Raw genomic sequence first — 72,089 nt, 5'->3', positions numbered from 1 at the left:
CTCAGCCGTTCCTTGTCACTCCGTGACGTAAATGGCATATTGGCAAGTTTACGCTTCTCCTCAGACGCTTTTAATTTTGATTTTTGGGTCATTTTACTGAACTTTTGTGTTTTGGATTTTACATGCTCTCTACTATGACATTGGGCATCGGCCTTGGCAGACGACGTTGATGGCATTTCATCATCTCGGCCATGACTAGTGGCAGCAGCTTCCGCACGAGGTGGAAGTGGATCTTGATCTTTCCCTATTTTACCCTCCACATTTTTGTTCTCCATTTTTTAATGTGTGGAATTATATGCCAGTATCAATAGCAATGGCCTACTACTATATATACTGCGCACAACTTAAATGGACCACAGGTATGGATGGATAGTATACTTGACGACACAGAGGTAGGTAGAGCAGTGGCCTACTGTACCGTACTGCTATATATTATATACTGGTGGTCAGCAAACTGTGCAAAACTGAAATGCACCACAGGTATGGATGGATAGTATACTTGATGACACAGAGGTAGGTAGAGCAGTGGCCTTCTGTACCGTACTCCTATATATTATATACTGGTGGTCAGCAAAATTATGCACTGTACTCCTACTATATACTACAATGCAGCACATATATGGAGCGTTTTTCAGGCGGAGAACGTATAATACTGGTGGTCACTGGTCAGCAAAACTCTGCACTGTACTCCTCCTATATAATACTGCTGGCCCCCAGTCCCCACAATGGGTGGTCTTCAGTATGCCGGCTCTTGGGATCCCGGCGCACAGTATACCGGCGCCGGATCCAGACAGCCGGCATACCGACACTTATTCTCCCTCGTGGGGGTCCACGACCCCCCTGGAGGGAAAATAAAATACCGTGCCCGTAGCGTGGCGAGCGCAGCGAGCCCGCAAGGGGCTCATTTGCGCTCGCCACACTGTCGGTAAGCCGGCGGTCGGGCTCCCGGCGCCGGTATGCTGGTCGTGAACCCCCCACAATAAAGCAGTGTGAGCACAGATATATGCAGCACACGGAGCACAGATATGGAGCGTTTTTCAGGCAGAGAACGTATAATACTGGTGGTCACTGGTCAGCAAAACTCTGCACTGTACTCCTCCTATATAATACTGGTGGTCCCCAGTCCCCACAATAAAGCAGTGTGAGCACAGATATATGCAGCACACTGAGCACAGATATGGAGCGTTTTTCAGGCAGAGAACGTATAATACTGGTGGTCACTGGTCAGCAAAACTCTGCACTGTACTCCTCCTATAATACTGCTGGTCCCCAGAATAAAGATATTTGCAGCCCCCTGAAAGTTCTGAAACAAAGTGAGAGGACGCCAGCCACGTCCTCTCACTATCATTTCCAATGCACGAGTGAAAAATGGCGGCGACGCGCGGCACCTTATATAGAATCCAAATCTCGCGAGAATCCGACAGCGGGATGATGACGTTCGGGCGCGCTCGGGTTAACCGAGCAATACTGGAGTATCCGAGTATGCCTCGGACCCGTGTAAAATGGGTGAAGTTCGGGGGGGTTCGGATTCCGAGGAACCGAACCCGCTCATCACTAATATATATTATTCATTTTATCTTTTATTTATATGTCACCACAAGGCTCCTGCAGTACCATGAAATGATTAACAATATAATTGTACCCCAATACCTTGGATAACTATTAACAAAATTGTGAAAAAGTGCTAGTGAAAGTAAGTTACAGTGATTTGCATTGGGAGAGAGGGGATAAGAAGTAAATCAGTATTCACAAACAAGAATGCGGATATACAGTATCCCAGTTGATGGTAAGGATGGAACAAATAGGAACAGAGGCACATTACTGTCAGGGATAGTGATAGAGGGAATGGGAAGAGGGCTCTGCCTATGAGAGTTTACAGAACTACAGAGTTATGAGTTATGAAGAGGGCTGATGGGCTTTTTGAAGAGGTAGATATTAATGGCTCATTTGTCACTGTAGATGCTGGAACAGGGGGGTAGATGTATTAAGCTAGAGATGTGCGGCGGGCAGTTTTCGTGTTTTGTGTTTTGGTTCTAATTCCCCACTCGTGTTTTGGTTTTGGATTGGTTTTGCCAAAACCACCCTTTTGTATTTTGGTTTTGGATCTGGATGATTTTTGAAAAAAACATAAAAAAGGCTAAAATCACAGAATTTGGGGGTAATTTTGATCATACGGCATTATTAACCTCATTAACATTAATTTCCACTCATTTCCAGTCTATTCTGAACACCTCACACCTTACAATATTGTTTTTAGGCCAAAAGGTTGCATCAAGGTGGCTGTATGACTAAGCTAAGTGACACAAGTGTGCGGCTCAAACACCTGGCTCATCTAGGAGTGGCACTGCAGAGGCAGACAGGAGGGCAGATATAAAAAAGGCCCCAAACAGCACATCATGCAAAGATGTAAAAGAGGTGCAATGAGGTAGCTGTATGACTAAGCTAAGTGACACAAACAATTGGCCCATATAGGAGTGGCACTGCAGTGTCAGACAGGATGGCACTTTAAAAAACTAGTCCCCAAACAGCACATGATGCAAAGAAGAAAAAGAAGTGCACCGAGGTTGCTGTATGACTAAGCTAAGCGACACTTCTCTCCTAGAGGAAGAAACGCGTTGGAGCACTCCATCAATACGACTGATAACAGCAGCACGAATATGCAGCACCAGCTACACCAGAGAGGGCACCCGGTCACGTGACTGAAGACCAGGAAGTGACTGCCGGCTACGATCGGAAGAGAAGCACAGAGAGAAAGCCTGACACTGATGCGGTTGGCAGCGGAGGAGGAGAATCAAGGTGAGTCTCTGTAGGTGGAGGGAGTGCAGCAACGAACCGCTCTGAGAGCGATCGCTGTGCGCGCATCCCCCCCCAAGACAGGCAGTGAACCCAGGCTGACCGGTCTCCGCGTGTGACTGAACACAGTCACAGTGCCGGTGACAGGAGCCAGGGGGAAAGGCCAGTCCGGAGTCCCTCTTCTTTGATTTTATCCTCCAAAACTGTCTAAAGCTTCCAATAAGGCATACATCCCATAAGTGCATTAATTCATATACAGACCAGCAGTCTGGATTTTAAACAAACTGACTTTTTTTCTTCTTCTTTTTTTCAATTTTTTCCTTCAGTCATAATTTTTTTCTTCCACCTTTTGTTTCCAAACAACATCCCCAAGAGCTACTGTGCCCATGGACATTCAGTTTATTACTTAATTAAACCCAGCACAGCACAGCATGCTCAATATACCCATTTTGGACAATTTGTTATAACAGAGTTTCAGAACCTCGTTACTAACAACTTATATTGCAATATAATAAACGTTATTTGTGCAACTTATTCAAACAGTGCATTATTGGTATATACATATACATACATTTAGAACTAGAAATCGGGGTTGAGCGCAGTGTAAACACACATTTGGACATTATTGGTATAACAAGAAGGGACCGACTTGTTAAACATTAGCAGCACTCCCCGTAACACAGTGTACATCTGTGCGCAGTCCGCCCACCTTTTGCTTGTAAGCGACACAACCACCTGGCCCATCTAGTAGTGGCATGCAGTGGCTAAATGTCGAAAGTGGCCTGCAATTTTTCAGTCCACTGACAGCATCTCCTGCACGCCCCTGTAATTTTTCAAAAATTCTGCAATTGGTGGATTTATACGGCAGTACCCCTGGACTAATACAGCAGTACCTCTGTACTTATACGACAGTGTCAGACATGATGGCACTTTAAAAAACCATACCCCAAACATCACATGATACAAATATGAAAAAGAGGTGCACCAAGGTTGCTGTATGACTAAGCTAAGCGACACAAGTGTGCGGCACAAACAGCTGGCCCATCTAGGAGTGGCACTGCAGTGGCAGACAGGATGGCACCTAAAAAAAAAATAGTACCCAAACAGCACATCATGCCAAGAAGTAAAAAAGGGCAATGAAGTAGCTCTATGACTAAGCTAAGCAACACAAGTGTGCGGCACAAACACCTGGCCCATCTAGGGTTGGCACTGCAGTCCCACTGTACTAATGGCGGATACCGGATGCACGTCTAACTCCAGCATACTTGTCATGGCCTCAGTAATCCACTTTGCAACAAGGTATATAATATATAATATATATATATATGGCAGTATCACTGGAATTATATGGCAGTACAACTGGACATATATGGCAGAATCACTGGACTGGACTTATATGCCATTACCACTGGAATTATATGTCAGGATCACTGGATATATATGGCAGTACCGCTGGACATATACGGCAGTATCAATGGACATATACGCCAGTACCACTGGAATTATACGGCAGGATCATTGGATTTATACGGCAGTACCGCTGGACATATACGGCAGTATCAATGGACATATACGGCAGTATCACTGGACTGGACTTATACACCAGTACCACTGGAATTATACGGCAGGATCACTGGAATTATACGGCAGGATCAATGGATTTATACAGCAGTACTGCTGGACATATACAGCAGTATCACTGAACATATACAGCAGCACAGGGACACCACAACTGGACTGATGCAGGACAACACAGCACCACTGCAATGGATTGGACTTATACAGCAGCACTGGACATATGACAGCAGAGGACACCACCACTGTGACTGGACTGATGCAGCACAACATACCACCACTGGACTGATGCAGCACAATACACCACCACTGGACTGATGCAGCACAACACAGCACCACTGGACTGGACTTATACAGCAGCACTGGACATATGGCAGCAGAGGACACAACCACTGTGACTGGACAGATGCAGCACAAGACACTACCACTGAGGACACTGAGGACGGAGACTCGTCCGCTCTCTACACTCTCCAATGCCGGAGACGTGCTGCTCCTTATATGGAATCCAAACCCCGTGAGAATCCGAAAGCGGGATGATAACGTTTTGCCTCGTTCTGGTTTCCGAGTCAGGTGGGAAAACCCAAGCCTGACTCGGATCCGGGCTCGTGACATGAAGTCCGGGGGGGGGGTTCTCTGAGTACCGAACCCGCTCATCTCTAATTAAGCCCAGAGAAGTGATAAAGCAGTGATAAGTAGAAGGTGATAACAAGCCAGCCAATCAGCTCCTGTCGATTTACATATTGGAGTTGATAGGTGCATTATCACCTTGCACTTATCACTGCTTTATCACTTTTCCAGGCTTAATACATCTGCCCCAGGATCTGATAGGGCGAGGTAATGAGTTCCAGTGCAGTGAGGAAGCAGAAGTAAAATCATTGCTGCAGAAGGGAGAGAAAATGACTAGAGTTAAAATGAGGTGGCAGTGGGTGGATGAATGAAGTGGGTAGGAGGGAGTGAAAACAGAAATGAGGATGGAGATGGATGAGGGAGTGGAGGTATGAGGGCTTTATGTGAGGACAGGGCCGGCAACAGATATCTTGGGGCCCGGTACAAAAGATATTTCTGGGCCCCCCACAAACCTCCTTGACCCCCATTTTAATGCAGCGGGTGGTATTAAAAAAATAGCACATATTATATATATATATATATATATATATATATATATATATATCCCATATAATAGCCCAGATCGGTGACTTTGTGACTCATTTGCTAACACTGGGTGGAGTCACAACACTGGGCGGAGTTAGTCAAATGAGTCACAGATCTGGGCAAATCTATAGGAGACTAGGAGCAGAAGCAGATGGTATGGGCATGGCACAGGCAAGGGTGCATACCTCCCAGCTTTCTTCAGGCAGAAGGAGGGACACACACGCGGCAAAAAGGGGCGTGGCTTCATGGGAGGGCCCCCGTTTTAGTCAGTGAGGGGGCATGCCCAGCGCTCTATGAGCTGCTGGCATGCCCCCAGGGGCGGATTATGAGTCCGGGAGGCACAGGGCACTAGAGACAGGGGGGCCCTATCTCATTGCTGTGCCTGCTGTGGGTTTGGGGGCATGGCCTAATCGCGTCCCACATGGCCACGCCCCCTTATGCAAATTCCGGATATTTTTTTTTTAATGGGATTTTGGCCCCTCAGCTAGCGGTAAATCCAGAGGGGGTGGTCTCTCCCCCCTACACACCCGCACAGGCAGAACAAAGCAGGGAGGCTGCTGCCTCCCTGCAACACCACAGACCCTGCCAACAAGCAACATCGTGTGCTGACTGTAGCACAATGCTGCTGCTGTTGCTGGCAGGACGGGGGAGCTACAGAGCTGGGACAGAGCTACTCCAGCCGGGGGGCCCCCTAAAACTGTGGGACCCGGGGTACGTACCCCCTGCCCCCCCCCCCCCTTATTCCGCCTCTGTGGCCGGGCCACCCCCTTAATCCGTACACCCTGATGCCCCCTCTCCTCTAAACAGAACAGAGAGTACAGGGGCTTCCCAACTGCCCCCCCCCCCCCCCCCCACCGGGGGACATTGCGGCCCGAGGCTGGGACAGCGGGACAGACCAAAAAAAATGGGACTGTCCTGCGAAAATCAGGACAGTTGGGAGGTATGGGGGTGTGTGAGTGGGTATGCCGTGCAGACAGACGGGCACCGGCTCACTGCGTGCTTGACCCCCTCACATCAGCAAACTCAGCAGGGTCTCTCTGGCGTGGAGGAGCGTCACTTTCTGGCACACTCCACGCTTCTTAGCTGCAGTTTTGTGGGGCACCTGCCGCTGTGCAGGTTTCATACTGCCTCTGTTATCTCCAGCCCCGGCAACCCCACCGCTAGCTGCAGCGCTGCCGCCCGCAGTGAGGTGCGCCCAGCTCCTTCACACACTTTAGCCGGCGGGTAGCGCTGCACAAGTCCACACTGCTTACAGGCTCTGACCCCCCCCCCCCCCTCCAGCCGCAGCGTCTCCTGGGGGCTAACCAGTCACTCCCAGTCTCCCCTTTCCACAGTGCCCGGCAGCCGCGAGGTCTGCGCCGCGTGCATGCTATGACCCCCTTCCTCCCTCCAGCCTTAGCGTCTCCTGGGGGCTAACCAGTCACTTCCAGTCTCCCCTTACCACAGTACCCGGCAGCCGCGAGGTCCACACCGCGTGCATGCTCCGACCCCCTCCTCCCTCCAGCCGCAGCGTCTCCTGGGAGCTAACCAGTCACTCCCAGTCTCCCCTTACCACAGTACCCGGCAGCCGCGAGGTCCACACCGCGTGCATGCTCCGACCCCCTCCTCCCTCCAGCCGCAGCATCTCCTGGGAGCTAACCAGTCACTCCCAGTCTCCTCTTACCACAGTGCCCGGCAGCTGCGCGAGGTCTGCGGTGTGTGACAGAGGAGGGGGAGAGGGATGCGGACGGGCAGAGGAAGCAGGACTCCAGTCTGAGAGAGTCAGCCATGCCAGGTCTCCACCAGCAGCAGATCCCAACAGGTTGGAGTGGAACAGCAGCAGCCAGCAGCAGTGACTCCGGTAAGACACATCTGTCTGTCACCACTGTTCTGTTCCTAATACCAATCTCTCCCGTGCACTGTGTTCTGTCATGTCCCTGTCACCCCTGGCCTTGCCCTGTCACCCTTATCCTGGCCCTTTCACCCTTATCCTGGCCCTGTCACCCTTATGCTGGCCCTGTCACCCCTGTGCTTGCCCTGTCAACCCTACACTGGCCCCGTCACCCCTGTCCTGGCCCAGCCGCCCCTACCCTGGCCATGTCACCCCTATCCTATCCCTGTCATTTCTGTCCTGGCCCCGTTGCCCTTGTCCTGGCCCCGTCACCCTGTCCTGGCCCCGTCACCCCTGTCCTGGCCCCGTCACCCCTGTCCTGGCCCCGTCACCCCTGTCCTGGCCCTGTCACCCCTGTCCTGGCCCTGTTACTGCATACCCTCCAACTACCTTTTTGGCAGGTACAGTACCCGCAGCGCCACCAGACCCCTCCCCAATGCACCACACCTCCGTACCTTCCCCTCCACCACATGCGGCACTCTACCCCTCCCCCACACGCTGTGCCTCCAGACCCCCTACACCACCCGCGGCTCCCACTCCCCTGCCCCTCCACCACCCACAGCACCTCCAGGCCCCCTCCACCATCCACCCCCCATATATGTCTCCCCCCACACCTGCCCCCCCTCCACCCGCAGCATCTGCAGACACCCTCCTAAATCCATGGTCCCCCCTCACCCACCCCTCCCCAACCCACGGCACCCCCACACCTGCCCCTCCACCACCTGCAGCGCCTCGAGACCCCCTTCCCCATCCGCCGCACCACCTGTACCTGCTCCTCCCCCACCCATGGTGCCTCCGGACCCCCTACCCCACCCCCGGCACCCCCGCCCCTTCCCACAGCACCTCCGGAACCCTTCACCCATCCCCGCACCTGCCCCTCTCCCACCCGTGGCCCCCCTGCCCCTCCCCCACCTGCAGTGCCTCCGGACCCCTCCCTTATCTGCAGCCCCCACTCCTCTGCCCCTCCCCCATCCGCAGCACCTCCCGACCCTTCCCCATACACCCCCCCCCCGCTTCCGCCCCCCCTCCACCCGCAGCATCTGCAGACACCCTCCTCCATCCGCAGTCCCCCCCGCACCCGCTACATTCTGTACATCATGCCCTGCAGGTGCTGTTCACGCCGTCGCAAGGGGCTGCACCTCCTTCACCATCGCACGCCCTTTCATTGTGCAATATTTAACCACTAACAAAGGATGCAGGTAATACTCCATATAATACAAATATTGAAACCCAGAAAGGCATGCAAGGGTTAAGGGGGCGTAGCCCCTTGCGACGGTGTGAAGAGCGCCCGTAGGGCACGATAAAGCACCTAGTATATATAATCCTTCTCGTTTCCCCATGACAGGTGCCCAAACCAACCCCAAAGCCCCAAACTCCTGCGCTTACCAACACAAAGCCGCCAGCGCCGCTATATACGGACCAGGCTCTGAGTCCTCACAGCAAGCTTGCAGTCTCTAGCTGCAGTCCCGCTCCTACTTTGCCGCTCCTCACAACGGAGACGGGGAGGAGAGAAGTGGAGAAAGCAGCGTCGTGCATGGTGCTACATCACTGCACACAGAGTTCCGGACAGCTCAGCAGCTGACCTGGCGGCATTGCCGGGGACAGTGGGGCCTTTCTTCAGGGGGAGCCATTGAATGCTGAAAAAAGGTATTAGTAAAAGCCTTTTAACTACACAGCGGGTGGGCCGCTGCTGGCGCGATGCCACGATTTATACAATTATATAAATCCATGCCATGCTGTTGCTGCCTTACTGCTGCAGCTGGACCTTTGGGCCCCTCACAAAGTCGGGGCCCGGGACGTGTGTCCCCTTTGACCCCCCCTGTCGCCGGGCCTGTGTGAGGATGAAGAGTTTACACTCTGCTGTGGATGGAGAGCCAGTGAAGCAGTTTGCAGGGGGTTTAGGCTGACACTGAGATGTGCAGGAAGCAGCATTAAGGATAGATTAAAATGGGAGAGGCAGGTAAGAGAAAAAATAGAAAGGAAGAGGTTGTAGTTATCCAGGTGAGGAAATGACAAACACTGTACATACAGTAGATGAAAGTTTTGGTGATATCTATGGTAAGAAGGGTCTTATTCTAGGGACATTGCAATGATGACATTAGTATGATTGTGAGATACAGCAGACTGGATGTGGGTGTGAAGAAGAAGGCAGAGTCAAACATGATTCCCAGGCAGAGGACTTGTGGGGTAGAAGTGAGGATTGTGCTGTCGTCAGATTGAGAGAGGAGGGAAGGTAAGGGGATCCTTCATGCGAGAATACAAGGAGTTTGATGTTAGACATTTTGGGGTATATTTACTAAGGTCCCGATTTTGACCGAGATGCCGTTTTTTCATCAAAGTGTCATCTCGGTAATTTACTAAGCAAAAATCACGGCAGTGATGAGGGCATTCGTAATATTTTGGAAGTCCTAGGAAAAAATCACGAATCAATACACCATCGGTCAAATACGCCTGCAATTTGCTAGAAATCGGGAATTTACTAAAAAGTGCAAAACACAAACACTGCCGACAATAGCCAAACACTGCCGTGATAAAATACAAATCGTGAAAAAGTGCTAAAAAAAAAAACAGACCTGCTTTTTTATCCCGTGTTTGTATAGGCATGCACGGATCCATGAGATCCGTGCATGTTTTTCAGTGGGAACGGGGGGGAAATGTTATAAATTTTCAGGAAAAAAATTGCGTGGGGTCCCCCCTCCTAAGGCAAACCAGCCTCGGGCTCTTTGAGCCGATCCTGGTTGCAGAAATATGGGGAAAAAATGGACAGGGGTTCCCCCATATTTAAGCAACCAGCATCGGGCTCTGCGCCTGGTCCTGGTTCCAAAAATACGGGGGACAAAAAGAGTAGGGGTCCCCCGTATTTTTGAAACCAGCAACGGGCTCCACTAGCTGGACAGATAATGCCACAGCCGGGGGTCACTTTTATACAGTGCCTTGCGGCCGTGGCATCAAATATCCAACTAGTCACCCCTGGCCGGGGTACCCTGGGGGAGTGGGGACCCCCTTCAATCAAGGGTCCCCCCCCCCAGCCACCCAAGGGCCAGGGGTTAAGCCCGAGGCTGTCCCCCCCATCCAATAGGCTGCGGATGGGGGGCTGATAGCCTTTGTGAAAAGTGATTGATATTGTTTTTAGTAGCAGTACTACAAGGCCCAGCAAGCCTCCCCCGCAAGCTGGTACTTGGAGAACCACAAGTACCAGCATGTGGCGGAAAAACGGGCCCGCTGGTACCTGTAGTACTACTACTAAAAAAATACCCCAATAAAGACAACACACACACACCTTGAAAGTAAAACTTTAATGCATCCATCCACACCTCCATATACACATACTTACCTTATGTTCCCACGCACGTCGGTCCTCTTCTCCAGTAGAATCCATGGTGTACCTGTAGAAAAAATTATACTCACATAATCCAGTGTTTTCGGCTCCTCGATAAATCCTTTTGTAATCCACGTACTTGAAAAAAAAAACAAAAAACGGATACCCGACCACGAACTGAAAGGGGACCCATGTTTTCACATGGGCCCCCTTTCCCCGAATGCCAGAAACCCACTCTGACTGATGTCTAAGTGGGTTTCTTCAGCCAATCAGGGAGCGCTACGTTGTGGCACCCTCCTGATCGGCTGTGTGCTCCCGTACTGTCTGACAGGCGGCACACGGCAGTTACAATGTAGCGCCTATGCGCTCCATTGTAACCAATGGTGGGAACTTTCAGGTCAGCGGCTGACCAAAAGTGACCTCACCGCTGACCTCAAAGTTCCCACCATTAGTTACAATGGAGCGCATAGGCGCTACATTGTAACACTGCCGTGTGCCGCCTGTCAGACAGTACAGGAGCACACAGCCGATCAGGAGGGTGCCACAACGTGGCGCTCCCTGATTGGCTGAAGAAACCCACTTAGACATCAGTCAGAGTGGGTTTCTGGCATTCGGGGAAAGGGGGCCCATGTGAAAACATGGGTCCCCTTTCAGTTCGTGGTCGGGTATCCGTTTTTTTATTTTTTCAAGTACGTGGATTACAAAAGCATTTATCGAGGAGCCGAAAACACTGGATTATGTGAGTATAATTTTTTCTACAGGTACACCATGGATTCTACTGGAGAAGAGGACCGACGTGCGTGGGAACATAAGGTAAGTATGTGTATATGGAGGTGTGGATGGATGCACTAAAGTTATACTTTCAAGGTGTGTGTGTGTTGTCTTTATTGGGGTATTTTTTTAGTAGTAGTACTACAGGTACCAGCGGGCCCGTTTTTCCGCCGCATGCTGGTACTTGTGGTTCTCCAAGTACCAGCTTGCGGGGGAGGCTTGCTGGGCCTTGTAGTACTGCTACTAAAAACAATATCAATCACTTTTCACAAAGGCTATCAGCCCCCCATCCGCAGCCTATTGGATGGGGGGGACAGCCTCGGGCTTCACCCCTGGCCCTTGGGTGGCTGGGGGGGGACCCCTTGATTGAAGGGGTCCCCACTCCCCCAGGGTACCCCGGCCAGGGGTGACTAGTTGGATATTTGATGCCACGGCCGCAAGGCACTGTATAAAAGTGACCCCCGGCTGTGGCATTATCTGTCCAGCTAGTGGAGCCCGTTGCTGGTTTCAAAAATACGGGGGACCCCTACTCTTTTTGTCCCCCGTATTTTTGGAACCAGGACCAGGCGCAGAGCCCGATGCTGGTTGCTTAAATATGGGGGAACCCCTGTCCATTTTTTTCCCATATTTCTGCAACCAGGATCGGCTCAAAGAGCCCGAGGCTGGTTTGCCTTAGGAGGGGGGACCCCACGCATTTTTTTTTTTTACATTTAAACTTTATTTTTTTGTTAAACAAAGTGCACAATGAAGCCCAGCACGGATCTCTCAGATCCGGCCGAGATTCATTGTATTAAAGTCGGCAGTGTTTTACAAGTCACTCACGTAAAACACTGCCAAAAAAAACGAATGACATCGACATCGGAAAACCCGAAAATGCAGAATACGGCAGCTTAGTAAATTAGTCGTAATCAATTCAAAAAGTTGCATATTTACACTTTCGATGTCATTCGTGATTGAACTTTGACCTCAAACGGGAAAACACGAATCTTAGTAAATTTACCCCAGTGAGCTTGAGAAAGTGCCAGGACAACAAGGAGACTACAAAAAGACAAAGACAGAGATGTCAGGGGAGGAGAGGTACATTTGGGTATCATCAGAATACAGTTGGTATTGGAGAACAAAGGGGCTGATGAGATCTCAGAGTGAATAAATGTAAGGGGAGCACTAACAGGTAGAGGGAGAGGTGGAGATAGAGGGGGTCATTCCGAGATGATCGCTCGCTAGCAACTTTTTGCAGAGCTACAATCAGGTTAAAACTCTGCAAAACTGTGCATGCGTATGCACTGCAATGCACAGGCGCGTCGTACGGGTACAAAGAAGATCGGTGCTGGGCGATGGATTTAACAAAGAATCCATTCGCACAGTCGATCGCAAGGTGATTGACAGAAAGAGGGTGCTTATGGGTGTCAACTGACCGGTTTCTGGGAGTGTTTGGGAAAACGCAGGCGTGTCCAAGCATTTGCAGGGCGGGTGTCTGACGTCAATTCCGGGACCAAAAAGACTGGAGTGATTGCAGCGGTTGAGTAAATCCAGAGCTACTCAGAAACTGCACAAACTGTTTTTGTACCGCTCGGCTGCAAAGGCATTTGCACACTTGCAAAGCGAAAATACACTCCCCCATAGTCGGCGACTATCTGATTGCAGCGCTGCAAAAAGTTGCTAGCGAGCGATCAACTCGGAATAACCCCCAGAGTGAGAGAAAATGTGCCCGGAGGAGCCGGTCACAGCTAGGAGTTTTCTTAGTTTTATTGTTTTCTAGAGTTTATTATTTTACAGGCAGGCTGCTGGCAACAGCCTCTGTGCTTTGTTGTTACTTAGGGGGGAAGTAGTGTCCAACCCAGAGAGGTTAATGGCCACTATCTCTGCTGACAGGACACTGAGCTCCTGAGGATGATGATCGTTAGCCGCCCGAGGCGACCGCTCACTCCCGCAGCATGCCGCCATCCCCTAACAGAGCCAGAAGAAAGAAGAGTAGTGAATCTGATGCCGGAGTCCCGGTAAGTGGGTCCCTAGCGAGAATGGCGGCACAAGGGTGGGAGCGCAGCTCTGACAGACTGTGCTCCGGAAGGCTCAGCGGCACACTTTGTACGGCGCTGTGAGGGGCGTCCTGGGTCAGCGTGATACCTTACACTGGTCAAACATAGTTTCCAAGGTCTAACCCACTGTTTGCTGCAAAAATTACCTCAGGCCAGTATAATCTGTAACTGCGGGAAGGCGTGCCATTACAGGGGGCGGAGCTTCTCCTCAGAGCGGATCCAGCACTAACCAGCACCATTTTCTTTCTGCAGACACACGCTGACAGAGAACGCTGTCCTCCACATAACTACACTGAGGTAACAGGTGTTATAAACACGGGGGGAGTGATATTATGTACTAAATAATAATATTCTGTTAAGGTTACGCTAATCAGCGGGGTTTTTATCTTTATAAAAGCCTATAAGGGCGCGCTGTGGCTGGCTTCTTGTGCTCTGTGACTCTCTGAAGATATTCTGGGGGGAGGGGAAACTGTGTTGACATTTTCCTGTGTATGTGTAATCCACTTTACCATGTTTAAGGGACTTTGTCCTGTACTGCAGAATGCATATCTTCTCCTGGGCAGTCTATACCATGCTCAAAACTGTAAACATCTCAGGTTTCGGTGGCAGTTCCCCCTGGGATGGCCTCCATAAGGTGTACTTTAAAAGAAATATATCCCATACTGGGTAGAAGCCGCAGTTTTGAGAAATGTGGGGTTTCAAATCCCACTGCTGTGCCTCTCACCCCAACTCCGTACCCTAGACAGCGTACACTTGTCCATATAATGCATATAGGCCCTCATTCCGAGTTGTTCGCTCGCTAGCTGCTTTTAGCAGCATTGCACACGCTAGGCCGCCACCCTCTGGGAGTGTATCTTAACTTAGCAGAATAGCGAACGAAAGATTAGCAGAATTGCTACTAAATATTTTCTTGCAGTTTCTGAGTAGCTCCAGACCTACTCCTAGATTGCGATCAGCTCAGTCCGTTTAGTTCCTGCTTTGATGTCACAAACACGCCCTGCGTTCGGTCAACCACTCCCCCGTTTCTCCAGACACTCCCGCGTTTTTCCCTGACACGCCTGCGTTTTTTAGCACACTCCCGGAAAACGCTCAGTTACCACCCAGAAACGCTCCTTTCCTGTCAATCATTCACCGATCAGCAGAGCGAATGAAAAGCGCCGCAGAAACCACAGCAAATCTACAAAGTTTTTAGTAAAATAACTAAGCGTATGCGTCCTGCGTGCCTTGCGCATGCGCATTTAGCAACAAATCGCAGCATAGCGAAAATCGGCAACGAGCAAACAACTCAGAATGACCACCATATATGAGGGGTCCAACATATGTTTGAGGCTATTAGGGATGAGGAATATTATATGTATATAATGAATGCCTTCCCACTGTGTAGGGAGTTTAACGCCTTATTTGGGAAAACCTGAATACACCCAGAGTTATTATCCACATCCCTATAGAGTGTCTAAATTGTCAAATATGGTTGTCTTACCTGTCCCTGGTACATCCTGCATAAAGGCTGATCACCTATTGAGACTAATCTCTAATACTGTACACTGCTGCAGGTGTGACTCAGAGACCCACTTTTGCATACATCTCTGGGGCTATTGTAATGTGGTCAGGCTCCGTACTTGATGATTTAAATTCTATGTGTAGAAGTGACTTATGTTTGTTTCTATGTCACATACGCGATTCTACAGGCTTCACGGCTAGACGCCATGAAGGAGATTGACCTGCATCACGAAGGGATCACTGCTCTGGCAGTTTCGACACGCAGGGGACAGTGGCTACATCTATGGACTGCGGATACAGAATCAGAGTAAGGTATGACAGGTCCGCCCTTCACTGGTAAGACCCTGTTGGGACGCACGGGATACGTGATTATCCATGTCAACTGCAGTTAAGTCGGTATGTCTTCCTTCCGCAGTTGCACAGACCAGGAAATTATATCCTACACCTACATGGCAATTCCTTCGAACGTGATTCCACATATTCCTCCACTTCCTTTAGAGGACGTTGGGGAAATCCAGAAAACCTGCGCCGCCAGGTTCCCAGGGACGGATTTCAAATTCAGCCTTTTTCATACCCTTCGGTTTGTCGGTGGACCTCACTGCCTCGGTATCAGGCAGGTGGGAGCGAGACTAAAGAGATTCAGTAACACATCTGGGCGATATCCTGCCTAGACCCCTGGAAACAGTTGGGTTGCCAAGGGGTGCAGACTAGAATTTCTATTATTCCCGCCTCACAGATTATTCAAATCAGGCTTACTAGCTTCTCTGGCAGAAAGTGTACTGCTGCTGGATGCTATCATAACATTTGTCAAACTAATGTCATTATTCCAGTTTCACCTCATTTACGTAACAGGGGTTACTATTCAAACCTGTGGTCATTGATTACCTACTGGTGGGTGTTCAATTCGGGATGGAGTCTGGGAGTGGTGATCTCTGCTCGAGATGTAGAGGAATTCCTGGTATCCTGGGATATTAGGGGTGCGTACTTCACATTCCAATCTGGCCGCCTCTCTAGTTTGCACTACAACTAGGTCACTTCCATTTCCAAACACTGAACTAGGCTTCTATGCAACACTGGGAGTGTTCATCAGGGCCATCGCAGCCTTTTTACTCCCGCTCCACAAACCAGGAGTGGACATCATTCCATATCTGGGCCAGATAGATGTTGTTACGGAGTGTTGCGCTTTCAAATCAACTGTCCCGGAATCTTGGGTGGATCCTGAAGCTTCCAATTTCGCATTTGAAGCCGATAAGGAGGTGTTCCTTCCTGGGGATGATTCTCAACACGGAAATGCAGAGGGTGTTTCTACCGGTGAAGAAAGCGTTGGTGATCCAATCAATGGTCCGGGATGTCCTTATGTCAGCCCGCCGCCCAGGTATCGGTTTATCAGTGCATTCGCCTTCTGGGGAGGATGGTTGCCTCCTACGAGGCTCGACAATATGGAAGATTCCTTGCACGGTCTTTCCCACTGGATCTCCTGGTCTTATGGTCAGGATCTCATCTTCACATGCACCAGCAGATACCCATGTTGCCGAAAGCCAGAATTTCGCTCTTCTGGTGGCTGCAAACTTCTCACCCACTCGAGGGCCACAGGTTCAGGATTCAGAATTGGATTCATCTAACCATGAATGCAAGTCTTAGGGGTTGGGAAGCAGTCACTCAGGGGGAAAACTTCCAAGGAAAGCTGTCAGTTCAGGAATCTCTCCTTCCAATAAACATTCTGGATCTGAAGGCAGTGTATAACGACCTTCTACAAGCGGCACATCTTCTGCGAGAGCAAGCCGTTCAGGTTCAGTCGGACAATGTCACAGCAGTGTCCTACATAAACAGGCAGGGCGGAACGAAGAGCAGGGCTGCAATGTTAAAGGTGACAATAATCCTCCTCTGGGCAGAGAAGCATGCGCGGGCGCTGTCAGCAGTCTTCATTCCGGGAGTGGACAGCTGGGCAGCAGACACAATCTCCATCCAGGAGAATGGGGCCTCCACCCGGAGGTATTCGCAGGGGTAACAAGCCGATGGGGTGTACCTCAGATAGGAATGATGGCCTCTCGCCTCAACAAGAAGCTTCGGAGGTACTGTTCCATGTCACAAGACCCATAAGCAGTGGCGGTGGATGCCCTGTTACCTCCGTGGGTGTTCCAGTCAGTGTAAGTGTTCCCTCCGCTTCCACTCATCCCATGGATTCTCAAGCTGATAAAAAGAACAAGAGTTCAGGTGATCCTCATTGCTCCGGACTGGCCAAGATGTGCTTGGTACGCAGATCTTCTGGAGTTACTGCTGGAAGATTCGAGGCCTCTTCCTCTTCGTGCAACAGGGGCCGTTCGCTTATCAAGAATTAGCACGGCTACGTTTGACAGCACGGAGGGTTGAACACCAGATCTTAGCTCGGAAAGGCATTCCGAACAAAGTCATTCCTACCCTGATACAGGCTAGGAAGAGGGTAACGTCTAAATATTACCATCGCACTAGGAAAAAGTATGTGTCTTGGTGTGAATCCAAGAAGTTTCCTACGGTGGAGTTTCAACTAGGACAGTTTCTCCTCTTTCTGCAAGCAGGTGTGGTTGTGGGCCTACGCTTGGGCTCCATAAAGGTCCAGATTTTGGCCTTGTCTATTTTCTTACAGAAACAATTGGCTGCTCTCCCTGAGATTCAGACTTTCTTGATAGGGGTTCTGCACATCCAGCCACCCTTTGTGCCTCCTACGGCACACCTTGGGATCTTAATGTGGTGCTGCAGTTCCTGCAGTCGGATCGGTTCGAGACTTTACAGGAGGTGTACATCAGTTTCTAACTTGGAAGGTGGTCACAATGTTGGCATTGGCATCTGCTCGATAGGTGTCGAAATTGGGGGCATTGTCATGCAAGAGCCCCTACTTGTTTTTCCATGAAGATGGAGCTGAGCTCAGAATGCATCAGCAATTTCTTCCAAAGGTTGTGTCGGTTTTTCATATCACCAACCTATTGTGGTGCCAGTGGCTACTGACTCCTCAATTACCTCACAGTCCTTGGATGTTGTGAGGGCTTTGAAAGTTTCTGTGAAAAGGACTTCTCGTCACAGGTAGTTGGACGCTCTGTTTGTCCTTTATGATCCCAACACGGTTGGGTGTCCTGCTTCTAAGCAGACATTTGCTCGCTGGATCGGGTTTACTATCCAGCATGCTTATTCTACGGCAGGCCTGCCGTGTCCAAGATCTGTTAAGGCCCACTCTACTCGTACAGTGGGTTGTTCCTGGGCAGCTGCTCGGGGTGTCTCGGCTTTACAGCTTTGCTGTCCAGCTGCTTTGTCGGGGTCGAACACGTTTGCTGAAGTTCTACAAGTTCGTTACTTTGGCATCTGAGGACCTAAAGTTTGTTCACTCCGTTCTGCAGGATCCTCAGCACTCTCCCTCCCGTACTGGGAGCTTTGGTACATCCCCATGGTACTAAATGGAACCCCAGCATCCTCTAGGACGTAAGAGAAAATAGGATTTTAATTACCTACCGGTAAATCCTTTTCTCATAGTCCGTAGAGGATCCTAGGCGCCCGCCCAGTGCTTCGTTTTCCTGCATTGCTACTTGGTTCAGTATTGGTTTAGCTGTTGCTGTTTTTCTTTCATGCATGGTTAGCATGGTTTCTTCAGGTTACATGCTGTTGGCATGGTTGCTTCCTGTTTCATGCTAGATAACATGTTTTCTTCGTGTTGCATGCTGGTTAGTATGGTTTCTCCATGTTGCATGCTGGTCAGCATGTTTTTTTTGATTCGGTGTGAGCTAGTGTTAATCTCATCACTATCTGTATTTCCTTCTCTCTAAGTATGTCCGTCTCCTCGGGCACAGTTTCTAGACTGAGTCTGGTAGGAGGGGCATAGAGGGAGGAGCCAGCCCACACTGTTAAACTCTTGTGTAAAGTGCCAGTGGCTCCCAAAGGACTCGTCTATACCCCATGGTACTAAATGGAACCCCAGCATCCTCTACGGACTACGAGAAAAGGATTTACTGGTAGGTAATTAAAATCCTATTTTCTGCCACACTGAATTTGCAAAGGTCTGCCCACAAGGAGGATGCGGTCATCAGGATAAACCGGAGGATATATGGGCAGATTATCTAGAATGCACACACACTGCACGATTTTGGGACCTTTTGGATGAAATCTTCTGGCAGGTTTGACAATGGGATAATTGAAGCCGAGCATTTCTTGACGTTTTTGGACTATTTTATTGGTGAAACACTGAAACACTAATGCCAACTCGCTATGCAATAAAACAGGACAATCACCCGAATATTAGCAAATTAGCCCAATAATTGTATAGTGTGTACAGTACCTAGCTTTAAACTTTTTTAATTACATTGCAAAAATGGTATAATGGTATATAGTGTTCACTCTAGGAGTGAAAAGGGGCAGGGCGCCGGACTCAGGGGGGCACATGTGCGCGCGTGGCGAAGCCGCGCGCGCGTACGAAATGGGGGCGTGGCCTCACAAATTAGGGGGCGTGGCCACGCCTCCGTCATTTTAGGGGGCGGTGCGGCCCACAGACGCTACTATAGAGAGCGTTTGTGGCCGGCGACGTCACTGTTGGGGGCGTGCCCAGCACCTCCGTCGGTGCTGGGCTTCCCCCAGCCCTCTCCCAATGCGTGAATGGATGCCGCGCGCATGCGCACGGCATCTATACACGCCGGGAGGGCAGGGAGCGGGCGGCTGTTCTAGCAGGGCGCCGCAAAAGGGGCAGGGCGGGTTTTGCCTGTTAAAAAACGGGCATGGCGCGGCGCCCTGCTAAAACAGCCTAGAGTGAACACTAGTATATACAGAGAATATTTGATAGTTGCAACAGCTTATTGTTTGTTTAATCTGTTGCTCACGGGGATGAAAATGAGTGGGTAGAACTGCTGGGGAAATTGAAGGTCAGAAGAATTAATGAGCACATCTAGTCAATTAATTGGAAAAGACGTGTACTTTTTGGTAGATTATTATAAGTAATCATGAAATCCTAATACAATTGTAGGACTGGTTATGCAAGGTAAATGCTACTTGGACAGTTCAAGAGTTACCACATTCAATTCCCGAAAAACCTTTTGCTTTAATGACATGCTCGCCCCATTTTTAAAAGCCAATTGTAAAGAAATATCCCTTATCCAAAATTCTAAATCCCACATTTTTTGTTCCCCTACTCAGATAATGACACTTATATATGTATACTATATTATATCTATATAATCTATCTATATACACACATAATATATAAGTCATTACCTCAGTAGGGGACCCAAAAATGTGGGATTTTGAATTTTGGATAAGGGATACTCAACCTGTATTTAATATTTGTATTATCCTTTGCTTCTCAAGTGCCAACATTTTATACAATGCTATACTTTGAGGGGATCATAATACCCATAAAATACATATAGTGCCATGAATCAGAATGTAGATATGGCTATGACCAAATCAGCTTGCAATCTAGAATACATAATTTAGTCGAATAACAATGGTACCCATTGGAGGAGAAAGTGAGTTTGGCTACTATAAGGCAGAAATACAGTATTATTAGCCACCATTATTACAGTACTATCAGCAATTGGCATTTTGTGCAGCTACTTTGTGGTGTGGTATAAATAAATATTTAAATAAAGGTTTATTCAGAAAGACTTTCTGTATGTTCTGTGACTTTTTTTCTTCTGCAAACTGCAGTTTACACAGTGCACTTGAAACACCACAATTTTCTTATTTCCACCTCATACCTCAGACCAGTTTTCTCCTACCTCCCAACTATCCCAACTTTGGGGGTCATTCCGAGTTGATCGCTCGCTAGCTGCTTTTAGCAGCAGTGCAAACGCTAAGCCGCCACCCTCTGGGAGTGTATCTTAGCTTAGCAGAAGTGCGACCGAAATGATCGCAGCATTGCTACAAAAAAAGATGGTGCAGTTTCAGAGTAGCTCGAGACTTACTCCTAGCTAGCGATCACTTCAGTCTGTTTAGTTCCTGTTTTGACATCACAAACACGCCCCCGCGTTCGGCCAGCCACTCCCCCGTTTCCCCAGCCACTCCTGCGTTTTTATCTGGCATGCCTGCGTTTTTTCACACACTCCCCGAAAACTGTCAGTTACCATCCAGAAACACCCACTTCCTGTCAATCACTCAACGATCAGCAGTGCGACTGAAAAGCCTCGCTAGACCTTGTGTGAAACTGCATTGGCTTTTGTGAAAGTACGTCGCGCGTGCGCAGTGCGCACCATACGCATGCGCAGAAGTGCCGAATTTTAGCCTGATCGCTGTGCTGCGAACAACGGCAGCTAGCGATCAACTCGGAATGACCCCCTTTGGTGGGACAGACTCATATGCAGGGCCGGATCAACAATGGGGCTGATGGAGCTGCAGCTCCATGCCCATTCTTCAGAATAGGCCCACAGCTTCTGCAGATCACTGCACTGATGTACATAGGAAATAAATGTTTCCTTCTACTGCAGCCTTCAGCGTCCTAGGCACCACTCCCTCCGCCATCAAAGTCCCCTCCCTCTACCACTGTGCCGAGTCCAGCCTGCACTGCTGCTCACCTCATCTGTTGTACATGCTGGGATGCTGTGGCTGGTCCCTTCCCCAGTCATGGGCTGACCTGCTGCTACTTCTCGATTATGAGTGAGGTGACCAGGCCCGCCCCCCCTCCTGCTCCTATACCCCCCCCCCCCCCCAGCTGCGTCCCTCTTTTCTTCTGTTCCTCCCATCCCCATGCTCAGGTCCGCCCCTCTTTGCCCCCTGTTCTATCTGAGCCTGTCCTCTCTATGCTGATTCTCTGGAACTCCGGAGGCGGAGCTTCTGTGCATGCAGTCAGGAACCCGAGGAAAGGGACAGAGACATCCTCCTTACTGCCTTTGTAGGGTATGTTCTCATGTAATTGGAGGGAATATTAGTGCAGTGATGTAGGGCGGGATGTATTAACGTACATCGCCGCCCCTCGCCGCTTACCGCAGCGATGTTGATCGCATATGTACTAACATATGCAATCAATGTTGCAATGCGGTGACGGAGGCCCCCCGCGATACCTGTGAGGTGGTCTGCGGGGGGGTCTCCGGCACTTCCCTGGGGTCCCCACACTGCCTTGACGCCGGGTAGCAGCAGCAGCTGCCCCCGGCACCTCCTCCTTCCCCCTGCAGCCGGAAGGACGTCCGGCTGCGTTGCTAGGGGGAGGAGGAGACTACCTTCCGGGTCCAGGGCAGCCTGGAGGAAGGTAAGCCGGGGGGGAGGGGGTCTGCGGCGGTGTCGGCGGGTTGCGGCGGTCGGCGATAAGAAGCCCATAGACTTCTATAGGGTATCGCCATCCAGAGATGGCGATACCCTGGACGGCGAAAACGCTGCGGTACGGTCTTAGTAAATTTGAAAATTCGGTAAAACCCACGTTTTCGGGGGTTTTACCGCATTTTTGCTTTAGTACATCCCGCCCGTAGTGTGAGGAGTTAGTTCTGTTAAGTAATGTGTGTGTGGGGAGCAGTGTAGTGATGTACAGTAGTATGGGTAAGTATTGTAGTTATGTAGTATGGGTAGGTAGTGTAGTGCTGTAGTATGGGTAGTGATGTAGTATGAGTAGTGATGTAGTTTGGGTAGGTAGTGTAGTGTTGTAATATGGGTAGGTAGTGGAGTGATATGGTGTAGGGTTAGTGTGGGGAGAGGAAGTGTAGTAATGTGGTGCAGTAAGGTAGTGTAGTACAGTGGTGTGGGAAGGTAGCACAGTACGGTGGTATGGGAAGGTACCGCAGTACGGTGGTGTGGGAAGGTAGCGCAGTAATGTGGTGTGGGAAGGTACCGCAGTACGGTGGTGTGGTAAGGTAACGCAGTAATGTGGTGTAGCAAGGTACCGCAGTACGATAGTGTGGCAAGGTATTGCAGTAATGTGGTGTGGGAAGGCAGCGCAGTACAGTGGTACAGGAAGGTATCGCATTAATGTGGTCTGGGATGGTAGCGCAGTACGGTGTTGTGGGACGGTAGCGTATTGATTTAGTGCAGGAAGGTAGCTTAGTGATGTAGGGGCTAATTCAAACTGCAATCTGATTTTTTTTTCGGAGTGCGCTCACACACCCCTGGAGCACGGTGAGATGCTAAAAGCATCTCTGCGCTGCGATCGCCTCTGCCTGATTGACAGGCAGAGGCGGTCGCGGGGCGGGGTGCCAACGTCGTTAGAACGCCGTTGGCGGGTGCGGTCCAGACAGCGGAGGCACGTTCGGACCATTGTGGGGGCTGGCAGCGGCGGATGCGTGATGTCACACGCAGCCACTGTGACCAGGAACGCAGCGAGTAGCAGCCTGCCAGAGCCGCTGTGCGATGCTTTTGCACCCTTGCAGGGGGGCAGGGCCAGACATGCAGGGCAGACTAGCCATGTGCTGGGCGTTCCCCCACATGTCTGAGAAACTGATCGTAGATGTGCTAAATTTAGTACATCTATGATCAGATCTGAATTACCCCCGTAGTGTGGGGAGGTAGTGCAGTATGTAACCACACCCCCTCTTCCCACCCGTGAGAACTTCTATACGGCGCTGATCACACTACCTGTGACAGCACATACTGTAATAGGCCCAGGGGCGGATTGGGATCGAACACCAGCCCGGGAAATTTATGGAAGCAGCCTTAATGGGGGCGGAGTCTGTGTAGAGGGAGGGGTCTGTCAAGAGAGCAGGGTCACTCCTCATTCTGAGATAGACACAGTTGGGGCTTCCTTTGCTTTACGTTATGCTAATGTTTACCTGTGACTTTATTCATATGCTGCTACAATGCCCTTCCCTGATGTACATCTGTATGTCTGAATATACAAAGGGGTAAATTTACTAAGGTCCCGATTTTGACCGAGATGCCGTTTTTTCATCAAAGTGTCATCTCGGTAATTTACTAAGCAATAATCACGGCAGTGATGAGGGCATTCGTAATTTTTTGGAAGTCCAACAAAAAAAATACAAATGAATACACCATCGGTCAAAACGCGGCTGTTTAAGTACGAATCTCGGTAATTTACTAAGAAGTGCAAAGCAAAAAAAAAAACAAACACTGCCGTGAAAAATTACAACTCGTAAAAAAGTGCTAAAAAAAAACAGACCTGCTTTTTTAATCCGTGATTGTATAGGCATGCAGGGATCCATGAGATCCGTGCATGTATATCAGTGGGAAGGGGTGGGAAAGTGGTTATTTTCTTTAAAAAAATTGCGTGGGGTCCCCCCTCCTAAGCATAACCAGCCTCGGGCTCTTTGAGCCGATCCTGGTTGCAGAAATATGGGGAAAAAAATGACATGGGTTCCCCCATATTTAAGCAACCAGCATCGGGCTCTGCGGCTGGTCCTGGTTCCAAAAATACGGAGGACAAAAAGAGTAGGGGTCCCCCGTATTTTTAAAACCAGCACCGGGCTCCACTAGCTGGACAATTAATGCCACAGCCGGGGGTCACTTTTATATAGTACCCTGCGGCCGTGGCATCAAAAATCCAACTAGTAACCCCTGGCCGGGGTACCCTGGGGGAGTGGGGACCCCTTCAATCAAGGGGTCCCCCCCCTCCAGCCACCCAAGGGCCAGGGGTGAAGCCCGAGGCTGTCCCCCCCATCCAATTGGCTGCGGATGGGGGGCTGATAGCCTTTTGTGAAAATGAAAAGATATTGTTTTTAGTAGCAGTACTACAAGGCCCAGCAAGCCTCCCCCGCATGCTGGTACTTGGAGAACCACAAGTACCAGCATGCGGCGGAAAAACGGGCCCGCTGGTACCTGTAGTACTACTACTAAAAAAATACCCAAAAAAAGACAATACACACACACCTTGAAAGTAAAGTTTTATTACATACATCCACACAAACATACATACATACTTACCTATGGCCCCACGCAGGTCGGTCCTCTTCTCCAGTAGAATCCAAGGGGTACCAGTTGAATAAATTCTACTCACCAGATCCAGGGTCCCAGGGTCCTCGGGGCAACCATTCGTAATCCAGGTACTTGAATAAAATAACAAAACGGATACCCGAGCCACGAACTGAAAGGGGCCCCATTCACATGGGACTCCTTTCCCCGAATGCCAGAAACCCACTCTGACTTCTGTCTAAGTGGGTTTCTTCAGCCAATCAGGGAGCGCCACATTGTAGCACTCTCCTGATCGGCTGTGTGCTCCTGTACTGACTGACAGGCAGCACGCGGCAGTGTTACAATGTAGCGCCTATGCGCTCCATTGTAACCAATGGTGGGAACTTTCTGCCCTGCGGTTGACCTAAAGTGACGTCACCGCTTTTTTGATTGAAGGGGTCCCCACTCCCCCAGGGTACCCCGGCCAGGGGTGACTAGTTGGGTTTTTGATGCCACGGCCGCAGGGCACTATATAAAAGTGACCCCCGGCTGTGGCATTATCTGTCCAGCTAGTGGAGCCCGGTGCTGGTTTTAAAAATACGGGGGACCCCTACTCTTTTTGTCCCCCGTATTTTTGGAACCAGGACCAGGCGCAGAGCCCGATGCTGGTTGCTTAAATATGGGGGAACCCATGTAATTTTTTTTCCCATATTTCTGCAACCAGGATCGGCTCAAAGAGCCCGAGGCTGGTTATGCTTAGGAGGGGGGACCCCACGCAATTTTTTTTAAAGTTTTACAGTGTTTATTTAAAAAAAAAAAAAAATGAACCCCAGCACGGATCACACAGATCCGGCCGAGATTCATTGTGATAAAGTCGGCAGTGTTTTGCTAATCACTGCCGTAAAAAACGGGAAAAAAACACGAATGACATCGACATCGGAACAAATGAAAAATCCGAATACGACAGCTTAGTAAATTAGGCGTAATAAATTCAAAAAGTTGCAGTTTTACACTGTCGATGTCATTCGTGATTGAACTTTGACCTTTTTCCGAAAATTACGAATGTTAGTAAATTTACCCCAAAGACTGATATGCCCACTTTCAGTGTCTACTGACACTGCTGTCATGCCTTTAACCTACTTCTGATTTTATTGATTTCTCATTCTACAAACCCATCTTTTTTAACCTTATATGTTTCAAAGTACAGGGAAGGGGAGCACACACTACATACAGCACAGTACAGGGAGGGGAGCACACACTACATACAGCACAGTATAGGGAGGGGGAGCACACACTACATACAGCACAGTACAGGGAGGGAGTACACACTACATACAGCACAGTACAGGGAGGGAGCGCACACTACATACAGCACAGTATTGGGAGGGAGCACACACTACATACAGCACAGTACAGGAAGGGAGCACACACTACATACTAGAGATGAGCGGGTTCGGTTCCTCGGAATCCGAACCCGCCCGAACTTCATGTTTTTTTACACGGGTCCGAGCGACTCGGATCTTCCCGCCTTGCTCGGTTAACCCGAGCGCGCCCGAACGTCATCATCCCGCTGTCGGATTCTCGCGAGGCTCGGATTCTATCGCGAGACTCGGATTCTATATAAGGAGCCGCGCGTCGCCGCCATTTTCACACGTGCATTGAGATTGATAGGGAGAGGATGTGGCTGGCGTCCTCTCCGTTTATAGAGAGTGAGACTAGAGTAGAGAGAGACACAGTAGTAATTTTGGGGATCATTAGGAGGAGTACTTTAGGAGGAGTACTACTACTTGCTGAAGTGATAGATAGATAGTGTGACTGTATAATGTATATCTGACTTGTGGGGGAGACACTGACAGTGGGGAGCAGTTAGAGTCTGAGAGCAGGACTCAGGAGTACATATAACGTACAGTGCACACTTTTGCTGCCAGAGTGCCACACTGCCATTGTGACCACACTGACCACCAGTATAATATATATTGTGATTGTCTGCTTAGGAGTACTACTTGCAAGTTGCTGATAGTGTGACCAGTGACCTGACCACCAGTTTAATAATCACCACCAGTTTAATATATATATATATATATAATTGTATATAATATATATATATAATATTGTATACCACCTACCCGTGGTTTTTTTTTTTTTTCTTTCTTCTTGATACATACTACTATAGTAGCTTACTGTAGCAGTCTGCGGTGCTGCTGAGCTGACAGTGTCCAGCAGGTCCGTCATCAGTCATTACATAATAAATATATATTATATACCTGTCTGGCTGCAGTACTAGTGATATCATATATATATATATTGATTTCATCTCATTATCATCCAGTCTATATTAGCAGCAGACACAGTACGGTAGTCCACGGCTGTAGCTACCTCTGTGTCGGCAGTCGCTGGTCCATCCATAATTGTATACCACCTACCCGTGTTTTTTTTTTTTCTTTCTTCTTTATACATACTACTATAGTAGCTTACTGTAGCAGTCTGCGGTGCTGCTGAGCTGACAGTGTCCAGCAGGTCCGTCATCAGTCATTAGTACATAATAAATATATATTATATACCTGTCCGGCTGCAGTACTAGTGTGATATTATATATATATATATATATATATATATATATATATATTGATTTCATCTCATTATCATCCAGTCTATATTAGCAGCAGACACAGTACGGTAGTCCACGGCTGTAGCTACCTCTGTGTCTTTTAGTTGTGCCTATTAAAATATGGAGAACAAAAATGTTGAGGTTCCAAAATTAGGGAAAGATCAAGATCCACTTCCACCTCGTGCTAAAGCTGCTGCCACTAGTCATGGCCGAGACGATGAAATGCCAGCAACGTCGTCTGCCAAGGCCGATGCCCAATGTCATAGTACAGAGCATGTAAAATCCAAAACACCAAATATCAGTAAAAAAAGGACTCCAAAATCTAAAATAAAATTGTCGTCGGAGAAGCGTAAACTTGCCAATATGCCATTTACCACACGGAGTGGCAAGGAACGGCTGAGGCCCTGGCCTATGTTCATGGCTAGTGGTTCAGCTTCACATGAGGATGGAAGCACTCAGCCTCTCGCTAGAAAACTGAAAAGACTCAAGCTGGCAAAAGCACCGCAAAGAACTGTGCGTTCTTCGAAATCCCAAATCCACAAGGAGAGTCCAATTGTGTCGGTTGCGATGCCTGACCTTCCCAACACTGGACGTGAAGAGCATGCGCCTTCCACCATTTGCACGCCCCCTGCAAGTGCTGGAAGGAGCACCCGCAGTCCAGTTCCTGATAGTCAGATTGAAGATGTCAGTGTTGAAGTACACCAGGATGAGGAGGATATGGGTGTTGCTGGCGCTGGGGAGGAAATTGACAAGGAGGATTCTGATGGTGAGGTGGTTTGTTTAAGTCAGGCACCCGGGGAGACACCTGTTGTCCGTGGGAGGAATAGGGCCGTTGACATGCCTGGTGAAAATACCAAAAAAAATCAGCTCTTCGGTGTGGAAGTATTTCACCAGAAATGCGGACAACATTTGTCAAGCCGTGTGTTGCCTTTGTCAAGCTGTAATAAGTAGGGGTAAGGACGTTAACCACCTCGTAACATCCTCCCTTATACGTCACCTGCAGCGCATTCATAATAAGTCAGTGACAAGTTCAAAAACTTTGGGCGACAGCGGAAGCAGTCCACTGACCAGTAAATCCCTTCCTCTTGTAACCAAGCTCACGCAAACCACCCCACCAACTCTCTCAGTGTCAATTTCCTCCTTCCCCAGGAATGCCAATAGTCCTGCAGGCCATGTCACTGGCAATTCTGACGAGTCCTCTCCTGCCTGGGATTCCTCCGATGCATCCTTGCGTGTAACGCCTACTGCTGCTGGCGCTGCTGTTGTTGCTGCTGGGAGTCGATGGTCATCCCAGAGGGGAAGTCGTAAGCCCACTTTTACTACTTCCACCAAGCAATTGACTGTCCAACAGTCCTTTGCGAGGAAGATGAAATATCACAGCAGTCATCCTGCTGCAAAGCGGATAACTGAGGCCTTGGCATCCTGGGTGGTGAGAAACGTGGTTCCGGTATCCATCATTACTGCAGAGCCAACTAGAGACTTGTTGGAGGTACTGTGTCCCCGGTACCAAATACCATCTAGGTTCCATTTCTCTAGGCAGGCGATACCGAAAATGTACACAGACCTCAGAAAAAGAGTCACCAGTGTCCTAAAAAAATGAAGCTGTACCCAATGTCCACTTAACCACGGACATGTGGACAAGTGGAGCAGGGCAGGGTCAGGACTATATGACTGTGACAGCCCACTGGGTAGATGTATGGACTCCCGCCGCAAGAACAGCAGCGGCGGCACCAGTAGCAGCATCACGCAAACTCCAACTCTTTCCTAGGCAGGCTACGCTTTGTATCACCGGTTTCCAGAATACGCACACAGCTGAAAACCTCTTACGGCAACTGAGGAAGATCATCGCGGAATGGCTTACCCCAATTGGACTCTCCTGTGGATTTGTGGCATCGGACAACGCCAGCAATATTGTGTGTGCATTAAATATGGGCAAATTCCAGCACGTCCCATGTTTTGCACATACCTTGAATTTGGTGGTGCAGAATTTTTTAAAAAACAAGAGGGGCGTGCAAGAGATGCTGTCGGTGGCCAGAAGAATTGCGGGACACTTTCGGCGTACAGGCACCACGTACAGAAGACTGGAGCACCACCAAAAACGCCTGAACCTGCCCTGCCATCATCTGAAGCAAGAAGTGGTAACGAGGTGGAATTCAACCCTCTATATGCTTCAGAGGTTGGAGGAGCAGCAAAAGGCCATTCAAGCCTATACAATTGAGCACGATATAGGAGGTGGAATGTACCTGTCTCAAGCGCAGTGGAGAATGATTTCAACGTTGTGCAAGGTTCTGCAACCTTTTGAACTTGCCACACGTGAAGTCAGTTCAGACACTGCCAACCTGAGTCAGGTCATTCCCCTCATCAGGCTTTTGCAGAAGAAGCTGGAGGCATTGAAGGAGGAGCTAAAAGGGAGCGATTCCGCTAGGCATGTGGGACTTGTGGATGCAGCCCTTAATTCGCTTAACAAGGATTCACGGGTGGTCAATCTGTTGAAATCAGAGCACTACATTTTGGCCACCGTGCTCGATCCTAGATTTAAAACCCACCTTGGATCTCTCTTTCCGGCAGACACAAGTCTGCTGGGGTTCAAAGACCTGCTGGTGACAAAATTGTCAAGTCAAGCGGAACGCGACCTGTCAACATCTCCTCCTTCACATTCTCCAGCAACTGGGGGTGCGAGGAAAAGGCTCAGAATTCCGAGCCCACCCGCTGGCGGTGATGCAGGGCAGTCTGGAGCGACTGCTGATGCTGACATCTGGTCCTGACTGAAGGACCTGTCAACGATTACGGACATGTCGTCTACTGTCACTGCATATGATTCTCTCCCCATTGAAAGAATGGTGGAGGATTATATGAGTGACCGCATCCAAGTAGGCACGTCACACAGTCCGTACTTATACTGGCAGGAAAAAGAGGCAATTTGGAGGCCCTTGCACAAACTGGCTTTATTCTACCTAAGTTGCCCTCCCACAAGTGTGTACTCCGAAAGAGTGTTTAGTGCCGCCGCTCACCTTGTCAGCAATCTGCGTACGAGGTTACTTCCAGAAAATGTGGAGAAGATGATGTTCAGTAAAATGAATTATAATCAATTCCTCCGTGGAGACATTGACCAGCAGCAATTGCCTCCACAAAGTACACAGGGAGCTGAGATGGTGGATTCCAGTGGGGACGAATTGATAATCTGTGAGGAGCGGGATGTACACGGTGATATATCGGAGGATGATGATGAGGTGGACATCTTGCCTCTGTAGAGCCAGTTTGTGCAAGGAGAGATTAATTGCTTCTTTTTCGGTGGGGGTCCAAACCAACCCGTCATTTCAGTCACAGTCGTGTGGCAGACCCTGTCACTGAAATGATGGGTTGGTTAAAGTGTGCATGTCCTGTTTATACAACATAAGGGTGGGTGGGAGGGCCCAAGGACAATTCCATCTTGCACCTCTTTTTTCTTTCATTTTTCTTTGCGTCATGTGCTGTTTGGGGAGTGTTTTTTGGAAGGGCCATCCTGCGTGACACTGCAGTGCCACTCCTAGATGGGCCCGGTGTTTGTGTCGGCCACTAGGGTCGCTTAGCTTACTCACACAGCTACCTCATTGCGCCTCTTTTTTTCTTCTTTGCGTCATGTGCTGTTTGGGGAGTGTTTTTTGGAAGGGCCATCCTGCGTGACACTGCAGTGCCACTCCTAGATGGGCCAGGTGTTTGTGTCGGCCACTAGGGTCGCTTAGCTTACTCACACAGCTACCTCATTGCGCCTCTTTTTTTCTTTGCGTCATGTGCTGTTTGGGGAGTGTTTTTTGGAAGGGCCATCCTGCGTGACACTGCAGTGCCACTCCTAGATGGGCCAGGTGTTTGTGTCGGCCACTAGGGTCGCTTAGCTTAGTCATCCAGCGACCTCGGTGCAAATTTTAGGACTAAAAATAATATTGTGAGGTGTGAGGTATTCAGAATAGACTGAAAATGAGTGGAAATTATGGTTTTTGAGGTTAATAATACTTTGGGATCAAAATGACCCCCAAATTCTATGATTTAAGCTGTTTTTTAGTGTTTTTTGAAAAAAACACCCGAATCCAAAACACACCCGAATCCGACAAAAAAAATTCGGTGAGGTTTTGCCAAAACGCGGTCGAACCCAAAACACGGCCGCGGAACCGAACCCAAAAACAAAACACAAAACCCGAAAAATTTCAAGTGCACATCTCTACTACATACAGCACAGTACAGGGAGGGAGTACACACTACATACAGCACAGTACAGGGAGGGGGAGCACACACTACATACAGCACAGTACAGGGAGGGAGTACACACTACATACAGCACAGTATTGGGAGGGAGCACACACTACATACAGCACAGTACAGGGAGGGAGCACACACTACATACAGCACAGTATTGGGAGGGAGCACACACTACATACAGCACAGTACAGGGAGGGAGAGCACACACTACATACAGCACAGTACAGGGAGGGGGAGCACACACTACATACAGCACAGTACAGGGAGGGAGCACACACTACATACAGCACAGTACAGGGAGGGAGCACACACTACATACAGCACAGTACAGGGAGGGAGCACACACTACATACAGCACAGTACAGGGAGGGAGTACACACTACATACAGCACAGTACAGGGAGGGGGAGCACACACTACATACAGCACAGTACAGGGAGGGGTAGCACACACTACATATAGCACAGTACAGGGAGGAAGCACACACTACATACAGCACAGTATTGGAAGGGAGCACACACTACATACAGCACAGTCAGGGCCGGATCTAGACTTTGTGGCACCCCGAGCGAAAAATAGGGGCGTGGCTTCACGGAGAAGGGGCGTGGTCACTTATGCCCCCTGTAGAGTGGTGCCCCCTAGTTGCGCCGTGCCCCCTGTAGAGTTGTGCCCCCTAGTTGCGCCGCTTAAAATAAGATTTTACTCACCGGTAAATCTATTTCTCGTAGTCCGTAGTGTGCACTGGCTCCTCCCACTATGACCTTCCTCCAGACCTCAGTTAGGATACTGTGCCCGGAAGAGCTGACACAATAAGGAAGGATTTTGAATCCCGGGTAAGACTCATACCAGCCACACCAATCACACCGTATAACTCGTGATACTATACCCAGTTAACAGTATGAAATATAACTGAGCCTCAGAACAGATGGCTCAACAATAACCCTTTAGTTAGGCAATAACTATAAACAAGTATTGCAGACAATCCGCATTTGGGATGGGCGCCCAGCATCCACTACGGACTACGAGAAATAGATTTACTGGTGAGTAAAATCTTATTTTCTCTGACGTCCTAAGTGGATGCTGGGACTCCGTAAGGACCATGGGGATTATACCAAAGCTCCCAAACGGGCGGGAGAGTGCGGATGACTCTGCAGCACCGAATGAGCAAACTCTAGGTCCTCCTCAGCCAGGGTATCAAACTTGTAGACTCTTGCAAAAATGTTTGAACCCGACCAAGTAACAGCTCGGCAAATTAGTAAAGCCGAGACCCCTCGGGCAGCCGCCCAAGAAGAGCCCACTTTCCTCGTGGAATGGGCTTTTACAGATTTAGGGTGCGGCAGTCCAGCCGCAGAATGTGCAAGTTGAATCGTGCTACAGATCCAGCGAGCAATAGTCTGCTTAGAAGCAGGAGCACCCAGCTTGTTGGGTGCATACAGGATAAATAGCGAGTCAGTTTTCCTGACACCAGCCGTCCTGGAAACATATACTTTTCAGGGCCCTGACTACGTCCAGTAACTTGGAATCCTCCAAGTCCCAAGTAGCCGCATGCACCACAATAGGTTGGTTCACATGAAAAACTGATACCACCTTAGGAAGGAATTGGGAACGAGTCCTCAATTCCGCCTTATCCATATAAAATACAGATAAGGGCTTTTGCATGACAAAGCCGCCAATTCTGATACACGCCTGGCCGACGCCAAGGCCCACAGCATGACCACTTTCCACGTGAGGTATTGTAGCTCCACGGATTTAAGTGGCTTAACCCAATGCGACTTCAGGAAATCCAACACCACGTTGAGATCCCACGGTGCCACTGGAGGCACAAACGGGGGCTGACTATGCAGCACTCCCTTAACAAAAGTCTGAACTTCAGGCAGTGAAGCCAGTTCTATTTTGGAAGAAAATCGATAGAGCCGAAATCTGGACCTTAATGGAACCCAATTTTAGGCCCATAGTCACCTCTGACTGTAGGAAGTGCAGAAATCGACCTAGCTGCAATTCCTCCTTTGGGGCCTTCCTGGCCTCACTGCACGCAACATATTTCCGCCATATGCGGTGATAATAAGAATTTACTTACCGATAATTCTATTTCTCGGAGTCCGTAGTGGATGCTGGGGTTCCTGAAAGGACCATGGGGAATAGCGGCTCCGCAGGAGACAGGGCACAAAAGTAAAGCTTTTACAGGTCAGGTGGTGTGTACTGGCTCCTCCCCCTATGACCCTCCTCCAGACTCCAGTTAGGTACTGTGCCCGGACGAGCGTACACAATAAGGGAGGATTTTGAATCCCGGGTAAGACTCATACCAGCCACACCAATCACACCGTACAACTTGTGATCTAAACCCAGTTAACAGTATGATAACAGAGGAGCCTCTGAAAGATGGCTTCCTAAACAATAACCCGAATTAGTTAACAATAACTATGTACAAGTATTGCAGATAATCCGCACTTGGGATGGGCGCCCAGCATCCACTACGGACTCCGAGAAATAGAATTATCGGTAAGTAAATTCTTATTTTCTCTATCGTCCTAAGTGGATGCTGGGGTTCCTGAAAGGACCATGGGGATTATACCAAAGCTCCCAAACGGGCGGGAGAGTGCGGATGACTCTGCAGCACCGAATGAGAGAACTCCAGGTCCTCCTTTGCCAGGGTATCAAATTTGTAAAAATTTACAAACGTGTTCTCCCCTGACCACGTAGCTGCTCGGCAGAGTTGTAATGCCGAGACCCCTCGGGCAGCCGCCCAAGATGAGCCCACCTTCCTTGCGGAATGGGCCTTAACAGATTTAGGCTGTGGCAGGCCTGCCACAGAATGTACAAGTTGAATTTTGTTACAAATCCAACGAGCAATCGACTGCTTAGAAGCAGGTGCACCCAACTTGTTGGGTGCATACAGTATAAACAGCGAGTCAGATTTTCTGACTCCAGCCGTCCTTTAAATGTATATTTTTAAGGCTCTGACAACGTCCAACAACTTGGAGTCCTTCAAGTCGTCTGTAGCCGCAGGCACTACAATAGGCTGGTTCAGGTGAAACGCTGATACCACCTTAGGGAGAAAATGCGGACGCGTCCGCAGCTCTGCCCTATGTCGAATGGAAAATTAAATAAGGGCTTTTATAAGACAAAGCCGCCAGTTCAGATACTCTCCCGGCCGAAGCCAGGGCCAGTAACATAGTCACTTTCCATGTGAGATATTTCAAATCCACATTCTTTAGTGGTTCAAACCAATTGGATTTGAGGAAATCTAAAACTACATTTAGATCCCACGGTGCCACCTTAGGCACCACAGGAGGCTGTATATGCAGTACTCCTTTGATAAAAATCTGGACCTCAGGGACTGAGGCAAATTCTTTTTGGAAGAATATTGATAGGGCCGAAATTTGAACCTTAATAGATCCCAATTTGAGACCCATAGACAATCCTGATTGCAGGAAATGTAGGAAAACGACCCAGTTGAAATTCCTCCATCGGAGCACTCCGCTGCTCGCACCACGCAACATATTTTCGCCAAATACGGCGATAATGCTTCGCGGTGACTTCCTTCCTTGCCTTTATCAAGGTAGGAATGACTTCTTCTGGAATGCCTTTTCCTTTTAGGATCTGGCATTCAAACGCCATGCCGTCAAGCGCAGCCGCGGTAAGTCTTGAAAAAGACAAGGACCCTGCTGAAGCAGGTCCCTTCTCAGAAGTAGAGGCCACGGATCGTCCGTGACCATCTCTTGAAGTTCCGGGTACCAAGTCCTTCTTGGCCAATCCGGAGCCACTAGTCTTACTCCTCTTTGCCGTATAATCCTCAATACCTTTGGTATGAGAGGCAGAGGAGGAAACACATATACCGACTGGTACACCCAAGGTGTTACCAGCGCGTCCACAGCTATTGCCTGCGTATCTCTTGACCTGGCGCAATACCTGTCCAGTGTTTTGTTGAGGCGAGACGCCATCATGTCCACCATTGGTTTTACCCAACGGTTTAATAGCATGTGGAAAACTTCTGGATGAAGTCCCCACTCTCCCGGGTGAAGGTCGTGTCTGCTGAGGAAGTCTGCTTCCCAGTTGTCCACGCCCGGGATGAATACTGCTGACAGTGCTATCACGTGATTCTCCGCCCAGCGAAGGATCCTGGCAGCTTCTGCCATTGCCCTCCTGCTTCTTGTGCCGCCCTGTCTGTTTACATGGGCGACTGCCGTGATGTTGTCCGACTGGATCAACACCGGTCTTCCTTGAAGCAGAGGTTCCGCCTGGCTTAGAGCATTGTAGATTGCTCTTAGTTCCAGAATGCTTATGTGAAGAGACTTTTTCAGGCTCGACCACACTCCCTGGAAATTTCTTCCCTGTGTGACTGCTCCCCAGCCTCTCAGGCTGGCATCCGTGGTCACCAGGATCCAATCCTGCATGCCGAATCTGCGGCCCTCCAATAGATGAGCCTCCTGCAACCACCACAGAAGGGATACCCTTGTCCTCGGCGACAGGGTTATCCGCAGGTGCATCTGAAGATGCGACCCTGACCATTTGTCCAACAGATCCCTTTGCATGGAATCTGCCGAAAGGGATTGCTTCGTAAGAAGCTACCATTTTTTCCCAGGACTCTTGTGCATTGATGTACAGACACCTTTCCTGGTTTTAGGAGGTTCCTGACCAGGTCAGATAACTCCTTGGCTTTTTCTTCGGGAAGAAAAACCTTTTTCTGAACTGTGTCCAGAATCATCCCCAGGAACAGCAGACGAGTTGTCGGCATTAATTGGGATTTTGGAATATTCAGAATCCATCCGTGCTGCTTTAGCACCTCTTGAGATAGTGCTAAACCCATCTCTAGCTGTTCTCTGGACCTTGCCCTTATTAGGAGATCGTCCAAGTATGGGATAATTAATACGCCTTTTCTTCGAAGAAGAAATATTATCTCGGCCATTACCTTTGTAAAGACCCGAGGTGCCGTGGACAAACCAAACGGCAGCGTCTGAAACTGATAGTGACAGTTTTGTACAACGAACCTGAGGTACCCCTGGTGTGAGGGGTAATTGGAACGTGGAGATACGCATCCTTGATGTCCAAGGATACCATAAAGTCCCCTTCTTCCAGGTTCGCTATCACTGCTCTGAGTGACTCCATCTTGAACTTGAACTTCTTTATGTACAGGTTCAAGGACTTCAGATTTAGAATAGGCCTTACCGAGCCATCTGGCTTCGGTACCACAAAAAGAGTGGAATAATACCCCTTCCCTTGTTGTAGAAGAGGTACCTTGACTATCACCTGCTGAGAATACAGCTTGTGAATGGCTTCCAAAACCGTCTCCCTTTCTGAGGGGGACGTTGGTAAAGCAGACTCCAGGAAACGGCGAGGTGGCTCTGTCTCTAATTTCAACCTGTACCCCTGAGATATTATCTGCAGGATCCAGGGATTTACCTGCGAGTGAGCCCACTGCGCGCTGTAATTCTTGAGACGACCGCCTACCGCCCCCGAGTCCGCTTGCGAAGCCCCAGCGTCATGCTGAGGCTTTTGTAGAAGCCGGGGAGGGCTTCTGTTCCTGGGAAGGAGCTGCCTGTTGCTGTCTCTTCCCTCGTCCTCTGCCTCGTGGCAGATATGAATAGCCCTTTGCTCTCTTATTTTTAAAGGAACGAAAGGGCTGCGGTTGAAAGGTCGGTGCCTTTTTCTGTTGGGGAGTGACTTGAGGTAGAAAGGTGGATTTCCCGGCCGTAGCCGTGGCCACCAAATCCGATAGACCGACCCCAAATAACTCCTCTACGCATCGCCTGTCCACTGTCGTGTCCATAAAGCTCTTCTGGCCGAAATGGACATAGCACTTACCCGTGATGCCAGTGTGCAGATATCTCTCTGTGCATCACGCATATAAAGAAATGCATCCTTTATTTGTTCTAACGACAGTAAAATATTGTCCCTGTCCAGGGTATCAATATTTTCGATCAGGGACTCTGACCAAACTACCCCAGCACTGCACATCCAGGCAGTCGCAATAGCTGGTCGTAGTATAACACCTGCATGTGTGTATATACCTTTTTGGATATTTTCCATCCTCCTATCTGATGGATCCTTAAGTGCGGCCGTCTCAGGAGAGGGTAACGCCACTTGTTTTGATAAGCGTGTTAGCGCTTTGTCCACCCTAGGAGGTGTTTCCCAGCGCTCCCTAACCTCTGGCGGGAAAGGGTATAAAGCCAATAACTTCTTTGAAATTAGCAGTTTTTTATCGGGGCACCCCACGCTTCATCACACACGTCATTTAATTCTTCTGATTCGGTAAAAACTACTGGTAGTTTTTTCACACCCCACATAATACCCTGTTTAGTGGTACCTGTAGTATCAGCTAAATGTAACATCTCCTTTATTGCCAAAATCATATAACGTGTGGCCCTACTGGAAAATACGGTTGATTCGTCACCTTCACCACCGGAATCAGTGCCTGTGTCTGGGTCTGTGTCGACCGACTGAGGCAAGGGGCGTTTTACAGCCCCTGACGGTGTTTGAGGCGCCTGGACAGGCACTAATTGAGTGTCCGGCCGCCTCATGTCGGCAAACGACTGCTTAAGCGAGTTGACGCTATCCCGTAATTCCACAAATAAAGGCATCCATTCTGGTGTCGACCCCCTAGGAGGTGACATCCTCATATTTGGCAATTGCTCCGCCTCCACACCAATAACGTCCTCATACATGTCGACACACACGTACCGACACACAGCAGACACACAGGGAATGCTCTATACGAAGACAGGACCCACTAGCCCTTTGGGGAGACAGAGGGAGAGTCTGCCAGCACACACCAAAAAGCGCTATATATGACAGGGATAGCCTTATGATTAAGTGCTCCCTTATAGCTGCTTTTATATTAATATATTGCCATTTATTTTGCCCCCCCTCTCTGTTATACCCTGTTTCTGTAGTGCAGTGCAGGGGAGAGACCTGGGAGCCTTCCTGACCAGCGGAGCTGTGACAGAAAATGGCGCCGTGTGCTGAGGAGATAGGCCCCGCCCCTTTTTCGGCGGGCTCGTCTCCCGCTATTTAGTACATTTAGGCAGGGGTAAATATCTCCATATAGCCTCTGGGGCTATATGTGAGGTATTTTTAGCCTTTTTAAAGGTTTTCATTTGCCTCCCAGGGCGCCCCCCTCCCGGCGCCCTGCACCCTCAGTGACTGCCGTGTGAAGTGTGCTGAGAGGAAAATGGCGCACAGCTGCAGTGCTGTGCGCTACCTTAAGAAGACTGCAGGAGTCTTCAGCCGCCGATTCTGGACCTCTTCTTGCTTCAGCATCTGTGAGGGGGCCGGCGGCGTGGCTCCGGTGACCATCCAGGCTGTACCTGTGATCGTCCCTCTGGAGCTTCATGTCCAGTAGCCAAGAAGCCAATCCATCCTGCACGCAGGTGAGTTCACTTCTTCTCCCCTCTGTCCCTCGTTGCAGTGATCCTGTTGCCAGCAGGAATCACTGTAAAATAAAAAACCTAAGCTAAACTCTCTAAGCAGCTCTTTATGAGAGCCACCTAGAATTGCACCCTTCTCGGCCGGGCACAAAAATCTAACTGGAGTCTGGAGGAGGGTCATAGGGGGAGGAGCCAGTACACACCACCTGACCTGTAAAAGCTTTACTTTTGTGCCCTGTCTCCTGCGGAGCCGCTATTCCCCATGGTCCTTTCAGGAACCCCAGCATCCACTTAGGACGATAGAGAAAATGGTTTGCGTTCACTTCTTTCCTAGCTTTAATTAGCGTAGGGATAACTTCCTCCGGAATGCCCTTTTCCTTCAGGATCCGGCGTTCAACCGCCATGCCGTCAAACGCAGCCGCGGTACGTCTTGGAACAGACAAGCCCCCTGCTGCAGCAGGTCCTGTCTGAGCGGCAGAGGCCATGGGTCCTCTGAGATCATTTCTTGGAGTTCTGGGTACCAAGCTCTTCTTGGCCAATCCGGAACAATGAGTATAGTTCTTACTCCTCTCCTTCTTATTATTCTCATTACCCTGGGTAAGAGAGGCAGAGAGGGGAACACATACACCGACTGGTACACTCACGGTGTTACCAGAGCGTCCACAGCTATCGCCTGAGGGTCCCTTGACCTGGCGCAATATCTTTGTAGCTTTTTGTTGAGGCAGGACGCCATCATGTCCACCTGTGGCCTTTCCCAACGGTGTACAATCATTTGGAAGACTTCTGGATGAAGTCCCCACTCTCCCGGGTGGAGGTAGTGTCTGCTGAGAAAGTCTGCTTCTCAGTTGTCCACTCCGGGAATGAACACTGCTGACAGTGCTAACACATGATTTTCCGCCCATCGGAGAATCCTTGTGGCTTCTGCCATCGCCATCCTGCTTCTTGTGCCGCCCTGTCGGTTTACATGAGCGACCGCCGTGATGTTGTCTGACTGGATCAGCACCGGCCAGTGTTGAAGCAGGGGTCTAGCCTGACTTAGGGCATTGTAAATGGCCCTTAGTTCCAGAATATTTATGTGAAGGGAAGTCTCCTGACTTTTCCATAGGCCTTGGAAGTTTCTTCCCTGTGTGACTGCCCCCCAGCCTCGAAGGCTGGCATCCGTGGTCACCAGGACCCAGTCCTGTATGCCGAATCTGCGGCCCCCTAGAAGATGAGCACTCTGCAGCCACCACCACAGCGACACCCTGGCCCTTGGAGACAGGGTTATCCGCCGATGCATCTGAAGATGCGACCCGGACCACTTGTCCAACAGATCCCACTGGAAGATCCTTGCATGGGACCTGGCGAATGGAATTTCTTCGTAAGAAGCTACCATCTTTCCCAGGGCTCGCGTGCATTGATGCACCGACACCTGTATTTGTACTAGGAGGTCTCTGTCTAGAGACGACAACTCCTTGGACTTCACCTCCGGGAGAAACCCTTTTTATCCTGTTCTGTGTCCAGAACCATACCCAGGAACAGTAGACGCGTCGTAGGAACCAGCTGCGACTTTGGAATATTCAGAATCCAGCCGTGCTGTTGTAGCACTTCCCGAGATAGTGCTACTCTGACGAACAACTGCTCCCTGGACCTCGCCTTTATAAGGAGATCGTCCAAGTCCGGGATAATTATTTCGGCCATTACCTTGGTAAATACCCTCGGTGCCGGGGACAGACCAACGGCAACGTCTGGAATTGGTAATGACAATCCTGTACCACAATTTTGAGGTACTCCTGGTGAAGAGGGTAAATAGGGACATGCAGGTAAGCATCCTTGATGTCCAGTGATACCATGAAATTCTCCAGGCTTGCAATAATCGCCCTGAGCGATTCCATTTTGAACTTGAACCTTCGTATAGAAGTGTTCAAGGATTTCAATTTTAGAATGGGTCTCACCGAACCGTCTGGTTTCGGTACCACAACATTTTGGAATAGTAACCCCGGCCTTGTTGAAGGAGGGGTAACCTTGATTTCACCTGCTGGAAGTACAGCTTATGAATTGCCGCCAGTACTACCTTTCTCCGAGGGCAGCAGGCAAGGCTGAAGTGAGGTAACGGCGAGGGGGAGTCGCCTCGAACTCCAGCCTGTATCCCTGTGATACTACTTGTAGAACCTAGGGATCCACCTGTGGGCAAGCCCACTGGTCCCTGAAGTTCCCGAGACGCGCCCCCACCGCACCTGTCTCCACCTGTGGAGCCCCAGCGTCATGCGGTGGACTCAGAGGAAGCGGGGGAAGATTTTTGATCCTGGGAACTGGCTGTCTGGTGCAGCTTTTTCCTTCTTCCCTTGTCTCTGTGCAGAAAGGAAGCGCCTTTGACCCGCTTGCTTTTCTGAAGCCGAAAGGACTGTACCTGAAAATACGGTGCTTTCTTAGGCTGTGAGGAAACCTAAGGTAAAAAAAATTCTTCCCAGCTGTTGCTGTGGATACGAGGTCCCAGAGACCATCCCCAAACAATTCCTCACCCTTATAAGGCAGAATCTCCATGTGCCTTTTAAAGGCAGCATCACCTGTCCACTGCCGGGTCTCTAATACCCTCCTGGCAGAATGGACATTGCATTAATTCTGGATGCCAGCCGACAAATATCCCTCTGTGCATCCTTCATATATAAGACGACGTCTTTAATATGCTCTATGTTAGCAAAATATTATCCCTGTCTAGGGTATTAATATTATCTGACAGGGTATCGGACCACGCTGCAGCAGCACTATTTATGCTGAGGCAATTGCAGGTCTCAGTATAGAGCCTGAGTGTGTATATACAGACTTCAGAATAGCCTCCTGCTTTTTATCAGCAGGCTCCTTCAAGGTGGCCGTATCCTAAGACGGCAGTGCCACCTTTTTTGACAAACGTGTGAGCGCCTTATCCACCATAGGGGATATCTCCCAACGTAACCTATCCTCTGGCGGGAAAGGTTACGCCATCAGTAACTTTTTAGAAATTACCACTTTCTTATCGGGGGAACCCACGCTTCTTTACACACTTCATTCACTCATCTGATGGGGGAACAAAACACTGGCTGCTTTTTCTCCCCAAAAATAAAACCCCTTTTATGTGGTACTTGGGTTCATGTCAGAAATGTGTAACACATTTTTCATTGCCGAGATCATGTAACAGATGTTCCTAGTGGATTGTGTATATATCTCAACCTCGTCGACACTGGAGTCAGACTCCGTGTCGACATCTGTGTCTGCCATCTGAGGTAACAGGCGTTTTTTGAGCCCCTGATGGCCTTTGAGACGCCTGGGCAGGCGCGGGCTGAGAAGCCGGCTGTCCCACAGCTGTTACGTCATCCAGCCTTTTATGTAAGGAGTTGACATTGTCGGTTAATACCTTCCACCTATCCATCCACTCTGGTGTCGGCCCCACAGGGGGAGACATCCCATTTATCGGCCTCTGCTCCGCCTCCACGTAACCTTCCTCATCCAACATGTCGACACAGCCGTACCGACACACCGCACACACACAGGGAATGCTCTGACTGAGGACAGGACCCCACAAAGTCCTTTAGGGAGACCGAGAGAGAGTATGCCAGCACACACCAGAGCGCTATATAATGCAGGGATTAACACTATAACTGAGTGATTTTTCCCCAAATAGCTGCTTGTATACATATAATTGCACCTAAATTTAGTGCCCCCCCTCTCTTTTTAACCCTTTGAGCCTGAAAACTACAGGGGAGAGCCTGGGGAGCTGTCTTCCAGCTGCACTGTGAAGAGAAAATGGCGCCAGTGTGCTGAGGGAGAAGCCCCGCCCCTTTTTTGGCGGACTTTCTCCCGCTTTTTCTGGAATACAGGCAGGGGTAATTTTACATCTATATAGCCTCTAGGACTATATATGATGTAGATTTGCCAGCCAAGGTGTCATATATTGCCCTCATGGCGCCCCCCCCAGCGCCCTGCACCCATCAGTGACCGGAGTGTGAGGTGTACATGAGGAGCAATGGCGCACAGCTGCAGTGCTGTGCGCTACCTTGGTGAAGACCGAAGCCTTCTGCCGCCGATTTTCTGGACTCTTCATGCTTCTGGCTCTGTAAGGGGGACGGCGGCGCGGCTCCGGGAACGAACACCAAGGTCGGGTCCTGCGGTCGATCCCTCTGGAGCTAATGGTGTCCAGTAGCCTAAGAAGCCCAAACTACCACCTGTTAGGTAGGTTCGCTTCTTCTCCCCTTAGTCCCTCGCTGCAGTGAGTCTGTTGCCAGCAGATCTCACTGTAAAATAAAAAAATAAGATTTTACTCACCGGTAAATCTATTTCTCGTAGTCCGTAGTGGATGCTGGGAACTCCGTAAGGACCATGGGGAATAGACGGGCTCCGCAGGAGACTGGGCACTCTAAAAGAAAGATTAGGTACTATCTGGTGTGCACTGGCTTCTCCCTCTATGCCCCTCCTCCAGACCTCAGTTAGGATACTGTGCCCGGAAGAGCTGACACAATAAGGAAGGATTTTGAATCCCGGGTAAGACTCATACCAGCCACACCAATCACACCGTATAACTCGTGATACTATACCCAGTTAACAGTATGAAATATAACTGAGCCTCTCAACAGATGGCTCAACAATAACCCTTTAGTTAGGCAATAACTATATACAAGTATTGCAGACAATCCGCACTTGGGATGGGCGCCCAGCATCCACTACGGACTACGAGAAATAGATTTACCGGTGAGTAAAATCTTATTTTCTCTGACGTCCTAGTGGATGCTGGGAACTCCGTAAGGACCATGGGGATTATACCAAAGCTCCCAAACGGGCGGGAGAGTGCGGATGACTCTGCAGCACCGAATGAGAGAACTCAAGGTCCTCCTCAGCCAGGGTATCAAATTTGTAGAATTTAGCAAACGTGTTTGCCCCTGACCAAGTTGCAGCTCGGCAAAGTTGTAAAGCCGAGACCCCTCGGGCAGCCGCCCAAGATGAGCCCACTTTCCTCGTGGAATGGGCTGTTACTGATTTAGGATGCAGCAATCCAGCCGCAGAATGCTCCAGCTGAATTGTGCTACAAATTCAGCGAGCAATAGTCTGCTTAGAAGCAGGAGCACCTATTTTGTTGGGTGCCTACAGGATAAAAAAAAAAAAACGAGTCAGTTTTCCTGACTCCAGCCGTCCTGGAAATATAAATTTTTAAGGCCCTGACTACGTCCAGTAACTTGGAATCTTCCAAGTCCCTAGTAGCCGCAGGCACTACAATAGGTTGGTTCAAGTGAAAAGCTGATACCACCTTAGGGAGAAACTGGGGACGAGTCCTCAATTCTGCCCTATCCATATGGAAAATCAGATAAGGGCTTTTACATGACAAAGCCGCCAATTCTGACACACGCCTGGCCGAAGCCAAGGCCAATAACATGACCACTTTCCACGTGAGATATTTCAAATCCACAGTTTTAAGTGCCTCAAACCAATGTGATTTTAAGAAACTCAACACCACGTTGAGATCCCAAGGTGCCACAGAAGGCACAAAAAAGGGGCTGAATATGTAGCACTCCCTTTACAAATGTCTGAACTCCAGGCAGTGAAGCCAGTTCTTTCTGGAAGAAAATCGACAGAGCCGAAATCTGGACCTTAATGGAACCCAAATTTAGGCCCATAGTCACTCCTGACTGTAGGAAGTGCAGAAAACGACCCAGCTGAAATTCCTCTGTTGGGGCCTTCCTGGCCTCACACCACGCAACATATTTTCGCCAAATACGGTGATAATGGTTTGCGGTTACTTCTTTCCTGGCTTTTATCAGCGTAGGAATGACTTCCTCCGGAATGCCCTTTTGCTTTAGGATCCGGAATTCAACCGCCATGCCGTCCAACGCAGCCACGGTAAGTCTTGGAACAGACAGGGCCCCTGCTGTAGCAGATCCTGTCTGAGCGGTAGAGGCCATGGGTCCTCTGATATTATTTCTTGAAGTTCTGGGTACCAAGCTCTTCTTGGCCCATCCGGAACCACGAGTATCGTTCTTACTCCTCGTTTTCTTATTATTCTCAGTACCTTTGGTATGAGAGGCAGAGGAGGGAATACATAAACCGACTGGTACACCCACGGTGTCACTAGAGCGTCCACAGCTATTGCCTGAGGGTCCCTTGACCTGGCGCAATATCTAGTTTTTTGTTTAGGCGGGACGCCATAATGTCCACCTGTGGCCTTTCCCAACGGTTTACCAACAGTTGGAAGACTTCTGGATGAAGTCCCCACTCTCCCGGGTGTCGGTCGTGTCTGCTGAGGAAGTCTGCTTCCCAGTTGTCCACTCCCGGAATGAACACTGCTGACAGTGCTAAGACGTGATTTTCCGCCCATCGGAGAATCCTTGTGGCTTCTGCCATCGCCATCCTGCTTCTTGTGCCGCCCTGTCGGTTTACATGGGCGACTGCCGTGATGTTGTCTGATTGGATCAGTACCGGCTGGTTTTGAAGCAGAGGCCTTGCCAGACTTAGGGCATTGTAAATGGCCCTCAGTTCCAGAATATTTATGTGTAGGGACGACTCCTGACTTGACCAAAGTCCTTGGAAATTTCTTCCCTGTGTGACTGCCCCCCAGCCTCGAAGGCTGGCATCCGTGGTTACCAGGACCCAGTCCTGTATGCCGAATCTGCGGCCCTCTTGAAGATGAGCACTCTGCAGCCACCACAGTAGAGATACCCTGGTCCTTGGAGACAGGGTTATCAGCCGATGCATCTGAAGATGCGATTCCGACCACTTGTCCAAGAGGTCCCACTGAAAAGTTCTTGCATGGAACCTGCCGAATGGAATTTTGCTTCGTAAGAAGCTACCATTTTTCCCAGGACTCGTGTGCAGTGATGCACCGATACCTGTTTTGGTTTCAGGAGGTCTCTGACTAGAGATGACAGCTCCTTGGCTTTCTCCTGCGGGAGAAACACTTTTTCTGTTCTGTGTCCAGAACCATCCCCAGGAACAGCAGGCGTGTGGTAGGAACCAGCTGTGACTTTGGAATGTATAGAATCCATCCGTGCTGTTGTAGCACTTCCCGAGATAGTGCTACTCCGACCAACAACTGCTCCATGGACCTCGCCTTTATAAGGAGATCGTCCAAGTACGGGATAATTAAAAACTCCCTTTTTTCGAAGGAGTATCATAATTTCTGCCATTACCATGGTAAAGACCCTCGGTGCCGTGGACAGTCCAAACGGCAGTGTTTGGAATTGGTAATGGCAATCCTGTACCACAAATCTGAGGTACTCCTGGTGAGGATGGTAAATGGGGACATGTAGGTAAGCATCCTTGATGTCCAGGGATACCATGTAATCCCCCTCCTCCAGGCTTGCAATAACCGCCCTGAGCGATTCCATCTTGAACTTGAATTTTTTTATGTATGTGTTCAAGGACTTCAAATTTAAAATGGGTCTCACCGAACCGTCCGGTTTCGGTACCACAAACAGTGTGGAATAGTAACCCCGCCCTTGTTGAAGTAGGGGCACCTTGACTATCACCTGCTGGGAATACAGCTTGTGAATTGCCTCTAGCACAGCCTCCCTGCCTGAGGGAGTTGTCGGCAAGGCAGATTTGAGGAAACGGCGGGGGGGAGATCCACAGGTGGATCCAGGGATCCACCTGTGAGCGAGCCCACTGACCGCTGAAATTTTTGAGGCGGCCCCCCACCGTACCTGGCTACGACTGTGGAGCCCCCGCGTCATGCGGTGGACTCATAGGAAGCGGGGGAAGAATTTTGATTCTGGGAACTGGCTGACTGGTGCAGCTTTTTCCCTCTTCCCTCGTCTCTGTGCAGAAAGGAAGCGCCTTTGACCCGCTTGCTTTTCTGAAGCCGAAAGGACTGTACCTGATAATACAGTGCTTTCTTAGGCTGTGAGGAAACCTGAGGTAAAAAATTTTCTTCCCAGCTGTTGCTGTGGATACGAGGTCCCAGAGACCATCCCCAAACAATTCCTCAACCTTATAAGGCTCTATGTGCCTTTTAAAGTCAGCATCACCTGTCCAGTGTCGGGTCTCTAATACCCTCCTGACAGAATGGACATTGCATTAATTCAGGATGCCAGCCGGCAAAATATCCCTCTGTGCATCCCTCATATATAAGACGACGTCTTATGTTCGCAAAATAGTATCCCTGTTTGACAGGGTTACAGACCACGCTGCAGCAGCACTATCTGCAGGTCTCAGTCTAGTACCTGAGTGTGTAAATACAGACTTCAGGATAGCCCCCTGCTTTTTATCAGCAGGTACCTTCAAAGTGGCCGTATCCTAAGACGGCAGTGCCATCTTTTTTGACAAACGTGTGAGCGCCTTATCCACCCTAGGGGATATCTCCCAGCGTAACTTATCCTCTGGCGGGAAAAGGTACGCCATCAGTAACTTTTTAGAAATTACCAGTTTCTTATCGGGGGAACCCACGCTTTTTCACACTTCATTCACTCATTTGATGGGGGAACAAAACACTGCCTGCTTTTTCTCCCCAAACATAAAACCCTTTTTTAGTGGTACTTGGGTTAATGTCAGAAATGTGTAACACATTTTTTATTGCCGGGATCATGTAACGGATGTTCCTAGTGGATTGTGTATATGTCTCAACCTCGTCGACACTGGAGTCAGACTCCGCGTCGACATCTGTGTCTGCCATCTGAGGGAGCGGGCGTTTTTGAGCCCCTGATGGCCTTTGAGACGCCTGGGCAGGCGCGGGTTGAGAAGCCGGCTGTCCCATAGCTGTTACGTCATCCAGCCTTTTATGTAAGGAGTTGACACTGTCGGTTAATACCTTCCACCTATCCATCCACTCTGGTGTCGGCCCACAGGGGGCGACATCCCATTTATCGGCATCTGCTCCGCCTCCACATAAGCCTCCTCATCAAACATGTCGACACAGCCGTACCGACACACCGCACACACACAGGGAATGCTCTGACTGAGGACAGGACCCCACACAGCCCTTTGGGGAGACAGAGAGAGAGTATGCCAGCACACACCAGAGCGCTATATAATGTAGGGATAAACACTATCACTGAGTGAATTTTCCCCAATAGCTGCTTGTATAAACAATATTGCGCCTAAATTTAGTGCCCCCCTCTCTTTTTAACCCTTTGAGCCTGAAAACTACAGGGGGGAGCCTGGGGAGCTGTCTTCCAGCTACACTGTGAAGAGAAAATGGCGCCAGTGTGCCGAGGGAGATAGCTCCGCCCCTTTTTCGCTGACTTTTCTCCCGCTTTTTTATGGATTCTGGCAGGGGTAATTATCACATATATAGCCTCTGGGGCTATATATTGTGATTATTTTGCCAGCCAAGGTGTTTTTATTGCTGCTCAGGGCGCCCCCCCCCAGCGCCCTGCACCTTCAGTGACCGGAGTGTGAAGTGTGTATGAGGAGCAATGGCGCACAGCTGCAGTGCTGTGCGCTACCTTGGTGAAGACTGAAGTCTTCTGCCGCCGATTTTCCGGACCATCTTCATGCTTCTGGCTCTGTAAGGGGGACGGCGGCGCGGCTCCGGGAACGAACACCAAGGACGGGTCCTGCGGTCGATCCCTCTGGAGCTAATGGTGTCCAGTAGCCTAAGAAGCCCAAGCTAGCTGCAAGCAGGTAGGTTCGCTTCTTCTCCCCTTAGTCCCTCGTTGCAGTGAGCCTGTTGCCAGCAGGTCTCACTGTAAAATAAAAAAACTAACATATACTTTCTTTCTAGGAGCTCAGGAGAGCCCCTAGTGTGCATCCAGCTCGGCCGGGCACAGAAATCTAACTGAGGTCTGGAGGAGGGGCATAGAGGGAGGAGCCAGTGCACACCAGATAGTACCTAAACTTTCTTTTAGAGTGCCCAGTCTCCTGCGGAGCCCGTCTATTCCCCATGGTCCTTACGGAGTTCCCAGCATCCACTAGGACGTCAGAGAAACCTAAATATAACTTTCTTTCTAGGAGCTCAGGAGAGCCCCTAGTGTGCATCCAGCTCAGCCGGGCACAAGAATCTAACTGAGGTCTGGAGGAGGGTCTTAGTGGGAGGAGCCAGTGCACACCAGGTAGTCCTAAAGCTTTCTTTAGTTGTGCCCAGTCTCCTGCGGAGCCACTAATCCCCATGGTCCTTACGGAGTCCCAGCATCCACTTAGGACGTCAGAGAAAATGTAATTAAAAATACATTAACCTCTCTGCCTGGTCCCCTTCAGTGCTCAGTCACCGCTCTAGCCAGTTTAGTGAGACTGCAGGAGCTAAGGTGGCGGTGGGTGCAGTGAATCCGGCTCCGACCATCGCTATGCTGCTGCTTCCACGTTGGGCTCGTTCAAGAGACCTTTGACCGGGTCAGGGCCGAAACTAGGATCTTCGGCACCTGGGGCAAGGCAGCAAGTTGGCGCCCCCGATTCATTCCCCCACGTGTGACACACACATTATATATATATATATATATATATATATATATATATATATATAGCGGTGATAGGACCGGCACTCAGTGTGGGGCTGCTAGAATACTTGCTGCGGTGCCCTCTGTGATCTATAGCAAGATCCAATGTAGCAAGAGGAGGAATCAGCGGCACTCGGCAGTCTGAGTTACAAGGTGAAGAAAACTTTTATTGCAGTCCTACGGCGTTTCGGGGAACAAGCCCCGTCTTCAGGGACAAATCATACACAAATGGACATACACATAAAACACATTTATACCCAACCAAACAGGTAATCATTGCAGGGATTCAACTCACGGTAGCCAGCATGCGGGCCATCATCATAAATCATGTCCCACTGTCACACCGGGGCGGGGATCGGAACAAAATCTTACTGCAACGAGAAAGCAGGTGGACTTTTGTTCTTAATACCCTGTCACCACGGGGTTTGAATGAGACCCTGGGTCTTCAATGTTTTTTATGATTAATGTGGTAAAGAATTTATGTGTTAATGATGTCCATATCTTTAATCCCACTGAGTGCTGCGGCCATTATATTTATAACATTCTGAACATTATTGACATTTTATACAAGTACCTCTAGCTTGTTACACAAGGGGCCGCCCATTGAGTGTTAGCACGTTTATATTACAACATTGTTACAATATAGTGGATTTAATGATGATGTTCGATACCTCGACCTGTGGATTAATTTAATGTCTTTTTGTTTGTAATCTAATGTCTTGTCTTGTTGCTAGTATTAGTTCGGTTTATATGGAGCACTGTCTATAATGGTTTTAATTTGTCCGTGTTAAAGCAGTTGCTTAGCAACATGGGTTCGACTTCCGGGACTGGCTCCCTGCCTGGCGCTGTCTGCCGACGTCAGGGCCCGGTGATCCGTGTACAGCGCGGACGGACGCGGCGCTGGACAGGTGAGTTGAATCCCTGCAATGATTACCTGTTTGGTTGGGTATAAATGTGTTTTATGTGTATGTCCATTTGTGTATGATTTGTCCCTGAAGACGGGGCTTGTTCCCCGAAACGCCGTAGGACTGCAATAAAAGTTTTCTTCACCTTGTAACTCAGACTGCCGAGTGCCGCTGATTCCTCCTCTTGCTATATATATATATATATATATATATATATATATATATATATATATATATATATATATATATATATATATATATATATAAACCTCCATAAGGGCAAAGGGCTGGTAGCTGCCGTACAGCTTCTTATGAGAGGAAATGGGGGGGTGGGGGGGGGGCTAGCTAGCCATTTATTTGGGCTACGGATAGAGAAAAAAAATAAGAATTTACTCACCGGTAATTCTATTTCTCGTAGTCCGTAGTGGATGCTGGGAACTCCGTATGGACCATGGGGAATAGACGGGCTCCGCAGGAGACTGGGCACTCTAAAGAAAAGATTAGGTACTATCTGGTGTGCACTGGCTCCTCCCTCTATGCCCCTCCTCCAGACCTCAGTTAGGGAAACTGTGCCCGGAAGAGCTGACATTACAAGGAAAGGATTTTTGGAATCCAGGGTAAGACTCATACCAGCCACACCAATCACACCGTACAACTTGTGATAACCTTACCCAGTTAACAGTATGAACAACAACTGAGCCTCACTCAACGGATGGCTCATAACAATAACCCTTATTTAAGCAATAACTATATACACGTATTGCAGAAAGTCCGCACTTGGGACGGGCGCCCAGCATCCACTACGGACTACGAGAAATAGAATTACCGGTGAGTAAATTCTTATTTTCTCTGACGTCCTAGTGGATGCTGGGAACTCCGTAAGGACCATGGGGATTATACCAAAGCTCCCAAACGGGTGGGAGAGTGCGGATGACTCTGCAGCACCTTGTGCTGCAGAGTCATCCGCACAAGGTCCTCCTCAGCCAGGGTATCAAACTTGTAGAACTTTGCAAAAGTGTTTGAACCCGACCAAGTAGCCGCTCGGCAAAGCTGTAAAGCCGAGACCCCTCGGGCAGCCGCCCAAGAAGAGCCCACCTTCCTTGTGGAATGGGCTTTTACTGATTTTGGATGCGGCAATCCAGCCGCAGAATGAGCCAGCTGAATCGTGCTACAGATCCAGCGAGCAATAGTTTGCTTTGAAGCAGGAGCACCCAGCTTGTTGGGTGCATGCAGGATAAACAGCGAGTCAGTCTTCCTGACTCCAGCCGTTCTGGAAACATATATTTTCAAAGCCCTGACTACGTCCAGCAACTTGGAGTCCTCCAAGTCCCGAGTAGCCGCAGGCACCACAATAGGTTGGTTCAAATGAAACGATGATACCACCTTTGGGAGAAATTGGGGACGAGTCCTCAATTCTGCCCTGTCCATATGGAAGATCAGATATGGGCTTTTACATGACAAAGCCGCCAATTCCGACACACGCCTCGCCGATGCTAAGGCCAACAGCATGACCACTTTCCACGTGATATACTTTAGTTCCACGGTCTTAAGCGGCTCAAACCAGTGGGATTTCAGGAAATCCAACACAACGTTAAGATCCCAGGGTGCCACTGGTGGCACAAAAGGGGACTGAATATGCAGCACTCCCTGAACAAACGTCTGAACCTCAGGCAGTGAAGTCAGTTCTTTTTGAAAGAAAATGGATAGGGCCGAAATCTGGACCTTTATGGACCCCAATTTTAGGCCCATAGTCACCCCTGACTGTAGGAAGTGCAGGAATCGACCCAGCTGGAATTCCTCTGTAGGGGCCGTCCTGGCCTCACACCAAGCAACATATTTTCGCCATATACGGTGATAATGCTTTGCTGTCACGTCCTTCCTAGCCTTTATCAGCGTAGGAATAACTTCATCTGGAATGCCTTTTTCCGCTAGGATCCGGCGTTCAACCGCCATGCCGTCAAACGCAGCCGCGGTAAGTCTTGGAACAGACAGGGCCCTTGTTGCAGCAGGTCCTGTCTGAGAGGCAGAGGCCATGGGTCCTCTGTGCGCATTTCTTGCAGTTCCGGGTACCAAGTCCTTCTTGGCCAATCCGGAACAATGAGTATTGTTCTTATTCCTCTCTTTCTTACTATTCTCAGTACCTTGGGTATGAGAGGAAGAGGAGGAAACACATATACCGACTGGTACACCCACGGTGTCACTAGGGCGTCCACAGCTATCGCCTGAGGGTCCCTTGACCTGGCGCAATATCTTTTTAGCTTTTTGTTGAGGCGGGACGCCATCATGTCCACCTGTGGCAGTTCCCATCGCTTTGCAATCTGTGTGAAGACTTCTTGATGAAGTCCCCACTCTCCCGGGTGGAGGTCGTGTCTGCTGAGGAAGTCTGCTTCCCAGTTGTCCACTCCCGGAATGAACACTGCTGACAGTGCTTGCACGTGATTCTCCGCCCACCTAAGAATCTTTGTGGCTTCCGCCATTGCCATCCTGCTTCTTGTGCCGCCCTGGCGGTTTACATGGGCGACCGCCGTGATGTTGTCTGACTGAATCAGCACTGGCCGGTTTCGAAGCAGGGGCTCTGCTTGACTCAGGGCGTTGTAAATGGTCCTTAGTTCCAGTATATTTATGTGTAGAGAAGTCTCCAGACTTGACCACAGCCCTTGGAAGTTTCTTCCCTGAGTGACTGCCCCCCATCCTCGGAGGCTTGCATCCGTGGTCACCAGGACCCAATCCTGTATGCCGAACCTGTGGCCCTCGAGAAGGTGAGCACTCTGCAGCCACCACAGAAGAGACACCCTGGCCCTTGGGGACAGGGTGATCAGCCGATGCATCTGAAGATGCGATCGGGACCACTTGTCCAACAGATCCCACTGAAAGATCCTTGCATGGAACCTGCCGAAGGGAATGGCTTCGTATGAAGCCACCATCTTTCCCAGGACTCGCGTGCAGTGATGCACCGATACCTGTTTTGGTTTCAGGAGGTCCCTGAGCAGAGATGCTAATTCCTGGGCCTTCTCCACCGGGAGAAACACCTTCTTCTGTTCTGTGTCCAGAATCATGCCCAGGAAAAGCAGACGAGTCGTAGGAATCAGCTGCGACTTTGGAACATTCAGAATCCAGCCGTGCTGTTGCAACACTTCCTGAGAGAGTGCTACGCTGATCAACAACTGCTCTCTGGACCTCGCCTTTATGAGGAGATCGTCCAAGTACGGGATAACTATAACTCCCTTCTTCCGAAGGAGTATCATCATTTCGGCCATTACCTTGGTAAACATCCTCGGTGCCGTGGACAGGCCAAACGGCAACGTCTGGAACTGGTAATGACAGTCCTGTACCACAAACCTGAGGTACTCCTGGTGAAGTGGGTAAATGGGGACATGCAAGTAAGCATCCTTGATGTCCAGCGACACCATAAAATCCCCCTCTTCCAGGCTTGCAATAACCGCTCTGAGCGATTCCATTTTGAACTTGAATTTCTTTATATAAGTGTTCAAGGATTTTAAATTCAGAATGGGTCTCACCGAACCGTCCGGTTTCGGTACCACAAACATTGTGGAATAGTAACCCCTTCCCTGTTGAAGGAGGGGGACCCTGATAATCACTTGCTGGAGGTACAGCTTGTGAATTGCCGCCAGTACTATCTCCCTTTCCATGGGGGAAGCTGGCAAGGCTGATTTGAGGTAACGGCGGGGGGGAGTCGCTTCGAATTCCAGCTTGTATCCCTGAGATACAATTTGTACAGCCCAGAGATCCACCTGTGAGCGAACCCACTGGTTGCTGAAGTGTCGGAGACGCGCCCCCACCGCACCTGGCTCCGCCTGTGGAGCCCCAACGTCATGCGGTGGACTTAGTGGAAGCAGGGGAGGACTTTTGTTCCTGGGAACTGGCTGCATGGTGCAGCTTCTTACCTCTACCCCTGCCTCTGGCAAGAAAGGATGCGCCCCTGACCCTCTTGCCTTTCTGAGAACGAAAGGACTGCATTTGATAATACGGTGCTTTCTTAGGCTGTGAGGAAACCTGAGGCAAGAAAGTCGACTTTCCAGCTGTCGCTGTGGACACGAGGTCCGATAGACCGTCCCCAACAATTCCTCACCCTTATAAGGCAAAACCTCCATGTGTCAAATGTCCCTCTGAGCATCCCGCATATATAAGACGACGTCTTTTATATGGCCCAGGGTTAGCAAAACAGTATCCCTGTCGAGGGAATCTATGTCGTCTGACAGAGTATCTGTCCATGCTGCTACAGCACTACACATCCAGGCTGAAGCAATAGCAGATCTCAGTAGAGTACCAGAGTGTGTATACACTGACTTCAGGATAGCTTCCTGCTTTCTATCCGCAGGCTCCTTTAGGGCGGCCGTATCCTGAGACGGCAGGGCCACCTTTTTAGATAAGCGTGTCAGCGCCTTCTCCACCCTAGGGGATGTTTCCCAACGTAACCTGTCCGTTGGCGGGAAAGGGTACGCCATCAGTAACCTCTTAGAAATCACTAGTTTCTTATCAGGGGAACTCCACGCTTCTTCACATAACTCATTTAATTAATCAAATGGGGGAAAAGTCACTGGCTGCTTTTTCTCCCCAAACATATAAACCCTCTTGGTATTAACAGGGTTAATCTCAGAAATGTGTAATACATCTTTCATTGCAATAATCATGTATCGGATGGCCTTGGTCATTTTAGACTGTAAATGTGCCTCATCATCGTCGGCACTTGAGTCGGACTCCGTGTCGACATCTGTGTCAACCATCTGAGATAGAGGGCGTTTATGAGCCCCTGACGGTTTCTGAGTCGCCTGGGCAGGCGCGGGCTGAGACCCCGGCTGTCCCAAGGCTGCAGCGTCATCAAACCTTTTATGTAAGGAGCTTACATTGTCGTTTAAGACCTTCCACATATCCATCCAATCAGGTGTCGGCCCCGACGGGGGCGACACCACACGTATCTGCCCTTGCTCCGCCTCCACGTAACCCTCCTCATCAAACATGTCGACACAGCCGTACCGACACACCGCACACACACAGGGAATGCTCAGACTGAGGACAGGACCCCACAAAGTCCTTTGGGGAAACAGAGAGAGAGTATGCCAGCACACACCACAGCGCTATATAACACAGGGATTTTCACTTATAATAAGTGATTACCCAATAGCTGCCTTAATATGTTTTATTTGCGCCTAAATTTATGTGCCCCCCCTCTCTTTTTTACCCTTCTTGTACCTGGATACTGCAGGGGAGAGCCTGGGGAGCTGCTTCCAGCGGAGCTGTGAAGAGAAAATGGCGCTGGTGTGCTGAGGAAGAAGGCCCCGCCCCCTCAGTGGCGGGCTTCTGTCCCGCTTTCTGTGTAAAAAAATGGCGGGGTTTTTTACATATATACAGTGCCAGACTGTATATATGTATTTTTATTGCCAAAAGGTACTTCAATTGCTGCCCAGGGCGCCCCCCTACCCAGCGCCCTGCACCCTACAGTGACCGGAGTGTGTAAGTGTGCTGGGAGCAATGGCGCACAGCTGCGGTGCTGTGCGCTACCTTAAATGAAGACAGGAGTCTTCTGCCGCCGATTTCGTCGTCTTCAAGCTTCTGTTCTTCTGGCTCTGCGAGGGGGACGGCGGCGCGGCTCCGGGAACGGACGATCGAGGACAGGTGCCTGTGTTCGAACCCTCTGGAGCTAATGGTGTGCAGTAGCCTAAGAAGCACAAACTAGCTGCAAGCAGGTAGGTTTGCTTCTCTCCCCTTAGTCCCACGTAGCAGTGAGTCTGTTGCCAGCAGAAGCTCACTGAAAATAAAAAACCTAATAAATACTTTCTTTACTAGTAAGCTCAGGAGAGCCCACTAGGAGCACCCAGCTCTGGCCGGGCACAGATTCTAACTGAGGTCTGGAGGAGGGGCATAGAGGGAGGAGCCAGTGCACACCAGATAGTACCTAATCTTTTCTTTAGAGTGCCCAGTCTCCTGCGGAGCCCGTCTATTCCCCATGGTCCTTACGAAGTTCCCAGCATCCACTAGGACGTCAGAGAAAGAGGCGATAACCCATTAAATATACTTAAAATCACACATCTGTACACATACATACTGTCCCATACGTAAACACATACACACACGCATACATTCACTCACATATAGTCACACACCAGTATACATAGTCACACATGTATACATACAAGCACACATATATGTACACACACATATTCATGTACAGTCACACACATATATAGTAGTCACACACACACATACAGTGCCCCTTCCCCTTGTCACACTCACTGTTTAGGGTCTTCTGCTGCTACACAGTGAGCTTCTGTCTCCCATGCTGCTTGCTGGACTGGCACTGTGTACAGTGCCGTGTAGCCCCGCCCCCTTTCGGCTAAATCTTCTCATTCAGCTCAGCACTGCTGTGACGATTAAAGGCAGCTGGGGGGAGGCTGGGGAGTTAGCTTGTTCTCTGTGCCCCCTCTTTATCTGGCTCTGCCGGGGCGGGCACAACGCGCGACTGCATAGAAGAAAGTGAAAGTGAACTACAGTTCCTGCAGCAAGGGCTGCTGGGAGCTGTAGTTTATTTTCACTTTAATCACAGCAATGCTTTGTGCCAGGCTTGTTAGGCAGATGCAGCAGCTAGTAGAGTCTGGAGCACAAGCTCCAGACTCTACTAGCTGCTGCTGCTGCATAACGAGCTGTAATGGACGATGCAGATAAGAAGGGGTGTTTGGGAAATTAAACTGATCATGGTGGCGCCCCCTCCAATCCGGTGCCCAGGTCACATGCCCCCCTAGCCTCCCCCCCCCCCTAGTTGCGGCCCTGACCGGGTCCAGGGAGTGGATGCTGCTGGGCTGGTTAACTTTCTCCAGGTCCCCTGTTGGTAGAACAGCTTCACCACTTTTCACGGCTAGCGGCACCTGGAAGTGCTTGCTAGCCTAACTTCCAGGTTGCGTTCCAATGAACCGCAAGTTCTGGAAGCAGTGTGAGCCAGCCTAGCCAAAGTGTGAATCAGCCTGGCTGAGGGGGATATGGGACCGGCCCATCAGAATCTGTCATGGTGTTCTGGTGGGCCAATCCACCCCTGAATAGGCCCCTCATAAATCTCAGCTCCAGGCCCATGTGGACCTTAATCTAACACTGCTCCTATGTAACTAGCCATTTTTCTCATTGGCTATTTACATAGGAGTCTGACAGCAAGCTTATATAAGAAGGAAAACTGAAGCTGAGTGCTGCGTCCCGTTGCAACGGAAGTGATCCACAGCATTACCAATCCCTGTGGACTGGCAGCCATTGCACATATTACACGCAACATCAAAAGGTACTACAGTATTAAACTTATTTATATATTAACTGTTGAAAGTGTTGTCCTCTCTGCCCTCACATGGATGCAGAGGATATCTGCTCCCAGGGACAGCGCTCACTGTGGAAGGACTTTTTGAACGCCCTGTATATCAACAGCAGCAGAGTGGGCACATTACAGTGTGTATACAGTAGTGATGAGCGGGTTCGGTTTCCGAGAAACCGAACCCCCCCGAACTTCACCCTTTTTACACGGGTCCGAGGCAGGTTCGAACCTTCCCGCCTTGCTCGGCTAACCCGAGCGCGCCCGAACGTCATCATCCCGCTGTCGGATTCTCGCGAGATTCGGATTCTATATAAGCAGCCGCGCGTCGCCGCCATTTTCACACGTGCATTGAGATTGATAGGGAGAGGACGTGGCTGGCGTCCTCTCCGTTTATATAGTTACACAGTTGATCTGATTGCTTAGCTTATTGTGGGGAGGATTGGGGAGCAGCTGTTAGGAGGAGTACAGTGCCGAGTTTTGCTAATAGTGACCACCAGTTTTTTATCCGTTCTCTGCCTGAAAAAAACGCTCCATACCATATCTGTGCTCAGTGTGCTGCATGATATATCTGTGCTGAGTGCTCACACTGCTTAATTGTGGGGACTGGGGTGCAGCTATAGCAGGAGTACAGTGCACAGTTTTGCTGACAGTGACCACCAGTATACGTTTGTCTGCCTGAAAAACACTCCTGTGGTGTCTTTTTTTTTTATACTATAAACGCAGTCTGCTGACAGTGTCCACCAGGTCCATTATACTGTATATAGCAGTACGGTAGGCCACTGCTCTACCTACCTCTGTGTCGTCACTCGTCGTCCATAAGTATACTATCCATCCATCTACATTGTATACCTGTGGTGTCTTTTTTTTTATACTATAAACGCAGTCTGCTGACAGTGTCCACCAGGTCCATTATACTGTATATAGCAGTACGGTAGGCCACTGCTGTACCTACCTCTGTGTCGTCACTCGTCGTCCATAAGTATACTAAGTATCCATCCATCTACATTGTATACCTGTGGTGTCTTTTTTTCTTTATACTATAAACGCAGTCTGCTGACAGTGTCCACCAGGTCCATTATACTGTATATAGCAGTACGGTAGGCCACTGCTGTACCTACCTCTGTGACGTCACTCGTCGTCCATAAGTATACTAAGTATCCATCCATCTACATTGTATACCTGTGGTGTCTTTTTTTCTTTATACTATAAACGCAGTCTGCTGACAGTGTCCACCAGGTCCATTATACTGTATATAGCAGTACGGTAGGCCACTGCTGTACCTACCTCTGTGTCGTCACTCGTCGTCCATAAGTATACTATCCATCCATCTACATTGTATACCTGTGGTGCCTTTTTTTCTTTATACTAGTAGTACTAGTTTAGCAGTCTGCTGACAGTGTCCACCAGGTCCATTATACTGTATATAGCAGTACGGTAGGCCACTGCTGTACCTACCTCTGTGTCGTCACTCGTCGTCCATAAGTATACTATCCATCCATCTACATTGTATACCTGTGGTGGCTTTTTTTCTTTATACTAGTTTAGCAGTTTGCTGACAGTGTCCACCAGGTCCATTTATTATACTGTATATAGCAGTACGGAAGGCCACTGCTGTACCTACCTCTGTGTCGTCACTCGTCATCCATAAGTATACTATCCATCCATCTACATTGTATACCTGTGGTGGCTTTTTTTCTTTATACTGGTAGTACTAGTTTAGCAGTCTGCTGACAGTGTCCACCAGGTCCATTATATTGTATATAGCAGTACGGTAGGCCACTGCTGTACCTACCTCTGTGTCGTCACTCGTCGTCCATAAATATACTATCCATCCATCTACATTGTATACCTGTGGTGCCTTTTAGTTGTGCGCATTAAAATATGGAGAACAAAAATGTGGAGGTTAAAAAAATAGGGAAAGATCAAGATCCACTTCCACCTCGTGCTGAAGCTGCTGCCACTAGTCATGGCCGAGACGATGAAATGCCATCAACGTCGTCTGCCAAGGCCGATGCCCAATGTCATAGTACAGAGCATGTAAAATCCAAAACACAAAAGATCAGTAAAATGACCCAAAAATCAAAATTAAAAGCGTCTGAGGAGAAGCGTAAACTTGCCAATATGCCATTTATGACACGGAGTGGCAAGGAACGGCTGAGGCCCTGGCCTATGTTCATGGCTAGTGGTTCAGCTTCACATGAGGATGGAAGCACTCATCCTCTCGCTAGAAAAAAGAAAAGACTTAAGCTGGCAAAAGCACAGCAAAGAACTGTGCGTTCTTCGAAATCACAAATCTCCAAGGAGAGTCCAATTGTGTCGGTTGCGATGCCTGACCTTCCCAACACTGCCCCCTGCAAGTGCTGGAAGGAGCACCCGCAGTCCTGTTCCTGATAGTCAAATTGAAGATGTCAGTGTTGAAGTACATTAGGATGAGGATATGGGTGTTGCTGGCGCTGGGGGGGAAATTGACAAGGAGGATTCTGATGGTGAGGTGGTTTGTTTAAGTCAGGCACCCGGGGAGACGCCTGTTGTCCGTGGGAGGAATATGGCCATTGACATGCCTGGTCAAAATACAAAAAAAATCAGCTCTTCGGTGTGGAATTATTTCAACACAAATGCGGACAACAGGTGTCAAGCCGTGTGTTGCCTTTGTCAAGCTGTAATAAGTAGGGTTAAGGACGTTAACCACCTCGGAACATCCTCCCTTATACGTCACCTGCAGCGCATTCATCATAAGTCAGTGACAAGTTCAAAAACTTTGGGCGACAGCGGAAGCAGTCCACTGACCAGTAAATCCCTTCCTCTTGTAACCAAGCTCCTGCAAACCACACCACCAACTCCCTCAGTGTCAATTTCCTCCTTACCCAGGAAAGCCAATAGTCCTGCAGGCCATGTCACTGGCAAGTCTGACGAGTCCTCTCCTGCCTGGGATTCCTCCGATGCATCCTTGAGTGTAACGCCTACTGCTGCTGGCGCTGCTGTTGTTGCTGCTGGGAGTCGATCGTCATCCCAGAGGGGAAGTCGGAAGACCACTTGTACTACTTCCAGTAAACAATTGACTGTACAACAGTCCTTTGCGAGGAAGATGAAATATCACAGCAGTCATCCTGCTGCAAAGCGGATAACTGAGGCCTTGGCAGCATGGGCGGTGAGAAACGTGGTTCCGGTATCCATCGTTAATTCAGAGCCAACTATAGACTTGATTGAGGTACTGTGTCCCCGGTACCAAATACCATCTAGGTTCCATTTCTCTAGGCAGTCGATACCGAAAATGTACACAGACCTCAGAAAAAGACTCACCAGTGTCCTAAAAAATGCAGTTGTACCCAATGTCCACTTAACCACGGACATGTGGACAAGTGGAGCAGGGCAGACTCAGGACTATATGACTGTGACAGCCCACTGGGTAGATGTATTGCCTCCCGCTGCAAGAACAGCAGCGGCGGCACCAGTAGCAGCATCTCGCAAACGCCAACTCGTTCCTAGGCAGGCTACGCTTTGTATCACCGCTTTCCAGAATACGCACACAGCTGAAAACCTCTTACGGAAACTGAGGAAGATCATCGCAGAATGGCTTACCCCAATTGGACTCTCCTGGGGATTTGTGACATCGGACAACGCCAGCAATATTGTGCGTGCATTACATCTGGGCATATTCCAGCACGTCCCATGTTTTGCACATACCTTGAATTTGGTTGTGCAGAATTATTTAAAAAATGACAGGGGCGTGCAAGAGATGCTGTCGGTGGCCCGAAGAATTGGGGGCCACTTTCGGCGTTCAGGCACCGCGTACAGAAGACTGGAGCACCACCAAAAATACCTGAACCTGCCCTGCCATCATCTAAAGCAAGAGGTGGTAACGAGGTGGAATTCAACCCTCTATATGCTTCAGAGGATGGAGGAGCAGCAAAAGGCCATTCAAGCCTATACATCTGGCCACGATATAGGCAAAGGAGGTGGAATGCACCTGTCTCAAGCGCAGTGGAGAATGATTTTAACGTTGTGCAAGGTTCTGCAACCCTTTGAACTTGCCACACGTGAAGTCAGTTCAGACACTGCCAGCCTGAGTCAGGTCATTCCCCTCATCAGGCTTTTGCAGAAGAAGCTGGAGACATTGAAGGAGGAGCTAAAACAGCGATTCCGCTAGGCATGTGGGACTTGTGGATGGAGCCCTTCATTCGCTTAACCAGGATTCACGGGTGGTCAATCTGTTGAAATCAGAGCACTACATTTTGGCCACCGTGCTCGATCCTAGATTTAAAACCTACGTTGTATCTCTCTTTCCGGCAGACACAAGTCTGCAGGGGTTCAAAGACCTGCTGGTGAGAAAATTGTCAAGTCAAGCGGAACGTGACCCGTCAACAGCTCCTCCTTCACATTCTTCTGCAACTGGGGGTGCGAGGAAAAGGCTAAGAATTCCGAGCCCACCCGCTGGCGGTGATGCAGGGCAGTCTGGAGCGAGTGCTGACATCTGGTCCGGACTGAAGGACCTGCCAATGATTACTGACATGTCGTCTACTGTCACTGCATATGATTCTCTCACCATTGAAAGAATGGTGGAGGATTATATGAGTGACCGCATCCAAGTAGGCACGTCAGACAGTCCGTAAGTATACTGGCAGGAAAAAATAAGATTTTACTCACCGGTAAATCTATTTCTCGTAGTCCGTAGTGGATGCTGGGAACTCCGTAAGGACCATGGGGAATAAACGGGCTCCGCAGGAGACTGGGCACTCTAAAAGAAAGATTAGGTACTATCTGGTGTGCACTGGCTCCTCCCTCTATGCCCCTCCTCCAGACCTCAGTTAGGATACTGTGCCCGGAAGAGCTGACACAATAAGGAAGGATTTTGAATCCCGGGTAAGACTCATACCAGCCACACCAATCACACCGTATAACTCGTGATACTATACCCAGTTAACAGTATGAAATATAACTGAGCCTCTCAACAGATGGCTCAACAATAACCCTTTAGTTAGGCAATAACTATATACAAGTATTGCAGACAATCCGCACTTGGGATGGGCGCCCAGCATCCACTACGGACTACGAGAAATAGATTTACCGGTGAGTAAAATCTTATTTTCTCTGACGTCCTAGTGGATGCTGGGAACTCCGTAAGGACCATGGGGATTATACCAAAGCTCCCAAACGGGCGGGAGAGTGCGGATGACTCTGCAGCACCGAATGAGAGAACTCAAGGTCCTCCTCAGCCAGGGTATCAAATTTGTAGAATTTAGCAAACGTGTTTGCCCCTGACCAAGTTGCAGCTCGGCAAAGTTGTGAAGCCGAGACCCCTCGGGCAGCCGCCCAAGATGAGCCCACTTTCCTCGTGGAATGGGCTGTTACTGATTTAGGATGCGGCAATCCAGCCGCAGAATGCTCCAGCTGAATTGTGCTACAAATTCAGCGAGCAATAGTCTGCTTAGAAGCAGGAGCACCTATTTTGTTGGGTGCCTACAGGATAAAAAACGAGTCAGTTTTCCTGACTCCAGCCGTCCTGGAAATATAAATTTTTAAAGCCCTGACTACGTCCAGTAACTTGGAACTTCCAAGTCCCTAGTAGCCGCAGGCACTACAATAGGTTGGTTCAAGTGAAAAGCTGATACCACCTTAGGGAGAAACTGGGGACGAGTCCTCAATTCTGCCCTATCCATATGGAAAATCAGATAAGGGCTTTTACATGACAAAGCCGCCAATTCTGACACACGCCTGGCCGAAGCCAAGGCCAATAACATGACCACTTTCCACGTGAGATATTTCAAATCCACAGTTTTAAGTGGCTCAAACCAATGTGATTTTAAGAAACTCAACACCACGTTGAGATCCCAAGGTGCCGCAGAAGGCACAAAAAAGGGGCTGAATATGTAGCACTCCCTTTACAAATGTCTGAACTCCAGGCAGTGAAGCCAGTTCTTTCTGGAAGAAAATCGACAGAGCCGAAATCTGGACCTTAATGGAACCCAATTTTAGGCCCATAGTCACTCCTGACTGTAGGAAGTGCAGAAAACGACCCAGCTGAAATTCCTCTGTTGGGGCCTTCCTGGCCTCACACCACGCAACATATTTTCGCCAAATACGGTGATAATGGTTTGCGGTTACTTCTTTCCTGGCTTTTATCAGCGTAGGAATGACTTCCTCCGGAATGCCCTTTTGCTTTAGGATCCGGAATTCAACCGCCATGCCGTCCAACGCAGCCGCGGTAAGTCTTGGAACAGACAGGGCCCCTGCTGTAGCAGATCCTGTCTGAGCGGTAGAGGCCATGGGTCCTCTGATATTATTTCTTGAAGTTCTGGGTACCAAGCTCTTCTTGGCCCATCCGGAACCACGAGTATCGTTCTTACTCCTCGTATTCTTATTATTCTCAGTACCTTTGGTATGAGAGGCAGAGGAGGGAATACATAAACCGACTGGTACACCCACAGTGTCACTAGAGCGTCCACAGCTATTGCCTGAGGGTCCCTTGACCTGGCGCAATATCTAGTTTTTTGTTTAGGCGGGACGCCATAATGTCCACCTGTGGCCTTTCCCAACGGTTTACCAACAGTTGGAAGACTTCTGGATGAAGTCCCCACTCTCCCGGGTGTCGGTCGTGTCTGCTGAGGAAGTCTGCTTCCCAGTTGTCCACTCCCGGAATGAACACTGCTGACAGTGCTAAGACGTGATTTTCCGCCCATCGGAGAATCCTTGTGGCTTCTGCCATCGCCATCCTGCTTCTTGTGCCGCCCTGTCGGTTTACATGGGCGACTGCCGTGATGTTGTCTGATTGGATCAGTACCGGCTGGTTTTGAAGCAGAGGCCTTGCCAGACTTAGGGCATTGTAAATGGCCCTCAGTTCCAGAATATTTATGTGTAGGGACGACTCCTGACTTGACCAAAGTCCTTGGAAATTTCTTCCCTGTGTTACTGCCCCCCAGCCTCGAAGGCTGGCATCCGTGGTTACCAGGACCCAGTCCTGTATGCCGAATCTGCGGCCCTCTTGAAGATGAGCACTCTGCAGCCACCACAGTACAGATACCCTGGTCCTTGGAGACAGGGTTATCAGCCAATGCATCTGAAGATGCGATTCCGACCACTTGTCCAAGAGGTCCCACTGAAAGGTTCTTGCATGGAACCTGCCGAATGGAATTTTGCTTCGTAAGAAGCTACCATTTTTCCCAGGACTCGTGTGCAGTGATGCACCGATACCTGTTTTGGTTTCAGGAGGTCTCTGACTAGAGATGACAGCTCCTTGGCTTTCTCCTGCGGGAGAAACACTTTTTTTCAGTTCTGTGTCCAGAACCATCCCCAGGAACAGCAGGCGTGTGGTAGAAACCAGCTGTGACTTTGGAATGTATAGAATCCATCCGTGCTGTTGCAGCACTTCCCGAGATAGTGCTACTCCGACCAACAACTGCTCCATGGACCTCGCCTTTATAAGGAGATCGTCAAAGTACGGGATAATTAAAAACTCCCTTTTTTCGAAGGAGTATCATCATTTCTGCCATTACCTTGGTAAAGACCCTCGGTGCCGTGGACAGTCCAAACGGCAGTGTTTGGAATTGGTAATGGCAATCCTGTACCACAAATCTGAGGTACTCCTGGTGAGGATGGGAAATGGGGACATGTAGGTAAGCATCCTTGATGTCCAGGGATACCATGTAATCCCCCTCCTCCAGGCTTGCAATAACCGCCCTGAGCGATTCCATCTTGAACTTGAATTTTTTTATGTATGTGTTCAAGGACTTCAAATTTAAAATGGGTCTCACCGAACCGTCCGGTTTCGGTACCACAAAGAGTGTGGAATAGTAACCCCGTCCTTGTTGAAGTAGGGGCACCTTGACTATCACCTGCTGGGAATACAGCTTGTGAATTGCCTCTAGCACAGCCTCCCTGCCTGAGGGAGTTGTCGGCAAGGCAGATTTGAGGAAACGGCGGGGGGGAGACGCCTCGAATTCCAGCCTGTACCCCTGAGATACTACTTGAAGGATCCAGGGATCCACCTGTGAGCGAGCCCACTGATCGCTGAAATTTTTGCGGCGGCCCCCCACCGTACCTGGCTACGCCTGTGGAGCCCCCGCGTCATGCGGTGGACTCAGAGGAAGCGGGGGAAGAATTTTGATTCTGGGAACTGGCTGACTGGTGCAGCTTTTTCCCTCTTCCCTCGTCTCTGTGCAGAAAGGAAGCGCCTTTGACCCGCTTGCTTTTCTGAAGCCGAAAGGACAGTACCTGATAATACAGTGCTTTCTTAGGCTGTGAGGAAACCTGAAGTAAAAAAATTTCTTCCCAGCTGTTGCTGTGGATACGAGGTCCCAGAGACCATCCCCAAACAATTCCTCACCCTTATAAGGCTCTATGTGCTTTTAAAGTCAGCATCACCTGTCCAGTGTCGGGTCTCTAATACCCTCCAGACAGAATGGCCATTGCATTTATTCTGGATGCCAGCCGGCAAAATATCCCTCTGTGCATCCCTCATATATAAGACGACGACTTATGTACGCAAAATAGTATCCCTGTTTGACAGGGTTACAGACCACGCTGCAGCAGCACTATCTGCAGGTCTCAGTCTAGTACCTGAGTGTGTAAATACAGACTTCAGGATAGCCTCCTGCTTTTTATCAGCAGGTACCTTCAAAGTGGCCGTATCCTAAGACGGCAGTGCCACCTTTTTTGACAAACGTGTGAGCGCCTTATCCACCCTAGGGGATATCTCCCAGCGTAACTTATCCTCTGGCGGGAAAAGGTACGCCATCAGTAACTTTTTAGAAATTACCAGTTTCTTATCGGGGGAACCCACGCTTTTTCACACTTCATTCACTCATTTGATGGGGGAACAAAACACTGCCTGCTTTTTCTCCCCAAACATAAAACCCTTTTTTTAGTGGTACTTGGGTTAATGTCAGAAATGTGTAACACATTTTTTATTGCCGGGATCATGTAACGGATGTTCCTAGTGGATTGTGTATATGTCTCAACCTCGTCGACACTGGAGTCAGACTCCGTGTCGACATCTGTGTCTGCCATCTGAGGGAGCGGGCATTTTTGAGCCCCTGATGGCCTTTGAGACGCCTGGGCAGGCGCGGGCTGAGAAGCCGGCTGTCCCATAGCTGTTACGTCATCCAGCCTTTTATGTATGGAGTTGACACTGTCGGTTAATACCTTCCACCTATCCATCCACTCTGGTGTCGGCCCCCAGGGGGCGACATCCCATTTATCGGCATCTGCTCCGCCTCCACATAAGCCTCCTCATCAAACATGTCGACACAGCCGTACCGACACACCGCACACACACAGGGAATGCTCTGACTGAGGACAGGACCCCACACAGCCCTTTGGGGAGACAGAGAGAGAGTATGCCAGCACACACCAGAGCGCTATATAATGTAGGGATAAACACTATCACTGAGTGAATTTTCCCCAATAGCTGCTTGTATAAACAATATTGCGCCTAAATTTAGTGCCCCCCCCTCTCTTTTTAACCCTTTGAGCCTGAAAACTACAGGGGAGAGCCTGGGGAGCTGTCTTCCAGCTACACTGTGAAGAGAAAATGGCGCCAGTGTGCCGAGGGAGATAGCTCCGCCCCTTTTTCGCGGACTTTTCTCCCGCTTTTTTATGGATTCTGGCAGGGGTAATTATCACATATATAGCCTCTGGGGCTATATATTGTGATTATTTTGCCAGCCAAGGTGTTTTTATTGCTGCTCAGGGCGCCCCCCCCCAGCGCCCTGCACCCTCAGTGACCGGAGTGTGAAGTGTGTATGAGGAGCAATGGCGCACAGCTGCAGTGCTGTGCGCTACCTTGGTGAAGACTGAAGTCTTCTGCCGCCGATTTTCCGGACCATCTTCATGCTTCTGGCTCTGTAAGGGGGACGGCGGCGCGGCTCCGGGAACGAACACCAAGGACGGGTCCTGCGGTCGATCCCTCTGGAGCTAATGGTGTCCAGTAGCCTAAGAAGCCCAAGCTAGCTGCAAGCAGGTAGGTTCGCTTCTTCTCCCCTTAGTCCCTCGTTGCAGTGAGCCTGTTGCCAGCCGGTCTCACTGTAAAATAAAAAACCTAACATATACTTTCTTTCTAGGAGCTCAGGAGAGCCCCTAGTGTGCATCCAGCTCGGCCGGGCACAGAAATCTAACTGAGGTCTGGAGGAAGGGCATAGAGGGAGGAGCCAGTGCACACCAGATAGTACCTAATCTTTCTTTTAGAGTGCCCAGTCTCCTGCGGAGCCCGACTATTCCCCATGGTCCTTACGGAGTTCCCAGCATCCACTAGGACGTCAGAGAAAGAGGCAATTTGGAGGCCCTTGCAGAAACTGGCTTTATTCTACCTAAGTTGCCCTCCCTCCAGTGTGTACTCCGAAAGAGTGTTTAGTGCAGCCGCTCACCTTGTCAGCAATCGGCGTACAAGGTTACTTCCAGAAAATGTGGAGAAGATGATGTTCATTCAAATTAATTATAATAAATTTCTCCGTGGAGACATTCACCAGCAGCAATTGCCTCCAGAAAGTACACGGGGACCTGAGATGGTGGATTCCAGTGGGGACGAATTAATAATCTGTGAGGAGGGGGATGTACACAGTGAAAGGGGTGATGAATCGGACAATGAGGAGGAGGTGGACATCTTGCCTCTGTAGAGCCAGTTTGTGCAAGGAGAGATTGATTGCTTCTTTTTTGGTGGGGGCCCAAACCAACCAGTCATTTCAGTCACAGTCGTGTGGCAGACCCTGTCACTGAAATGATGGGTTCGTTAAAGTGTGCATGTCCTGTTTATACAACACAAGGGTGGGTGGGAGGGCCCAAGGACAATTCCATCTTGCACCTCTTTTTTCTTTCATTTTTCTTTGCATCATGTGCTGTTTGGGGAGTATTTTTTTGAAGGGCCATCCTGCGTGACACTGCAGTGCCACTCCTAGATGGGCCAGGTGTTTGTGTCGGCCACTTGGGTCGCTTAGCTTAGTCACACAGCTATCTCATTGCGCCTCTTTTTTTCTTTGCATCATGTGCTGTTTGGGGACAATTTTTTTGAAGGGCCATCCTGTCTGACACTGCAGTGCCACTCCTAGATGGGCCAGGTGTTTGTGTCGGCCACTTGGGTCGCTTAGCTTAGCCATCCAGCGACCTCGGTGCAAATTTTAGGACTAAAAATAGTATTGTGAGATGTGAGGTGTTCAGAATAGACTGAAAATGAGTGGAAATTATGGTTATTGAGGTTAATAATACTATGGGATCAAAATGACCCCCAAATTCTATGATTTAAGCTGTTTTTTAGAGTTTTTGGAAAAAAAACACCCGAACCCAAAACACACCCGAATCCGACAAAAAAATTTCGGTGAGGTTTTGCCAAAACGCGTCCGAACCCAAAACACGGCCGCGGAACCGAACCCAAAACCAAAACCCCGAAAAATTTCCGGTGCACATCACTAGTATACAGTGAGCTACAGATGTGTCTTCATACACCTAGCCTCAGTACACCACGTAGCGTAAGATGCCTGGCGCGAGTGAGCTGCCAAGTCCTATGCCTCTGCTAGCATCGGGCGTCTTACAATGCGATGTAAATACAATGCACCCGGAAACTGTGCAGATTAATTTGATATATATTTGATATATAGTGTGTGACTGACGACCTTATTCAGCAAGGATTGTAAAATTTGTGATTCGCAATCCGGACGATTATCGAACGACTGCACCTGTGCAATGTTCGCAGTGCGCACACATGAGCAAAAATAGTGACAGAAATTGCGTACACATCGTGATCGCAATGCATCCGCTGTTTGACTGACAGGAAGCCTGCGTTTCTGGGTGGAAACCTGCCGTTTTCTGGGTGTGTCTGAAATAACGCAGGCGTGCCCAGGCATTTTTAAAGAGGGCCTCTGACGTCAGTGATGACCACTTCCAGCCTCCTGTGTCGCAAGAATTGTGGATGACCTTACCTGGTGCAGATAGAAAAAAAAATCTTTGATTTTCCAGTGATTGCGTATGGTTTTCCGATCAGCCCGCATATTGCGATGCATTTGCAATTTCTGCAGTGGGCGTTTTTTCTCTAATTCTGGCGGCAACTATTTGATCGTAGCAACTGCTTTTTAGCAGAAATTGCAATCCTTACTGAATGAGGTCCCGAGTCGTTATATGGAGCACTGCACAAACAAACAAATATTGGAAAAAAGCTGTAGCTGTTATTAGAGATGAGCGCCGGAAATTTTTCGGGTTTTGTGTTTTGGTTTTGGGTTCGGTTCCGCGGCCGTGTTTTGGGTTCGACCGCGTTTTGGCAAAACCTCACCGAATTTTTTTTGTCGGATTCGGGTGTGTTTTGGATTCGGGTGTTTTTTTAAAAAAACCCTAAAAAACAGCTTAAATCATAGAATTTGGGGGTAATTTTGATCCCAAAGTATTATTAACCTCAAAAAACATAATTTACACTCATTTTCAGCCTATTCTGAACACATCACACCTCACAATATTATTTTTAGTCCTAAAATTTGCACCGAGGTCGCTGTGTGAGTAAGATAAGCGACCCTAGTGGCCGACACAAACACCGGGCCCATCTAGGAGTGGCACTGCAGTGTCACGCAGGATGGCCCTTCCAAAAAACCCTCCCCAAACAGCACATGACGCAAAGAAAAAAAGAGGCGCAATGAGGTAGCTGACTGTGTGAGTAAGATTAGCGACCCTAGTGGCCGACACAAACACCGGGCACATCTAGGAGTGGCACTGCAGTGTCACGCAGGATGTCCCTTCCAAAAAACCCTCCCCAAACAGCACATGACGCAAAGAAAAAAAGAGGCGCAATGAGGTAGCTGTGTGAGTAAGATTAGCGACCCTAGTGGCCGACACAAACACCGGGCCCATCTAGGAGTGGCACTGCAGTGTCACGCAGGATGTCCCTTCCAAAAAACCCTCCCCAATCAGCACATGATGCAAAGAAAAAGAAAAGAAAAAAGAGGTGCAAGATGGAATTATCCTTGGGCCCTCCCACCCACCCTTATGTTGTATAAACAAAACAGGACATGCACACTTTAACCAACCCATCATTTCAGTGACAGGGTCTGCCACACGACTGTGACTGATATGACGGGTTGGTTTGGACCCCCCCCAAAAAAGAAGCAATTAATCTCTCCTTGCACAAACTGGCTCTACAGAGGCAAGATGTCCACCTCATCTTCACCCTCCGATATATCACCGTGTACATCCCCCTCCTCACAGATTATCAATTCGTCCCCACTGGAATCCACCATCTCAGCTCCCTGTGTACTTTGTGGAGGCAATTGCTGCTGGTCAATGTCTCCGCGGAGGAATTGATTATAATTCATTTTAATGAACATCATCTTCTCCACATTTTCTGGATGTAACCTCGTACGCCGATTGCTGACAAGGTGAGCGGCGGCACTAAACACTCTTTCGGAGTACACACTTGTGGGAGGGCAACTTAGGTAGAATAAAGCCAGTTTGTGCAAGGGCCTCCAAATTGCCTCTTTTTCCTGCCAGTATAAGTACGGACTGTGTGACGTGCCTACTTGGATGCGGTCACTCATATAATCCTCCACCATTCTATCAATGTTGAGAGAATCATATGCAGTGACAGTAGACGACATGTCCGTAATCGTTGTCAGGTCCTTCAGTCCGGACCAGATGTCAGCATCAGCAGTCGCTCCAGACTGCCCTGCATCACCGCCAGCGGGTGGGCTCGGAATTCTGAGCCTTTTCCTCGCACCCCCAGTTGCGGGAGAATGTGAAGGAGGAGATGTTGACAGGTCGCGTTCCGCTTGACTTGACAATTTTGTCACCAGCAGGTCTTTCAACCCCAGCAGACCTGTGTCTGCCGGAAAGAGAGATCCAAGGTAGGCTTTAAATCTAGGATCGAGCACGGTGGCCAAAATGTAGTGCTCTGATTTCAACAGATTGACCACCCGTGAATCCTTGTTAAGCGAATTAAGGGCTGCATCCACAAGTCCCACATGCCTAGCGGAATCGCTCCGTGTTAGCTCCTCCTTCAATGCCTCCAGCTTCTTCTGCAAAAGCCTGATGAGGGGAATGACCTGACTCAGGCTGGCAGTGTCTGAACTGACTTCACGTGTGGCAAGTTCAAAGGGCATCAGAACCTTGCACAACGTTGAAATCATTCTCCACTGCACTTGAGACAGGTGCATTCCACCTACTATATCGTGCTCAATTGTATAGGCTTGAATGGCCTTTTGCTGTTCCTCCAACCTCTGAAGCATATAGAGGGTTGAATTCCACCTCGTTACCACTTCTTGCTTCAGATGATGGCAGGGCAGGTTCAGTAGTTTTTGGTGGTGCTCCAGTTTTCTGTACGTGGTGCCTGTACGCCGAAAGTGTCCCGCAATTCTTCTGGCTACCGACAGCATCTCTTGCACGCCCCTGTCGTTTTTTAAAAAATTCTGCACCACCAAATTCAAGGTATGTGCAAAACATGGGACGTGCTGGAATTGGCCCAGATTTAATGCACACACAATATTGCTGGCGTTGTCCGATGCCACAAATCCACAGGAGAGTCCAATTGGGGTAAGCCATTCCGCG

The sequence above is a fragment of the Pseudophryne corroboree genome, chromosome 5, assembly GCF_028390025.1.
Source record: "Pseudophryne corroboree isolate aPseCor3 chromosome 5, aPseCor3.hap2, whole genome shotgun sequence".
NCBI classification, from domain to species: domain Eukaryota; kingdom Metazoa; phylum Chordata; class Amphibia; order Anura; family Myobatrachidae; genus Pseudophryne; species Pseudophryne corroboree.
The sequence above is the reverse complement of the archived record's forward strand: the minus strand, read 5'-3'. Positions refer to the sequence as shown.